Source organism: Arachis hypogaea, chromosome 5 (genome assembly GCF_003086295.3).
Source record: "Arachis hypogaea cultivar Tifrunner chromosome 5, arahy.Tifrunner.gnm2.J5K5, whole genome shotgun sequence".
Lineage (NCBI taxonomy): Eukaryota > Viridiplantae > Streptophyta > Magnoliopsida > Fabales > Fabaceae > Arachis > Arachis hypogaea.
Window position 1 is genome coordinate 16412505 of NC_092040.1, and position 72089 is coordinate 16484593.

Genomic DNA, 72089 nt, shown 5'->3' on the forward strand with positions numbered 1-72089 from the left:
AAATTGATGCTAGGGAGGAAAGTGCACACCTTCCAAGGCATACTCCATATGAAGACTTGGATGGGATAGAGCAAGGATTGAGTTCCCTTGGTGATGAAGATCAAGCATCAAGTCTTAGTGGTGAAGAATCCTTTGAACATGAAGAACCTTCTCCGGTTGGATTTGAAAGCGTTGAGGAGGTAAATTTTTCTCACCCTCCCTATTATGATTTGAGCAAAGGAAAAGGTTTAGATAAAATTGTTGAACAAAGGATTGAGATAAAGAGATCTTGTGAAGAGGTGGAAGTCCGTAGAAATAGAAGAACGGGGGTTGGTTATGCTTTGTCAAGATCTTTGGAAGCATCTTTGCCTAGGTTGCCATCTACACCTTCATTTGAGTGGGTGAAATTCATTTATATTAGCTTTATTATCCCACTTGAATATGGTTTGCTTGAAACGGATGGCCAACATAGGGAAGTTTGTGGGATGAAGCGTAAGCGGAAAAGGTTTTGTGGTGGGCGTTGCAAATCAAGACTCATTATGGTTGATGCATCAAACATGAGATATAAGGGTTGGAGTAGTGCTCAAATAGATGGGTCTAGGAGGATTGTTGGCCACTATATAGAGAATTCACCTTACTTACCACCCGGATGGACTAATAATGATGATCAACTTCAAGACGGGTGTGAAAATAAAGTGTGGGATCCCGGATTAGAAAAAGAGGATCAACATTGGGAGCCCCAAGCTTGTGAAAAACTCCATCAACACTTGGCTCAACCCATAGGAAATCTTGGGGCACAATGGAGAACCAAGCATTGGTGGGAGTTCCAAGATGAATACAAGCACAAGCCACCTTGATGAGGAGCTCCCCATAAGTCCAACTTAAGGACAATAAATAAAAGTGCTAGGTGGGAGTCACCCCACCATGGTAACATCTTTTCATTTTCTCTTTTGTAAATAGTGTAGAATCTAGTTGATTTCATATTTTGTTTAGTTAGTTGAGTATATTTGGTAGTTTAGTATGGTAAATAAGGTTTTAGGGTGTTATGGTAGTTGTTTGGAGGTTTGGAATGCTTGGATTGGTGCAAGAACTTAGAAAATTTTTGAAAAACAGAGCACCATCCACGCGTATGCGCACTGTGCACGTACGCGTGCATCAAGCATTTTCGACCATCCACGCGCATGCGTACATGGCGCGTACGCGTGGATTGAGAAGTTCCACATTCCATACATTTTCCAGAGAGTTGTGCTTACGCCGCGCCAACGTTGTGCCTCTAGCACAAACACCACTTGCGCGCATGCGCACATGACGCGTACGCGCCACTCTCGAAATAAACCATCGACGCGCGCGCGCCATGCGTGCGTATGCGTGGATGTCCTTTCTTCCATCCATTTCTCTTCTTCTCCTCTTTCCATTTCTTTCCTTCCTCTTTCTTCTTCCCTTCTCCTACCCCTCATCCAACACTTCCAAACACCATGGATAACCATTTATTTTAGTTAGTTAATTAGTTAGTTAGTTAGTTTGTTAGTTAGTTTTAGTTACTTTTCATTTCATTTTCTCCTTTTTTTTATTATAAGTGTTGGATTATTGACTTTGTTTACTACACATTGTTGCCTCCTTATTGCCTAAATGCTAATTTAGCATTAATGTTTTTAGATAATCTTTGTTGGATCCTATGATTGAGGTTATATTTTGCTACTTGGTCTTGAGTTTTTCATGCTTATCTTTTGAAAAATACCACGTGATGAGAATTGCCTTCGAGCTTGTAACTCTTCTTCAATTACATGATTTGGCCACCATGTGATTTGAGCCTTATTTTGTGATTAGGCAACCTCTTGATGATGGATGATGATGTGCATTTACCTTAATGCATGGTATTTCATGATCATATGCATCCATATGTGTTTGACTTGAATCTTTAATGCTTGTTTTACCTTACAAGTTTACTTAAAGCATCTCAAGCATACTAGAATGAGTAAAGTACATGCTTCTTTGGTGACATAGCTTTTTATGCTAATGTGTGTTCTAAACCGCGCAATTTAGAATTCACACACCTAATATTTCTTAATGTCACACTAATTCACTCACTCAATTCTAGTGATTTACCTCATTCCAACAATTATGCTTCCTTGCTTTTGTATTACCCTACCTTATGGTGTTATATTTTTGTTTTTCATGATGAATGCACCACGAGCAATAACGGAAGCAAGACTAAGAACACGTAGCAATCCGGAGAGTCGCCGTACCCCCTTGCTCATCTTTGAGTGCACCGAGGATGGTGCAAACTTTTAAGTGTGGGGAGGTCGTCCAACCGTTCGGCGATTTTGGGTGACAAATTTCTAATCCCAACACTTTTGCATTTCATTTTAGGTTTTTAGGATTTTTACTTGCATTCTCTTAATTTTTGCATATGTATACACAATAAGCTTAGTCAAAATAATGAAAATTTTCAAGACTTCTATCTATAGGGCACCAATTGATTTGAGTAAAAACTTTTCATAAAACTTGCTTGAAATATATATATATATATATATATATATATATATATATATATATATATATATATATATTGTGGATCATATTTTTGAGCTAAGAACACAAGCAAGTGAGATTTGAGCCTAATGGTGTGGTTACATCCTATAACCACTTATTTTCCTTCTTGTGTGCATTATTCTCTTTCTATGAATGTAATCTTTGATTTGTTTGATTCTTTATGTCCATTATTTTGTGTATACATGTATTTATATGATTGAGGCCATCATTTCATTAGCTCATTTATCCAAATAGCCAACCCTTTTATATTCCTTTGTTAGCCAATTTGAGCCTACGATTAACCCACTTGGTTCTTTAATTTAGCACATTACAAGCCTTAAAGCGAAAAACAATAGATGTCCTTATTTGGATCTTTGGTTAGCTTAGGCTAGAGTGTGTGAGTATCATTCAAGTGTGGGAACCTTGGGACATTGGGTGAATAAAAGGGTAATTTTGTATTGTTATTGAAAATATTGGAAATTGGGTACATACTCATGTATTGATCAAATGTAAAACCTTATGCATTGATATTCTTGTATATAGAAAAAAAATGAGAAAAACAAAATAAAAAAGAAAAAAATAAATATGGAAAAGAAAAAAAATATAGAAAAAGAAAGAAAAAGAAGAAAAAAAAGAAAGGAATAAAAAGGGACAAAATGCCCCAAATCAAAGTATACTCCAATAAAATCAATGCATAGGTGTTGTGAAATTAAAAAGGAATACATGAGTATGTGAAAAAGTGAGGAATGGGTAGTTAGATTAGAACTTAATTGTATAGGATGTCATAGGCTAGGTGGGAAGTTTAAGCTTATCAAAGATTCAAATTCCAAGCTCACTTAACCAAATATGCATCCTACCTTGACCCTAGCCCCATTACAACCTATGAAAAGATCTCATGATATATGTATGCATGCATGAAATATTTGTTGATTGTTAGAAGAAAAACAAATCTTAGAAAGCATGATTAGGAGAGAATTGAGAGAATCGACCCTAAACACTTGAGCGAATAGAGTGCAAACACTACCGGTGAGGGTTTGATGCTCAATTACATGTTTCCACCTATGATCATCTCTTTTCATGCAAGTTTGTAAAAATATTTAATAACTCTATTCAATTGTGGATTAGACTTGCTAGTCCTTAGCCCTTGTGCATATATGCTTCTTAGGAATTGATTTATTTTGACCAAGCAATTGCATTCATTTAGATAGTTGCATATAGGTAGATTGCATTTAGTTAGTTTCCATTGAATAAATGCCATACCCTTACTTCATTCTTGGTTTTAGCATGAGGACATGCTTGGTTTAAGTGTGGGGAGGTTGATAAACCCCATTTGTAGGGTTTATCTTGTATTGATTTTAGGGGATTTTATAACCTTTTACCCACATTTAATTCATGCATTCATCTTCTTCTTCTTCTCAATTTCTTGTTGTTACATTCATTCTTATTCCATTCTTTTATTGTAATTTCCTTTATGTTGTTCTTATACTTTGTTGTAGATCTACTATTGTTCCTTCCATTTTCTTTCAATTCAATAAGAGGTAATTCATAATAATTGTTCTTCTTTGCTTTTCTATTGTTGATCTCTTGCCTTTGTAGTTAGATCTCTCTTTAATTCTTGCAATTTATGTTGTTTACTTTTATTGCCTTTTATGTGTTTGTTGAAATGCCTCCTCTAGATATAGTATAGATTTTGTTCCTCTTGGCCTAGGTAGAGTGATTAGTGACTCTTGAGTTATCTAATTCCTTTGTTGATTGATAATTGGAGAGATTGCTAATTGGTTTGGAGTGCACTAAAGCTAGTCTTTCCTTGGGAGTTGGCTAGGACTTGTGGCTCAAGTCAATTCATCCACTTGAATTTCCTTTATTTATTAAGGGTTAACTAAGTGGTAGCAATGAACAATTCTCATCACAATTGAGGAGGATAACTAGGATAGGACTTCTAATTTTCATACCTTGCCAAGAGCCTTTTATAGTTGTTAGTTTACTTTCTTGTCATTTATCTTTCATGCCTCTTATCAAAACCCCAAAAATAACTCAACCAATAACAAAACACTTCATTACAATTCCTAGGGAGAACGACCCGAGGTTTGAATACTTCGGTTATTAATTTTAGGGGTTTGTTACTTGTGACAAACAATCTTTTGTATGAAAGGATTATTGTTGGTTTAGAAACTATACTTGCAACGAGAATTCATTTGTGAAATTCTAAACCGTCAAAAATCCATTCATCAGCCTCACAAATGATCAGAGTATGGTTCAGAGCTCTCAACACCAAACTTAGAGTTTGGTTGTGGCCTCCCAACACTAAACTTAGAGTTTGAATGTGGGGGCTCTGTTTTACTCTGTATTGGAAGAAGCTCTTCATGCTTACCCTCCACGGTTATAGATGGAGAACCTTGAGTCTTTACTACAAGGCATTCTTCATTCATATGAAGGATCAACTTTCCTCTATCAACATCTATTACAGCTCTTGTTGTGGCTAGTGAAAGGATCCTCTGTGCTTCTTCCCTAGGCACACATCTACGGATTATGCCGTCTGCGCATCTCTTAAAGAGATATGGTTCATCCCACAAGTAGTACTTTGCATCAGAAATTAATTTTTTTGTTTGCTGCCTGCTGTACTCCTTGGGTATGAACTTTGCAGCCTTATAGTTTGCAATGTCTGCAAACCATGGTACTTCCAGAATGGCAAAGAGTTGCTCATCTAGAAAGGTTTCAGAGATCTTAGTGATGGGGAAAATGCCCCTTCTACTGGTTCTATCCGGGGCAGATGATCTACCACTTGGTTTTCTGTCCCTTTTCTGTCTCTTATTTCTACATCAAACTCTTGTAGAAGAAGCACCCACCTTATGAGCCTAGGTTTTGAATCCTGCTTTGCGAGTAAATATTTAAGAGAAGCATGGTCAGTGTACACAATCACCTTTGATCCTACCAAATAGGATCTGAACTTGTCAATGGCATAAACCACTGCAAGCAATTCCTTTTCTGTGGTTGTGTAATTCTTCTGTGCATCATTTAGGACACGGCTGGCATAGTAAATGATATACAGAAGTTTGTCATGCCTCTGTCCCAATAGTGCACCAATGGCATGGTCACTGGCATCACACATCAGTTCGAATGGTAATGTCCATTTTGGTGCAGAAATGACTGGTGCTGTGACCAACTTCGCCTTCAGAGTCTCAAATACCTACAGACACTCTGTGTCAAATATAAATGGCGTGTCAGCAGCTAGCAGATTACTTAGAGGTTTTGCGATTTTTGAACAATCCTTTATAAACCTCCTATAGAATCCTGCATGCCCCAGAAAGCTTCTGATTGCCTTAACATTGGCAGGTGTTGGTAATTTTTCAATTACCTCTACCTTAGCTTGATCTACCTCTATTCCCTTGTTTGAAATTTTGTGTCCAAGGATAATTCCTTCAGTCACCATAAAGTGACATTTCTCCCAGTTTAAAACCAGGTTGGTCTCTTGGCACCTTTTCAGAACAAGTGTTAGATGATCAAGACAGGAGCTGAACGAGTCTCCATATACTGAGAAGTCATCCATGAAGACTTCCAGAAATATTTTCACCATATTAGAGAAAATAGAAAGCAAGCATCTCTGAAAGGTTGCAGGTGCATTACACAGACCAAATGGCATCCTTCTGTAGGTAAATACACCAGATGGACATGTGAATGCTGTTTTTTCTTGATCCTGGGGATCTACTGCAATTTGGTTGTAGCCTGAATAGCCATCCAAAAAGTAGTAATAGTCATGACCTGCTAGTCTTTCTAGCATCTGGCCTATGAATGGTAAAGGAAAATGATCATTTTTTGTGGCTGTATTGAGTCTTCTGTAGTCAATACACATGCGCCACCCTGTAACTGTTCTTGTAGGAACCAGTTCATTCTTTTCATTATGCAATACTGTCATTCCTCCCTTCTTTGGGACGACTTGGACAGGGCTCACCCAGGGGCTATCAGAAATAGGATAAATAATCCCAGCCTCTAGCAGTTTAGTGACCTCTTTCTGCACCACTTCCTTCATGGCTGGATTCAGCCGCCTTTGTGGTTGTACCACTGGCTTAGCATTATCCTCCAAGAGAATCTTGTGCATGCATCTAGATGGGCTAATGCCATTAAGATCACCTATGGACCACCCAAGAGCTGTCTTGTGCGTCCTTAGCACTTGAATCAGTGCCTCCTCTTCCTGTGGCTTTAAGGTAGAGCTTATGATCACAGGAAAGGTGTTGTCTTCTCACAGAAATGCATATTTCATGGATGGTGGTAATGGTTTGAGCTCGTGTTTGGGGTGCTTTTCCTCTAACTGAGGAATTTTCAAAGGTTTCTCTATTTCCTCTGGCTCCTCCAGATTAGGCTGAACATCTTTAAATATGTCCTCTAGCTCAGATTCGAGACTCTCAGTCATATTGACTTCTTCTACCAGATAGTCAATAAGATCCACTTCCATGCAGTCTTTTGGTGTGTCTGGATACTGCATAGCTTTGACAGCATTCAACATAAACTCATCCTCATTGACTCTCACGGTCACCTCCCCCTTTTGGACATCAATGAGGGTGCCCCCAGTTGCTAGGAAAGGTCTTCCTAGAATGAGAGTTGCACTCTTGTGCTCCTCTATTTCCAGCACTACAAAGTCAGTGGAAAAGGTAAATGGCCCAACCTTGAAAATCATGTCCTCGATTATGCCTGATGGGTATTTAATGGAGCCATTAGTAAGTTAAAGACAGATCCGGGTTGGTTTGATCTCTTCGGTCAAACCAAGCTTTCCGATAGTGGATGCAGGGATTAGGTTGATACTTGCCCCAAGGTCACATAGAGCTGTCTTGGTGCAAATTTCTTCTAATGTGCATGGTATCAAAAAGCTTCCGGGATCCTTAAGCTTCTCTGGTAAGCTTTTTAGAATGACTGCACTACATTCCTCAGTGAGAAAAACTTTTTCAGTTTCTCTTTAATCCTTCTTATGGCTTAAGATTTCTTTCAATGAACTTAGCATAAGAGGGTATTTGCTCAAGCGCTTCTGCAAACGGAATCTTTATTTCAAGAGTCCTGAGATAGTCTGCAAAGCGGGCAAATTGTTTATCCTGTTCCGCTTGGCAGAGTTTCTGAGGATAAGTATTTTGGCTTTATATTCTTCAACCTTGGTTGCTGCAGGTTTATTTCCTACAGAAGCAGGCTGAAACACCTTCTTGAGGGAGTTATTATCAGCACTTGACTGGCGTTTGAACGCTAGGATTGGACGCTAGATTGCATTTAACGCTAGACTCATACCCTGTTCTGGCATTTGAACGCCAGAATTGAACATGGAATTGGCATTTGACACCAACTTTTCACCCTTTTCTGGCGTTTGAACGCTAGAACTAGGCGTCCACTGGGTGTTTAACGCCAGTTTGTCACCTTTTTCTGGTGTTTTGATGCCAGAATCATTCCTCTCTAGGCTCTTACTGTCCTCAGAGGGATTTTGGGTAGTATTCTGTTCATCCTCTGTCAGTTGTTCTTTCCTCGGCTTTCTGCTGCTTTGAGTTGATGTATTTAATGTTTTTCCACTCCTTAATTGAACAGCTTGACATTCTTCTATTATTTGTTTAGATAACTGTTGTCTTGCCTGGTCAAGTTATGCTTCCATATTCTTATTAGCATCCCGAGTATCTTGTAACATTTCTTTAAATTCTGCTAACTATTTTGTCAGAGTAAGTAATTGATGATTGAGTTCAGCAACTTTTTCTGGAGGACTATGGTCAGTAGATACTGCTTTAGCCTCTTCCTTCATGGATGATTCACTGCTCAAGTACAGATGCTGATTTCTAGCAATAGTGTTTATAAGCTCTTGAGCTTCTTCAATTATTTTTCTCATGTGTATAGATCCACCAGCTGAGTGATCTAGAGATATCTGAGCTTTTTCTGTAAGCCCATAGTAGAAGATGTCTAATTGCACCCATTCTGAAAACATTTCAGAGGGGCATTTCCTCAGCATCTCTCTGTACCTCTCCCAGGCATTGTAAAGGGATTCATTATCCTCTTATTTAAAGCATTAGATGTCTAGCCTTAGCTGTGTCATCCTCTTGGGAGGGAAATATTGATTCAGAAATTTTTCTGACAGCTGTTTCCATGTCCTTATGATGGCCTTAGGTTGGTTATTTAACCACCTCTTAGCTTGGTCTTTTACAGCAAATGGAAACAGTAATAATCTGTAGACATCCTGGTCTACTTCCTTATCATGTACTGTGTCAGTAATTTGTAAGAACTGTGCCAGAAACTCAGTAGGTTCTTCCTTTGGAAGATCGGAATACTGGCAATTTTGCTGCACCATGATAATGAGCTGAGGATTCAACTCAAAACTACTGACTCCGATGGAGGGTATAAGATACTACTCCCATATGAAGCAGTAGCGGAGTTAGCATATGACCTCAGAGTCCTTCTGGACTGTTCATTTCCACTTAGTTCCATGATGGAGAAAGGGAGATGATGTGGATTTATTTTATTTATTTTATTATATATATATATCGAATATATATATATATATTCGAAATAATAATGAAATAATAATGAAAAAATGGAAACTAAAAAAATAAAGTAAAAAAAGATATGATTGAAAAACAACTTAAAAAGATTTGATTTTTAAAATTGATGACTAATTTAATGCAAAATTTTCAAAAATTTGAGGAAAACACCAAGGAACACCAAACTTTAAAATTTTAATATCAAAACACAAGAAGGATTCAAGAACATAAAAAGAACACCAAACTTAAAATTTTTAGAAAACTAAAAATAAATTTTCGGAAATTAAATAAAAACTAACAAGAAAAGACCAAACTTAAAACATGCAACTAGACTCCAACAGAAAAATCTAAAAGAAAAATAATAAATTTTTTGAAAAATTTTGAAAAGAAAATAAAAGACTCTGACCCAAAAGATAAAATTTTCCTAATCTAAGCAACAAGATAAACCGTCAGTTGTCCAAACTCGAACAATCCCCGGCAACAGCACCAAAAACTTGGTGCACGAAATTGCAATCACACTTGCAATTCTGCACAACTAACCAGCAAGTGCACTGGGTCGTCCAAGTAATACCTTACGTGAGTAAAGGTCGATCCCACGGAGATTGTCGGCCTGAAGCAAGCTATGGTTACCTTGTAACTCTTAGTCAGGAAAGTATCAATGAAAAGGGTTTTGTTTGCAATAAAATAAAAGGTACTTGTGATTCAATAATGGAGAACAGGTTGGAGTTTTGGAGATGCTTTGTCATCTGAATCTCTGCTTTCCTACTGCCTTCTTCCTCACGCACGCAAGGCTCCTTCCATGGCAAGCTGTGTGTAGAGTGTCACCGTTGTCAATGGCTACTTCCCATCCTCTTAGTGAAAATTATCCATGTGCGCTGTCACCGCACGGCTAATCTCTGTCAGTTCTCGATCATGTTGGAATAGAATCCAGTGATCCTTTTGCATCTATCACTACGCCCAACACTTGCGAGTTTGAAGCTCGTCACAGTCATTCCTTCCCAGATCCTACTCGGAATATCACAGACAAGGTTTAGACTTTCCGGATCCCAGGAATGACCACCAATAATCCTAGCTTATACCACGAAGATTCCAATCTTTCGGAATGGAGGCTAAGAGATACACATTCAATCTAAGATAGAACGGAGGTGGTTGTCAAGCACACGTTCATAAGTTGAGAATGGTGATGAGTGTCAGGAATCATCACATTCATCATGTTTGAGTGCGAATGAATATCTTAGAACGGAAGCAAGCGTGATTAAATAGAAAATAGTGGTAATTGCATTAATCCATCGAGACACAGCAGAGCTCCTCACCCCCAACCATGGGGTTTAGAGACTCATGCCGTAGAAGATACAAAGTCAGATGTAAAATGTCATGAGGTACAAAATAAATCTCTAAAAGTACTATTTATAATGAAACTTGCTACTAGGGTTTACAAAAATAGGTAAATGATGCAAAAATCCACTTCCGGGCCCACTTGGTGTGTGCTTGGGCTAAGCATTGAGCTTTACACATTTAGAGGTCTCCCTTGGAGTTAAACACCAGCTTTGGTGCCAGTTTGGGTGTTTAACTCCAACTTTCATGCCAGTTCTGGCGTTTTGCCGCCAGAAAAGGGTAAAGAGCTGGCGTTTTGATGCCATTTTACGTCGTCAAAACTCGCGCAAAGTATGAACTATTATATATTTCTGGAAAGTCCTGGATGTCTACTTTCCAACGCAATTGAGAGCACACCATTTGGAATTCTGTAGCTCCAGAAAATCCACTTCGAGTGCAGGGAGGTTAGAATCCAACAGCATCTGCCAATTTCATCCACTTCTGAATCAGATTTTTGCGCAGGTCCCTCAATTTCAGCCAGAAAATACCTTAAATCATAGAAAAACACACAAACTCATAGTAAAGTCCAGAAATATGAATTTTGCATAAAAACGAATAAAAATATTCCAAAAAGTAGCTAGATCCTACTAAAAACTACCTAAAAATAATGCCAAAAAGCGTATAAATTATCCGCTCATCAGTCACTGTTGTCAATGGCTACTTCCCATCCTCTCTGTGAAAATGGTCCTCTACGGTTTCTGTAGAGCTAATCAACTGTCGGATTTCTCGTCTCGGATGAAAAATACCATGCACAGATATTGTATGGCTAATCAGCTGTTGGTTCTTGATCGTGTAAGAATAGGATTTACTATCCTTTTGCGTCTGTCACTACACCCTACAGTCGCGAGTTTGAAGCTCGTCACAGTCATCCCTTCCCAGATCCTACTCGAAATACCACAGACAAGGTTTAGACTTTCCGGATCTAAAGAATGCTGCCAATTGATTCTAGCCTATGCCACGAAGGTTCTAATCTCATATTCAGATGCCCCATTGTCAGAGGGGAGTCGATGTGAATCGTTGATTAGAAACCCAAGAGATACACACTCTAGCTTTCGCAGGTAGAATGGAAGTGTTTGTCAGGAACGCATTCATAAGTGAGAATGGTGATGAGTGTCATAGATCATCACATTCATTAGGTTGAAGTGCGAGTGAACATCTTAGAATAAGAATAAGCTTGAATTGAATAGAAGAACAATAGTACTTTGCATTAATACTCGAGGAACAGCAGAGCTCCACACCTTAGTCTATGGTGTGTAGAAACTCCACCGTTGAAAATACATAAGTGATGATCGTCCAGGCATGGCCGAATGGCCAGTCCCCAAAACGTGATCCAGAGATCAAAAGATAATCAAAAGATTCCAGCATCCAAGATGTCTAATACAATAGTAAAATGTTCTATTTATATTAAGCTAGTTACTAGGGTTACAGAAATAAGTAAATGATGCAGAAATCTACTTCCGGGCCCACTTGGTGTGTGCTTGGGTTGAGCATTGTAGCTTTCACGTGTAGAGGCTTTCTTTGGAGTTAAACACCAGTTTGCAGCCTGTTTTGGGCGTTTAACTCTAGCTTGTAACTTGTTTCTGGCGTTTAACGCCGAAATAGGGCAGAAAGCTAGCGTTGAACACCAGTTTGCGTCATCTAAACTCGAGATAAGTATGGACTATTATATATTGCAGGAAAGCCCTAGATGTCTACTTTCCAACGCAATTATAAGCGCACCATTTGGACTTCTGTAGCTCCAAAAAATCTATTTTGAGTGTAGGGAGGTCAAAATCCAACAATATCTGTAGTCCTTTTTCAGCCTCTGAATCAGATTTTTGCTCAGGTCCCTCAATTTCGGGCAGAAAATACCTAAAATCACAAAAAAATACACAAACTCATAGTAAAGTCTAGAAATATGAATTTTGCTTAAAAAATAAAAATATACTAAAAACTAACTGAATCATGCTAAAAACTATCTAAAAATAATGCCAAAAAGCGTATAAATTATCTGCTCATCAAGAACCCAAGAGATACACACTCAATCTAACGTAGAACAGAAGTGGTTGTCAGGCACGCATTCATAAGTTGAGAATGGTGATGAGTGTCACGGATCATCACATTCATCATGTTGAAGTGCGAATGAATATCTTACAATAGAAACAAGCGTAATTGAATAGAAAACAGAAATAATTGCATTAATCCATCGAGACACAGCAGAGCTCCTCACCCCCAACCATAGGGTTTAGAGACTCATGCCGTAGAAGATACAAATTCAGATGTAAAATATCATGAGGTGCAAAATGAATCTCTAAAAGTAGTTTTTATACTAAACTAGTAACCTAGGTTTACAGAAAATGGGTAAACTAAGATAGATAGTGCAGAAATCCACTTCCGGGGCCCACTTGGTGTGTGTTTGGACTGAGCATTGAAGCTTTCATGTGCATAGACTATTCCTGGCATTAAACGCCAGCTTTGGTGCCAGTTTGGCATTTAACTCCAACTTTTATGCCAGTTCTGGCGTTTAATGCCAGAAAAGGGTAAAAAGCTGTCATTTAGAAAAACAGTAAAATGACACTAAACTTAGAATTTTTAGATCAAAACAAAGAAACAACAAGAAAACTTTGAATGTTAAGATGAACACCGAGAACGCTTTGAAGATCAAGATGAACACCAAGAACAAATTTTGAAAATTTTTAAGAAAACAAAAACACAAAGGACACCAAACTTAAAATATGAAAGTAGACTCAAACAGAAAACTCTAAACCAACAAAAATAAATTATTCCTAATCTAAGCAACAAGATGAACCGTCAGTTGTCCAAACTCGAACAATCTCCTGCAACAGCGCCAAAAACTTGGTGCACGAAATTGCAATCACACCTTTGCAACTCCATACGACTAACCAGCAAGTGCACTGGGTCATCCAAGTAATACCTTACGTGAGTAAGGGTCGATCCCACGGAGATTGCTGGCTTGAAGCAAGCTATAGTTATCTTGTAAATCTTAGTCAGGAGATTAGTGATAAAAATGATTTTGTTGCAAAAAGTAAAAGAGCATGAAATGAATGATACTTGTTATTCAGTAATGGAGAACAGGTTGAGGTTTCAGAGATGCTCTGTCTTCTGAATCTCAGTTTTCCTACTGTCTTTCTCTCTCAAACGCGCAAGGCTCCTTCTATGGCAGGCTGTATGTTGGTGGATCACCATTGTCAATAGCTACCATCCGTCCTCTCAGTAAAAATGGTCCAGGTATAGTTTCTGTACGGCTAATCATCTGTCGGTTCTCACTTGTGTCGGAATAGGATCTCTTTATCCTTTTGCACACTGTAACTACGCCCAACATTCGTGAGTTTGAAGCTCATCACAGTCATCCCTTTCCAGAACCTACTCGGAATACCATAGACAAGGTTTAGACTTTCTGGATCTCAGGAATGCTGCCAATTGGTTCTATCCTCTACCACGAAGGTTCTAATCTCACGGATTCGAATGCTCTATTGTCAGGAGAGGCAAGCCAAACTCGTGGATCAGAAACCAAAGAGATACGCACTCAAGTTGTCGCCCAATGACTACATTGAGCTCAGATAGAACAGAAGTGGTCGTCAAGCACGCGTTCATAAGTTTGAGAATGATGATGATTGTCACAGATCATCACATTCATCCTATTGAAGTACAAGTGAGTATCTTAGAACGGAAGCAAGCGTGATTAAATAGAAAACAGTAGTAATTACATTAAATCATTGAAACACAGCAGAGCTCCTCACCCCCACCTATGGGGTTTAGAGACTCATGCCGTAGAAGATGCAATATGAAATGTAAAAAATGTCATAAGTCCCTAAATGAATCTCTAAAAGTAGTTTTTATACTAAACTAGTAACCTAAGTTTACAAAAATTGAGTAACTAAGTACAGATACTGCAGAAATCCACTTCCGGGGTCTACTTGGTGAGTGTTTGGGCTGAAATTTGAAGCTTTCATGTGCATAGGCCATTTCTGGAGTTAAACGCCAGCTTTGGTGCTAGTTTTGGTGCCAGTTCTGGCGTTTTTCGCCAGAAAAGGGTTTCTGGCTGGCGTTAAATGCCAGTTTGGGCCATCAAATATCGGGCAAAGTATGGACTATTATACATTTCTGAAAAGCCCAAGATGTATACTTTCCAACGCAATTGAGAGCGCACCAATTGGGCTTCTGTAGCTCCAGAAAATCCATTTCGAGTGCAGGAGGGTTAGAATCCAACAGCATCTGCAGTCCTTTCTCAGCCTCTGAATCATATTTTTGCTCAAGTCCCTCAATTTCAGCCAGAAAATATCTGAAATTACAGAAAAATACACAAACCCATAGTGAAGTCCAGAAATGTGATTTTTGAAAAAAAATTAATAAAAACACAACAAAAAGTGAATAAAACATACTAAAAACTATATGAAAATACTACCAAAAAGCGTATAAAATATCCGCTCATCAACTGGCGTGTGCGTGCGCACAACCTACTGTGCGTACGCACAAGAACCACAAAGCTATGTGTGTGTACGCACAACATCCTGTTCGTGCACCCAAGAAGAAAATCAGCAAGTGTGCGTACGCACACACCTGTGCATAGGCACAAGTTCCAGCACGTGACTCTTTTAATGCAAAGCGTTAGGGGCATTTGGGCCTCCAGGGCCCAATTTTGGATCTTCTGAAGCTGATTGAGTGCTATATCAAAGAAGGCTTCCTTCCATGTGAAGGGAGGGAGCAATTAGGGTTACTTTAGCATCATGTAGTTCATTTTCTAGAGAGAGAAGCTCCCCCTTCTCTCTAGAACCTAGGGTTTTTAGTTTAATTTCCATGCCATTTCTACTTTTAATTCTTGTTTTCATCTAGTCTCTTCTACCTTTTCTTGTTCTATTGTCTTAATTTCCTTTGTTTATCTTTTTAGTTTCTCATTTTAGTTACCTTTTATGTTTATGCACACTCTTGTTATTTTAATTTTCACTTAATGCAATTTATGTTTTATGTTCATTTATTGCTTTCTTTAGTTGTTGTTATCATTTTCTTGCCTTTGGTAGTTAGCTTTTATTTTTAATGCAATTTAATATTCTTTTATTTTCATGCACACCAAGTGTTTGATAAAATGCTTGGCTTAGTTTTTACTTAGTTTTTCTTCACTCTTGGCTTGGAATTGATGACCTTGGTGACCCTTGAGTCATTGATGTCCATTCTTGTTTGATATATTACAGTAGTTAGTTGATTCGGTTTCCCTTGACTCTAAGTGACCCAATAGTGTTGACTTAGGACTTAAGGATTGTAATCGACTATGCCTATTTGACTTGTCCTCGATGTAGGGTTGACTAGGTAGGATTAACTCTTCATAATCATTATGTATTTGTGGTCAATGGCTAGGATAGGTAACCAGCTCTTAATTACTTGCCAAGAGGTTTTTATTGCATTTGAATTCCCCTTTTCCTTGGTTAATCGCCCTTGAATTTAATTGCTTTGAGTTTTGATTTCCTCACATGCTTATTTGCTTTCTTGAATTTTAATTTCTTGCTTCTTGCCATCACAAACCCCTTGCCTCCCTCAGAGCCAATAATTGAACACTTAATTGCAATTCCTAGGGAGAACATCTGGGAAATTCAAACTCCCGGTTATTTTGTATTGATTGTGACATCCTTTGAATTAACATTTGATTATGAGAATTCATTGTTGGTTTGGACTATGCTACTAACAAATTTATTCTTGTTTTGATTGATTCTTAACCGGCAATAATTTTCATTTATCACATATGCGAGACTCCTGTTTTGCTGAAAATTTATTTTTCTTTACTTTTCAAGGATTCTCTAGCCTTCCAAACATTCTTTAAGTACCGTTTAAGAACACTATCTAGTAATTAGGTCCTAATATTACTAAAGATAGGTTAATGACTTAATTGCATAAACTTTTGTATGAGTTTAGAAGATGGAGACTTTGGTTTCTGAAGTACTGAGGATGGACTAGTCGAAAAATTTTGGTGGAGTGCTATTGTGATGATGAACTTGTGAACTTTAGGAATTGAGAAGTTGTTGGGACTTGGAAATGAATGAGTATGGTTAATGAGGTTGATGACTTGACTATGAATGGAACTTGCTGGATATTGAGAGTGTGCCAGGCACTGTATCCTTGGAACGATAGTGTGCAGGCACTATATCCTTGGAATGATTTGTGATGAGACTGTTGAGTCGCTATGCACCTAACAAGGATGGTAGGTTAATCTCGCTTGTCGAGGTCGTAGCGACGGCGTAAGGACGGTAGGTTAATCCCGCTTACGTTGAGATGTGAGGGCTGGGGTGGTATCCCGCTCATATAACCGTCTCTACCGTAAGAGTGTTTCAGGCACTATATCCTCGAAATGAGCATGCAAGTGTGTCAGGCATTATCCTCGAAACGATAGTGTGCCAAGCACTATATCCTCGGAACAAAAGCGTGCCAGACACTATATCCTCAGACGTGGTAGGAAGGCTACATCTAGGAGGATGTGTCGGGTTAGCAATTATGGACCGACAAGTGATATCACAAGCCAATAGGACAAGCATTCATCATGTGCATCTTCTAACTGTTTGTTTGCTTTGCTTAACTTCTGTTATGCCTACATGAATCACATGTTTTACTTGCTATCTGTTTTACTTGCTGTATATGCAAAATTACTTGTGTTTTACTTGCCTGCAATTACTTGTGCTTTCTACTAGGATTGAGGAGGCTCGGTAGGCGGTGGCGATGGGATCACATGGAGGTTAGGCTGGCGAAGGCTGTGGGATAGCGGTGTTATGTTAGTTAGAAATTCCTTAAGTTAGAATACCCTATTTATGGTTTATATTTTATAATTCGTTAAGCTTGAATCTATGTTTTATGTGAAGTTCTAGAATTGCCTTTGGCGTCCCAAAATCTTACATCTTATATATTGGGCACTGTTACCATACAGAAACCTCCGGTTCTCATACCATATGTTATTGTTCTTTTTCAGATGTAGGTCGTAACCCACCTCGGTGAGTTGCGGGATGGTAACAAAATGGAGGATCTTTATCATCTTTTGTATTTTTGGATATTATGTTGTAGTTCTCTCACTTTTGTACTTTATATTTTGTTTCCTTAGAGGCTAAACTTGAAAGACAGGATGTATATGCTGTTTTAAATCAAACACTCTGTTATGTCTGTATATGTCTAGTCGGCCTAAACTCCGCGGGCTGCAGCTAGTATCCTTTGGCTGTTATACTTATATATTTCTATATCCTGGTGATCATTTGTATCCTTGTCTTATATATCTTATCATTTACGCTTTTAGTTATCGTGTGAATGCTTCTCACTTTTCAGTCTTTATTTTGAGCTTTATTCCTTTATCGAGCTTCTAATATTGTTAATTCTTTCTATATATAATATTATATGAGTTTTAAAAATATCGTGGTACTTTGTTATCCTTTGTTTTACGGCATGAGGTAAGGCTTAGGGTAATAGGATGTTATACTGTGCTATACAGAATTGAACATTTTATGTTTATGTTGTTTGTGGAATAATTATGTTGTTTTTTAGGATGATTGCGTTGTTTGTATTGAATTTTTAATTTACATACTCATTAGGTTATAGAATAATGTTGCATCTTTTTGCTAATCTATATTTAGGGTTGGGTATCTACGAATTGAGAATAGATAAGATTAAGGTTAGCATATTCTTAATCCGTAAGTAGGATACGGCTCAACCTGCCAGTAGGATTAGGGTTGGGTCCAAATCCTACCCTACCCTATCATTACTACCTATACAAACTTGTATATATAAGGTAGATGCAGAAAATTAAATAGGATTCTTTAGAGTTTGAAAAAAATTGAAGAAAGAAATAAAAGAGGGATCATGGCTAGAGCTTGGCCATGTGATTTGAGTGGGTTGCAGTCTGCTATTGTTAAACTTGTACACTTTTTTTTCCTTTGTTTTTTCAAAAATGTATATTTAATATATATTTAAAAATATTTATAATTATATATTTTTAGAATTTTATGTCATTTTTTATTATTTTAAATGAAAATTGAATGTGCAACTGTAAATATTTCTAAAATGCATATTAAATATACTCTAGAAATATATAAATATTTTTATTTAATTTAAGTTCTTTAGATTTATATTTATTTTTTTGTATAATATGTTTCACTCCTTTTAAGATTTATTATTATTATTATTATTTATCATTTCCTATTATATATATATATATATAATTATAGATTTTTAAATGTATAATTGTTAATATTTATTATAATCTCTTTAGTATTTGCTATAATATTTTATTATAGTTGTAAGAACTGAATTGAATTGATCGATTTGACTAAAAAATCGATAAACCAATAATGTAACCGATTCAATTGAAAATTTGGATTGAAAACGTAATTAAATCACCAAAAATCTAGATTCGTCACAAATCGGCCAAAACCAGCCAGTTCGATGCAAATTCGTTAAATCGACCAGTTCTGACGTGCTCCTATTCCGTAGAGTGCTCCAACGCTTCTTGGTAGCTCGATGATTACTCATGTACTCCTTTAGCTCGAGGAATACTCCTGTATTATTTTATGTGCTAGTTATTATATATATTATATACATATATAACTGAATTATTTTATATTTATTTAATTTAATTTTAGTTTTATATTTATTTTTTTTAATTTATAATTCTTTAGGATTTATACAATTATTAAAATAAATATTAAATATCTTAATATTTACATTTACATATTAAAATGTTAGTAAAGATATTTATTTTAAATTTTGTAGAATATTGGGTAAAGTAGTAGGTCTTTAGGATTTCGACTTGGGAGTGGATCTTTTCTAGTAAGAAAAAAATTGTATAGTGTTCAGTGTTTGATCTCACTATTTATTGGTCTCTCTCTTATTAATTTCTGGTCCCACTTATGGAATTAAAGGTGAGAGATCACACTTTATTTTCTCCGGTGAAAAAATAGAGAGGATCCATTTTTTTTTCCACTTAGTACTAATTAGTAGGAATATATAAGCATCATCATTAAATTTTGCATGATAAATTCATAGAGGGACATAACGTGTGCACAGTTTACTATCATGGAGAAGCGAATTGTTTATTTTTTTCAAGCACTAATTAATTCGAAGTCGAGAACTTCAAGGACCTAATTGTTACTTTACTCATTTTTTTTACTCTTATATTTTTTATATATGTAAAATTAATTCTATCGATTCAACTAATAATTTATGAATTGAACTAGTAAATTAATAAATCAATAATTTTACCGGTTCAATTACCAATTCGATTTTGACAACTTTGATTTTACTAGTGAAAAAAAAATCCGTAATATTCTTTTAATATTTACAAATATTTTGTAGGACCACTTATCTTCTAACATTATAACTGAGTATACTTTAAAGTGTCGTGTATTAATTCATTCTCAACGTAATTCACAAGTATACATAGATATTCAAAATTAAGAAGTATCTTTGAAAGAACAATAAACAAACAATCACAGTATAAAAAATGTTAGTTTAAATTAACATAAACCTTTTCTTCGTTACAATTTAATATGTTAAATACATATAATATTATTAATAATAAAATTTTTACCCATAATTATTGGGTTGACATAAAATCTATGGCTTTTAGTTAATTAAATTAGCTTTCTTAAATAATAGTAACTTTATCTATCAAACCTGATTTTCAAACATTACTTATGTTTTTAATATGTGTAATAACTAATAATAATGCAATGCTACTATGTCAATAAACCAATTATATAATGAGGCTAACACTAAATATGCATATTTTGTAAGAATAAAACAAATTATTTAAAATTATTAATTTTAAAATTAAAGTTAAAATTCAAATTCAAAATATATTTAAAATATTTTAAAAGGAATTGTTTTATTCTATTCTTAAAGTAAGAAGAATCATTATTAAGGACAATATTTCTTTCTTTTTGGACTTATATTTTGTTTTGTTCTCTTCAAGACTAAAGGAATTTTTTTCTATTAGGTTATTTGGATCTTACCATATGTTTATCAGATTTAAGTGGCCATCAAATGCATTGGATGATATAAAAATAATTTCTTTCAAATTGGATCTATGGTTAATAGACCTGCTAGAAGAATTAGGTCTAATTTAAGTAAATAATTTAATTAAATTTTTTAATAGGTTAAATAATAACTAATTATATTAAAAATAATTTATAAATAAATTATTTTGTATTTGAATTTTTAGTTCTAAAAATATTTATTTTAAAAAAAATATGATAAAAAATTTTTTATTTTAAAAAAATAAATTGTTTTAACTTTTCTATAAACTTCTAAGTAACTTTTTAAAAAGGTACAATTTAATTTTGAAAATTATACCAAACATTAAAACTATTACTTTTCATAAATCAAAATTCAAAAATTATTTTTGAAGTTTTACAAACGGAACTTATTTATGTTATGTAAACTTCGCTTTTCAATTTCTTTGTACTCTAATGTACTCAGACAAAAATAAAATAGTGAGCGACTTGGCTACATCATCAACCACTAAGACAGTGAGAGAGAAGGAAAAATAAAACAAAGAAAAGATTTTTTTTTTATTCTATTATGTTTTTTCTCTGCCACTCAATTTAATATTTCGGATAATATAATTGAAGAGTTAAAAGAACATAACGCTCAACAATACACTACTCTCACTCATGGCTACCACACCACTCTTCTTGCCACCACCAATCATCACTAGTGCTGCCATCAGCCACCGTACCTCTGTATCACTCTTCCCTAAGTTTCTGACTCCACACCGCAGACCAATCACAAAGCTCCGTGTGTCTTCCTCTCCTACCAACAAACCCCCTAGCACCACCACAACCCCAGCTTCCAGCCCATCAAAACCCGCGGGTGAAATTATTTTTTTTGACGGCGGAGCCCACTACGGAGATCTCTTGGCCAACCTTCTCCTTGGATTCACCTTGTTGTGGCTCCCTCTGACTCTTGCTGCGGTATCCCGTGCTTTCAACTTGAGGTATAGGTTTACCAACCTTAGAGTGACTGTTATTTCTGGTCTCACCGGTCAGGACCGCAGCGATTTTTCCTATTCAGTTGTCAAAGATGTTCAGGTGACATTATCTTTAAATTCTAAATTGTATATAATTCAGTGATATTAATCTTTGGACTCTCAAGTGTCGTATATATTAAGGGTGAAGACAAAATTCAGTTAGTAGGTTGTACATTGTGCAATTAATTAGAGTCAGAATTCAATTAGTTATTGATTGATTCGAAGAGATTCTTGATTTGAGATGCAAGTGTGGTGTAGACACTTATTCTCTAGACTTACAATTAAATGCAACACTTCCTTCTTTTTCAAGTTATCTATTTCTATTTTGCTTTTTCTTTTCTAATTTCAGCAGCGTCATCATTCTTTGAGCTAATATTGTTTTTTCAAATCACATCTTGTTTTAGTATATTGATATAGTTAGATCTTACAGGAATTTATTACAAATTACTGCTTGAACACTTCTTGCAATTTTGGGATTCAATATTTAGCATGTTAATTTCAAGAATAAGGGTGATTCAAGTATGTTCTGTAGCCTAATTACTGATCATGGTGTCATTGAGTATAATATGATTATTAGATGAACATGAATTATGAATGTTTTTGTATCTTAACATGCAAGAATTATTCTAATAATTGAATGGTAGATTATGTCTGTATGTCTAGTCATCTTAATTCAGTATTGAGTCCACACTACTCACAAATAAGGCTCCACAGCTTATACAAGTTTTTCACGGCCATCCCAATTAAGGATTTCAAAATTGAGTTAATCTCGCTAAATTTTAGGTTAACATCAAAACATATCTTACATTTATTAGTTATGCCATTTGCATTTAAGTTTCTTCCCGAAATTTAATTTTTAATTGAAAGAGTAAATGAGCTTGAATATGATGATCTAAATGTAGATATTTTAATTTTTATGATGAATTTTTTTTGGTTGAATGAGTACTGAAATTCATACATTCAGGTAGTGCCAAGATTCATTGGTGAGTGGGGTGACATTGTGATCACCTTGAAAGATGGCACCAAGGTAGACCTTAGGAGCATTCCAAAGTTCAGGGAGATTGCCCGTTATTGTCTTGCCATGGCTGAAAAGCCCACTGTTTTGAAAGAGAGTGGTCCTAAAGGATTTTGAGATTCTTTTAATACAGGATTTTGGTATCTAAAAAATTGTTTTCGTGAGGCTTATACAATGTAAGGATGTTTAATTCTCTTTCATTATCATTTTGACTTTAACAATGATAGTTATTCAATTCTGTATAATATAATAGTCAAATCAATAGTATTTAATATTTATAATAAATATTTGAAATGTTATAGGATATATGTTTGATGTAAATTTTGTTTTCTATTATTATTTTGACTCAAGGATAATATCATTTATTTATAACTATAATTGTTATATCAGTAGTATTTAATCTTTACCATAAATATTTGGAATGTTATAAGATAATGATATACGATTCATTTCTTGTCTAACAAAATTTGTAAAGTTAATATGGTAATAAAATTTGCTGTGTATGTCATGTAATTGTTGTTAAGATAGTTTTTTTTCCTGGTAGTGTAGTAGTGATTTCAATTGGAATATTCATTGCATTGAACTTGAAAGTTTAGATTCCCTAACTTTAGTATTCAGTATATAATTTTAATTTGACTAACTTTAATATGATTTTTTTTTCAAAGGTAAAGTATTTTACTAAAAGGATATGATAGAGAAGGTCCATGTTTAGGACATGGTACAATTTTAGTATGATTTCGTGTATTCCCTATCTATTAACTTCTTAACAATGCCACATTTTGGTATGTTTTTGTATTAATGTTTTTGGATATAATAATAATAATAATAATAATAATAATAATAATAATAATAATAATAATAATAATAATAATAATATGATATTAGAATTTAGAATATATTTATATTAATTGATGGCAAGGATAGAAATAGGTTAAAAACATAAAATTTAATTATACAATGCAGAGTACACTCTTATACTCAATTTTTCATACGGTTATCATATTTCATTTCAATATTAATAAAAACCAAAAACAATTTATATCAAAATTTCTATCCATGTAATTGCAGTAACTTTAAAAAATTTTTTCAATAAGAAAATCGATAAATATGGTATATTATCAGTTTGCTTTAATTTTCTTTAATTTTTTACATTATATAATACTAACTACTGAAACATCTTTTACATGTTCAATAAGCACGTAAAGGGTCTTGTTTAGAATTCCATTTGACCATATTGAAAGGCGTTTCTTTTCAAGTACCTTAATTTAGTGCCCACAATCTATCTTAACTCCTCTGCTGATTGGAACATAAATGTTCCAAATAGATAGTATGGAACATGTGTAAACTTTCCTATGGTTAAATTTAATAGCTACAAGACTCATCGACATTTTGACTCATGATCCTCAACATTTAACATCATACATGTCATGATGTCTCGAAATTTGTAATACATTTTTTGTAAATACAATTTCATTGAAAAACAGCAGCCCAGCCAGTTACAATAATGGATACATATAGAAAATTAAGGAGTATAAACTAATCCTACAATTTTAAACAAAATCTATATAGTAACAAGAACTCCAGACGCACGGCAATATGACATCACACTACTCTTACTGATCATCTGAACTCTGAAGGAATACAAGTTAGATCTCTAATCTTCGAATCTAAAGCTACGCTCAGCCCTTTTTTTCCCCAATGTATATATGTAAATTCACCATGATCAAATAGCTTCTGTGAAAATAATTCCGCCCTCATGCATTTCTTAAGCTCAGGATAATTACTACAAAATTCTTAGTGTTTCCATGGTAGTCTCATTTGAGGGTCGCCTAACAACTCCAATGCTGTGATCATTTATCCACATTTTGGCTTACCCCACGGAATTATCATTTAACCATAGCCATCTACTCTTTTTTGTACATTCAAAAATAATCCTCCATTATTTGCTCTTTATCACTAATCAAAGCATAGATGACTAGATGAATGAGTCATTGAGAAGCTTGTTATCGCCTATCGTTGCAAAGATGACAAAATTAACCTTTGAAGGGAAGCACATGAAGGTGGATATTTATCCTTTGCTGACATCAACGACCTGACCAATTCTTCAATTTGTTGGGTCAGCATGAAAATATCTTCAGCCGAATTCTTTGTCGCCCATTCCTCTATTATTCTGTACAAATTATCCAACCTCGTAAGAACCAATCAATGCAATAGATGTAAAGGAGGCAAATGGATATCGAGTTTGAGACCATGAATCCAAGTCCTTCGGTTCATAACAAACCATATTTACTTATGACTACCTTAACTGAAGACACTTTGTTTGTTCAGTAATTTACCATTCTCACATTTCAATGTAACATTATTAACCAGTTATCATCTTTACCCTCCACACAACGTTAAGCACTAAAGATAACGAAACATTTACACCAAGGGTATTTTGATAAAGAATTTTGCAATCAGTCTTGAATTTAGGTTCCTTAAATTCCTGTGTAAACGGCTCAAGCAACAGATATTATGAACCAGAGGTACCAGCTATCCTTAACTGTTTGGGCTTATGTCATATTGAATTCTTTACATCTAAGACAAACAACAATTAATTTTTAAAAAGAGCAATATAGGTCTGAAGGAGTAAGACTGAAGTTATAGATGCTCCTAAGTTTAAAGCCCAAGCCAACAACTTCGAAGAGAATAAAGAATTAAAAACTTCAAACTTGATAACTGACCTTAATTGAGTTTCATCTCCGGTCATGCAGTCAGAAAAAAGTACCTTGATGATGGGCTGTAACTGTAATTTAGGAAGTATATTTTCATCCCCAGTGCCTGTACAACTGCCAAAACATGACCAATTGTCTGGATTTAAAAGAACAATTTGCAGGACAGGGGATTTAGTGTTTAGCTCTCTTATAACAAACCGGAAGGAAGATTCAGCACTTGCACACTCCACCAACTGATTTGCAAACATTCTGTCTACTGTATAGTTGCTGGAAACGAATATAATGCATCAGAATTATTTCAGTTCATCCATATTGACAATCAAACCTAAGAATAAATTCAACTCTCATGCTCTAAATAAAAAAGATAAATAAATAAACTAAACTGAACTCTTAAGGTTTGTTCCACTAAAACTGCCATAAGCATTGAAAATATATATATATATATATATATATATATAGCTTTAGCTAAAGGAGCTAGCCATTACAAAGATAAAATAGCTCCTAGTAATAGAATCTGGAATATAGGAAAGACCAGGAAATGCTGTAAATTATAGATAACTAGAGCAATCGAATGGGTTGAATAGTTTACTAAATGGGTCATGGAGGTGATGAATCTTTTAATAGTTTTTTTTTTTTTATGATCAAAAGCAAATTAATCATTTGTTACCTATCTCCATCATGATCCAGTCCAAAGCATCCAATTTTCACCCCACATTTTGCATGCACATATTTAAAATGGCCTAGCTAATATACAAATGGAAGGAATTTATAGAAAAATAACATTTTGAAATTTCCATTGATAGTAAAAGCAATAGAGATTCACTTTCTCTATGAAATCCATCTATTTTTTGTATTAAGGACACTTGTCAACAAGATCCTACTTAAAATGAGCAGCTGGAAAGGAATAAAGATAAAATGTCACTCACAAAAGTATTCAAATAAAAAAAGTACTCAGATACTTGTTTTAGGATCCTCAATATATGTTACCTCCCTAAAAACATTTTAGTATCAACTATTTATTTGATGCTCAAGGATCATAGTTCTTTTACTCAAACTTCTTTATCACAATCAGCTGCATTTGTGTTATTAGGGCACAATTCAGAAAAATCATTCATGTTTTTTCTTTTTGATATAGAAGAATTATCTTGGCTAACCTGAATATGTCACCTGATCCTCCATTTGGCACACAGGTTGATATACAACATTTGATTAATCGTACTCCTCCATCTACAGGAGCAAGGCCCTCACAACAGGGGTAGGCTCCAAGAAGAGACCTGCATTGAGGGCATTTAAATTCATGCCAATCAATATCACTTGAAAGATTTGAAGATCTAGCCATGAAAACATCTTCAAGAAACCCATTGAGGAAAGATCTCTTATTTCCTAGAATTTCCATGTCTTCATCCCCAAGAATACTAGCCTTATGAACACAACAATTAGGAGTGATGGCCACATCTTCAGCCCCATCTGAATCTGGATGTGAATTAGAGAAGTCACTATTATTAGGCTTATTCACAGTGACTTCATGTCTCAAATTCACAGAAAGCTTTTCATTCTGAGGAAATGTAAACCTTGAATTCTCATTAAAAGTACATATCACTTGACTTGTATCAGTATGATTGAAGGTTGAGGTGCTTTCCTTGGTTAATCCAGAGGTTATTGTGGCTTTGCAGACAATTTCATCTGCAAGGTTATCGACGACAGAATCACACCCTTTTTGTGCACACACTTCAGGAAAATTAGATTCCAGCAGATCATCCTTGCAAAGAGTGACAGATGTATAGCTCAATAGGCATATCCCCTGTGAACATGCATAAGAATTAGCATACCTTACCACCAGCTTCTCACTTATACCACCAAATGAACAACAACAAGCCCCGAACCAGTTGTCGGCAACCTCCCTCCAATTCGCTGATGGCATTTCAACAAAATTCCTAAATACGTGATGTAGACGAAAAATGAGAATGCCGAAGATATTTAAATATAAAAAACTATATGAATTAGCAATCCCAGGTTTACTGGTATTAAAACTGTAAGTGATGAAGTCTCATCAGTTTGCTTTCTTGTATTTGAACCATAAAGCAACTATGTCTGCACTTCATGGCTAAACTATCTATGAAAAGTCAACAAAATACTAGATAATCAATTTTTTTTTTCTTTTTTTTTTCATTTAAATGAGAAGTATAAAATCTTACCTCAGAGGATATCTGTTTAATTGGAATGAGCATCTTCTGCAATAGAAGTCTACTTCTCCTTTAGAAGATAAACTTTCAACATCTGAACCAAAAAAAAAAAAAAAAAAAAAAACTGTTATAACATCAACATCTTCTGTAATGCAAACACAAAAGAACAAAAATTATTGGCCAAAATGAACACAAAGAAACTAGCTAACACGTAATAGAAAGAACACATTCTTCAATGTAAGGAAACAACGAACGAGGAAAGTAAGCAACTGTCAGAGATTAACAGAGGTAACATAAACAATTATACCATGCAAAAGTCAATGCAATTGTCACAAACCCCTCAACACGAAGTTGCAAGAAAAAAACATAAGGCCCCAAAATGGCACCAAATAAGCAACATTTTAAGATTACCAGATTGCATTTTGAGAGGCCCGGAGGCACCGGGCAACAGATTTTGGAGGTCGTCGGGCAGGCAGGAAAGGATGGGGTGATTCACAGGAAGGAGGAGGCAGAGTTTCACCTCAATGTGATCGCTGAGTGCCCGGAAGATCGGTGACTCCCTGTCAACCAAAACCCTTGGAACCGGAACGCTGAGCTTGGAGGGTGCAGCGCCATCAGAGTCAGACCATTCCACGGATAGGACAGAGTGTGGGGAAGTAAATTTGACACTGAGATTGTAGCATTGGAGGGAAGGGTTGAAGGTGGTGTCGGTGGTGAAGAGCAATAGGCGAAGTGTTGGGGTAGGCGATTGTGCTTCCCAGGTGAATCGCCACCTCTGTGTTGTGCTGTGTTCGGTGTCACTGTTACCAACCATGGTTGCAGTTGCAAGCTTGAGATCTTTCCTGTGTTCTGAAGGGTGAAAAAAGATTTGGTAAAAGAGGCTAATATTTCGATAATGAAAGCGTAATTCTCTGTAGTAAAAGGATGAAAGGTTCACAGTTTATGGGACAAAGGATCCTTGCAAGCACTATATGCAACTCACATTTCACTTCACATCAACCACATAAAACCATACTGACTTCTATTTATTTCTTTTCCAAAAGACTTACTTCATTTTAAAAATGTGTGTGGTGTAGCTGACCAAATTATGATGCTTTTAAAAATGTCTTCATCATATGTAATATAATTTATGCAGAGATGTAACATAAAAGATTCTTCACCAAATGCTGGAAATTAAATTGGTAACTAATCCTGTCGCATTAACTGACATTACTATTCAAAGCATTAATAAGAATTAGCTTAGGAAACTAACACGCGACAATGACAGAGAAGGGAGCCAGCGACGGTGACGGAAGCTCGGCTGCGCGGAAACAACCCCCTCCTCCCATTGCTCGTCGCGTTCTCTCTCTCTCTCTCTCTCTCTCTCTCTCTCTCTCTCTCTCTCTCTCTCTCTCTCTCTCTCTCTCTAGCTCGACGGCGGCGGCGGAGGCGATGGCTTCTTCCGCCGTCGCTTTCTCTTTTTCTTCTCTCTTTTACGACGAGCTCAACCTCCTCTGTCCCCTTCTCTGCTTCTCTCAACCGAACTTTCTCTCTCTCTCAGTCACGACTGTGACCTAGCGACAGCACCACCCCTCCCCGCCATCGCCTCCCTCTACCCTTTCTTCTTCTTCTTCTTCTTCTTCTTCTTCTTCACCTGTCCCTTGTGTTCTTCTGGTTCTCGCTGTCTTCTTTCTTTTCGTGCCCCCTTCTCCCTCTCTGTAAGTGTGTTATAATAAAATTAGGGTATTTGGAAAAAGAATAACGTGGATACTACATAAAAATTTTACAATTGTCCTTGCGAAGATATTTTATTTTTACTATTAGATAATCAATTATATGATTTGATTTTGATGTATTATAAAAATATATTTTTTAAAAATATAATTAAATAAATAAAATATATTTTTAACATGAAAATCTTTATAAGTATTGTGATCAACACGAAAGATGTAGATGTGAATGTCCATTAATATCATGGGTGACACAGTTTTTCTTGTAAAAGAATATTTATGTTATTAAGAAAGAATTTATATTTAATAAAAGTTAAAAATATGAACCTATACATGTTTAAATAGGAGGTATGGTATGAAACAATACACACAACAATAAAACAAATATTTTCTTTCTCTCTTCACATTATAATATAAACTATCTCTTATCTTTCTACAGTTTTAAATTATAAGAATTATAATATTAGTAAATATAGAAATTACTTCTATTATAGTAAGATAAGAGTATTGGTGAACGTTAATATTAAAGTCTTATATTTCTTTATTTTTATATTTATTTTCTTCCTTGTTTATTTATTCTACAATATGTTATCAGCACGAAACTCTGATCAAATTTTTAGGAAGACTCAGATAATAAATTTTCATTATGTCGAAGCTCTCATCTTGAATTTAATGCTTTTGATATATCTAGAAATAATTATTTATCTTCGATATTAGATGCTAAAATCTATCTTGATTCAATGGATCTTGGGCCGCGTTTGTTTTTAGAGACAGGACAGAACATGACACTGAAACCTGTAATTCCAAATTTTCTACATCAATACAAATTAATTTAATAAAAAATAAGAGTACATAGGAGTACAGACGGAACTTGAAAAACATATTTGAAGAGGCAAAAAATTTTAATAAAAAAATATATTAACATTTATATTAAAATAAAATTTATAAATATAATTATTTTATTTTAAAATTTATTATTAATATGTAGGAATACATATGGTTAAGATTAACAAAAAAAATAATTTTGAGTTTGATTAATAAAAATTTTGTTTAAGTTAATAAGCCAAATTAATTTTAAATAAAAAAATTAATTTTAAAAAAATCCATTTTTACATGAAAAAATAATTAGTTTTTGCATATAAAAATATATTTTTATTTAAAAAAATTAATTTTTTTTATCTAAAAACTGATTTTTCTTTATAAAAAACTGATTTTTTTTTAAATTATATAAAATCAATTACAATTTATAAATTATTTTTTATCATTTTAAAAGATCAATTTTATTTTTAATAATATTTATCTTTCAAAAGTTTCAAGATTAATTATTTTTGTTATTATTTTTATTACAAATCAAATAATATAATATAAGATTAAAATGGTATTGAAGTAAAACGATAAAAAGAAAAGAATTATCTATTCCCAATAAAAAATTCTACAGAAAGAAGAGAGTACCTGAAACAGAAAGAGATAGAGAAAGAACAGGAAGAAAAAAGTATCTCTGAACAACGCAATAGGAAAAATAAGAAGGGGTAATAGTGGAAAAAAAGGAAAATAAAATTTATAAAATTGTCCGAGTCCACTCTTCCAAATCCCGTGTCCATCATTGTCCTTCGTAAAAGAGTGGACACAAAAATATAAAAAACTGTCTCGGAGACAATATGTCCACTGTCCATGTCTCTGCTTCCAAACACTTTTTAAACAAGTGTTGTCCATGTCTCCGTGTCCTGCCCCCGAAAACAAACGCTACCTTGGAGATACCATTAAGGCTGAAAATAATGCATCCCAAAAAAGATAAAGCCAACGCCATGATTTTTCTTCGTCATCGTCTTGATGAAGTATTGAAAAATAAATATCTCACATTAAAAGATCCTGCAGATCTTTGGAAAGACCTTGAAGAAAGGTATAATCATCAAAAGACGGTGATACTTTCTCAAGTCCGATATGAATGGACGCACTTGCGTTTACAGGATTTTAAATCCATAAATGAATATAATTCAGCAATGTTCCAAATCACCTCACGAATGAAATTCTGTAGGGAAAACATAACTGATAATGATATGTTAGAGAAAACTTTCTCGACCTTCCATACCTCAAATGTGCTCCTGCAACAGCACTATCGAGAAAAAGGATTTAAAAAATATTATGAGTTAATTTCTTGCCTTCTTGTTGCTAAACGCAACAATGAGTTGCTTTTAAAGAATCACGAAGAGTGCCCAACTGGCGCCGTCCTATTTCCTGAAGTAAATGCGGCAAATCATTACTCCAGAAGAGGTAAATGGCAAGGTTTTGGTAACAAAAAAAATTATGAAAGGAAAAGTAGGTATGTTCAAAAGAGAGGATCTCACCAGAAGTGGGATAAAGAAAGAAATATTGGGAAAAATAAATCAACAAAGGATAAGTATTTCCGTTGTGGTAGAAAGGGCCATTGGTCGTGTACCTTTCGTACACCAAGGCCCCTAGTTGATCTTTATCAAGCATCTTTGAAAAAGGATGACAAAGGAAAGGAAACAAATTTTGTTTCAAATGATGCTGAAAATTCCACCACTCATTATGATGTATCTGATTTCTTTAAGGATCCTGAAGGAAATATTGGTCATTTGATCAATGATGGAATTGTTTAATATGTGGGATTGTTAAGTATCCATGTAAATAAATAATGCAAAGAACTTATTGTTAAGTTTTATTTTTTATGTATTTAAGTTTCAAATATGATGTATATAAATAATGAAATATTAATGTTTATGAATTTTGAAATCATTAAATGTGTCAAGTTTTAAAATAAAATTTTAGTATATGATATTATGTGCAGCGTTTCTTAGAAAAATAATTCCAATCAAGAATTCAATTTGACTGTGCATGCATTACTACTCATTTTATTATTATTTATCTTTGAAGAAAATTGCAAGGATATATAATGAAGATGTATACCTTGTGGATAATGCAAGTTCGCACACCATTCTCAAAAATGATATATATTTTACCTATCTTGTGCCAAAAGAAGAATATGTTAATACTATTATTGGCTTAGGCAGTGTGATAGAAGACTCTGGAAGAGCTATAATTTTGTATCCTGGAGGAAAAAATTCATAATAAATAATGCACTATTATCTACCAAGTCTCTAAGAAACTTATTGAGTTTCAAAGATATTCGCCGAAATGGATATCATATTGAGACTATGAATGAGGGAGGTCATGAGTACTTATGTATCACAACACATGATTCAAATAAAAATGTTATAGTAGAAAAGTTACCCTCATTTTGATCTGGGTTATATTATACCAAGATTAGTGCCATTGAATCACATGCCATTGTAAACCAGAAGTTTACTATACCAAATGAATTTATAACTTGGCACGACCGATTGGGTCATCCGGGATCAACCATGATGCGGAGAATTATTGAAAACTCCCATAGAAACTCACTAAAGAACCAGAAGATTCTTAAATCTAGTGAATTTTGTTGTGCTGCATGTTCTCAAGAAAAGTTAATTTTAAGTCCATCACCAGTAAAGATTGGATTTGAGTCCCATGAATTCCTAGAAATGATTCAAGGCGATATATGTGGACATATTCATCCACCATGTGGATCTTTTAGATATTTCATGGTTCTAATAGACACATCTTCGAGATGGTCACATGTGTGCTTATTGTCTTCTCACAACCTGGCGTTTGCGAGATTACTAGCTCAAATTATTCAATTAAAAGCACAATTTTTCAGAAAATCCAATCAAAACAATTTGTCTTGATAATGCTGGTGAATTTACTTCCCAAGCTTTTGATGCTTATTGTATGGCTAATGGAATAAGTGTTGAACATCCAGTAGCTTATGTTCACACACAAAATGGGTTCGCAGAATCACTTATTAAACGCCTTCAATTAATTCCAAGACCCTTACTTATGAGAACAAATCTTCCAACTTCGGTTTGGGGGCATGCTATTTTAAATGCCGCAGAACTTATTCGATTGAGGCCAACGAGTTACCATTAGTTCTCTCCCTATGCAATTAGTTTTTGGCTAGCAGCCAAATGTTTCCCATTTAAGAATATTTGGGTGTGCGATATATGTTCCTATTGCACTACCTAATCACAACAAAATGGGACCCCAAAGAAAATTGGGGATATATGTTGGATATGATTCTTCCTCTATAGTGAGGTATCTTGAGATACAAATTGGAGATGTATTTAAAGCCCGGTTTGCGGATTATCATTTTGATGAATCAAAATTTTCAATATTAGGGGAAGAGAATAAGCTTCCTGAAAGGGAACTTAATTGGAATGCATCATCCTTGATACATTTAGATCTTCGATCAGGGCAATGTGAACTAGAAGTTCAAAAGATTATACATTTGCAAAGAATAGCAAATGAATTGCCTGATGCATTTTCTGATACAAAGAAGATAACCAAATCTTGAAAAATGTCCCTTTTCGAATTGAGGTCCCAGTCGGACAAATAGCCACTAAAACAAATTCACGCCAGAAGCGTGGCAGGCCTGTCGGTTCCAAAGACAAAAATCCTCAAAAAAGAAAAGAGGTAAATATTATTCCTGTTGAAAAAGACATAGTAAAGACACCTGCAGTTGTCCAAAATTCTGATGTAATTTTATCGCCAAAAGACGTTCAGCTACCTGAAAATTGTGAAAATGATGAGATCTCGATAAAATATATCTTTACAGGAGAGAAATGGGACCGAAATAAGACAATTGTCAATAGAACATTTGCATATAATGTGGCATTAAATATCATGCATGAAAGTAAGGATCTTAAGCCAAGATTAGTCGAAGAATATCGACAAAGGAATGATTGGCCAAAATAGAAAAAAGCCATGAACGCTGAGTTAGACTCACCTGCAAAATGTGAAGTCTTCAGGCCTGTAGTCCGTACACCAGAAGATGTAAACCTGTTGGATACCGATGGGTATTTGTGAGAAAACGAAATGAGAAAAATGAAGTTGTATGCTGCAAAGCTCGACTTGTAGCATAATGTTTTTCATACACGCCCGGTATAAATTATGAAGAAACGTATTCCCCTGTAGCAGATGCGATAACATTGCGTTATTTTGTCAGTTTATCTGCATATCATAAACTACATATGCATTTAATGGATGTGGTAACAGCCTATTTATACGGCTCATTAGATCGGGATATCTATATGAAAGTCCCTGAAGGACTAAAGATATCTAAACCATCCAATGAATATTCGTAAGGGTTATACTCAGTCAAATTGCAAAGATCTTTATATGGTTTAAAGCAATCTGGACAAATGTGGTATAATCGTCTTATTGAGTATCTGGCCAAAAATGGATTCAAGAATGACGATATATGCTCGTGTGTTTTCATAAAGAAATATGCATCTGGATTCAATATAATTGCTGTGTATGTTGATGATTTAAATATCATTGGAACTCCTGAAGAGATTCCAACAATTATAAAAACTCTAAAAGAAGAGTTTGAGATGAAAGATTTTGGAAAGACTAACTTTTGTCTCGACCTGCAGATCGAGCATATAAAAAATGGGATCTTTATTCATCAAACAACATACACAGAAAAGATCTTGAAGAGATTTTATATGGATAAGTCACATCCATTAAGTACCCCAATGATCGTAAGATCTTTAGATGTGGAAAAGGATCAATTCTATCCTAAAGAGGAGAATGAAGATATCCTTGGTCCTGAAGTACCATATCTTAGTACCATTGGGGCGCTAATGTATCTCGCTAATAATACACGACCTGACATATCATTCGCGGTGAATTTACTAGCAAGGTATAGTTCCTCTCCAACCAGAAGACATTGGAGTGGAATCAAGCAAATATTCCGATATCTTCATGGAACGGTTGATATGGGATTATTTTATCCCTGTGGATCCAAGTTACAACTAGTTGGCTATGCAGATACAGGATATTTGTCTAATCCACATAAAGGGATATCTCAAATAGGATACATGTTCACATATGATGGAACAGCTATATCATGGAGGTCCATGAAACAGACAATTGCAGCAACATCCTCTAATCATGCTGAAATACTAGCGACTCATAAAGCAAGTTGTGAGTGGTTTTGGTTCAGGAGTTTGATTCAATATATTCTGTCATCATGTGGACTAATTGATCATAAGATAGCTCCAACTGTCCTGTTTGAAGATAATACAGCATGCATTGCTCAACTTAAAGGTGGATACATCAAAGGTGATAGCAAAAAGCATATTTCTCCCAAATTCTTCTTCACTCATGATCTTCAAAATCAAAGGACAATTGATATCCAACAGATCCGTTCAAGTGATAATTTAGCAGATTTATTCATAAAGTCACTCCCAAAATCATCCTTTGAAAGATTGGTACATGAGATTGGGATGCGCCGATTTCGAGACATTAAATGATGTCGACAAGCGGGGGAGACTGTACTCTTTTCCTTGATCAAGTTTTTTTCCCATTGAATTTTTCTTGACAAGGTTTTTAATGAGATAGTCCCCATCACAAAGGATTTTGTACTCTTTTTCCTTCACTAAAGTTTTTCCCATTGGGTTTTTCTTTAATAAGATTTTAACAAGGCATAATCCTAAATGGTCATCCAAGGGGGAGTATTGTGATAAGCACGAAGGATGTGGATGCCCATTAATATCATGGGTCACTCAGATTTTCCCATGAAAGAATATTCATGTTACCAAGAAAGAATTTACATTTAATAAAGGTTGAAAATATGAACCCTATACATGTATAAATAGGAGGTATGGTACGAGACAATACACACAGCAATAAAACAAATATTATCTTTCTCTCTTCACATTATAATATAAACTATCTCTTATCTCTCTACAATTTTAAATTATAAGAATTATAATATTAGTAAATATAGAAATTACTTCTATTACTGCAAGATAAGAGTATTGGTGAACGTTAATACTAGAATCTTATATTTCTTTATTTTAAATTTATTTTCTTCTTTGTTTATTTATTCTACAACAATAAGAAGATGTTTTTAGCATCTTTATTTGAGTAGATGCCAAAGAATAAAGGTGTTTACTTTGATACGATGATAAATTTATACGTACCAATACAATAAAAATATGGACAAATTAAAACATGACATGTGGATTATGTGTTCTACGTCAATAATTAATTTTTCTTCTTTTAAATACATATATCAATGATTTTACTAAATCACCCTTATACTTTAATAAAAATAAAAATAAATTTTATTTAATTTTTATAAAAAGACTTAAATATCCTCTTTTTGTATTGGACAAAAACAACCCTAATTCTTTAATTTAATCAAAATTCAATTAACTTTTCATTATTCATATATACTAAAAAATTGCTTTATTTATCATTAACCCTAAAATTCTAAATCTCCCAACGCAGTCCAATCCCACTCTTACAGCCCCCAACCTCTCGTAGCCCCGCAACCACCGTAACTCCCTTAGCCACCGGAGCCCCCGCAGTCGCTGCAGCTCCCGCAGCCCCACTTCGTTGTCATCGCGGAACTCTCCTTCGCTGGGAAGCTCCGTCTCCAAGGTAATTAATTTGTCACCAATTCCAACATGCATGCTTACCATTATATAATGTTATTATTGGTTAATTGATTATTATATGATGAAGCAACTATACGATGCCGGAGCAAGAAAAGTGTGGGTTCTGAGTACATTGCCATTGGGGTGCTTTACCAGGAGGTAGAACTGCAGCAGAAGGACCTTTAAGAGTGTATTATGATATTGTCCATGGAAAAGCTCAATAATTCAATGGTCAATTAGCATCGACTGTTAGCTCTTTGCAAGCCACACTTTCTGGTTCTACCTTTCAATTCATTGATTTCTATGCTGCACTGCTCAAGATCATACGAAATCCTTTTAGTTCATGTTAGTGTGGCTCTCATATGCTATTTAATTTGGTGGAAATGGATAATCACCATATCATGTATGTTTTAAGTTTATTAATCATTTCAGGGTCTATAAATGTTGCAAACGGATGTTGTGGGACTGGACTGGTAGGGATTGCAGAGACATATAACTTAGCCTTTTCAATTCATTGATTTCTATGCTGGAATCAATTGAGTTGTTTATTCCATGATTCTGATTTTGAATTGTTTATGCTGATTTTTCTGATTTGTTGATTTTTATTGTTTGTTTGTCTAATTTGAGATGTTAAAGATACTATGGTGCAGAGCTATGTTGAAATTTTTCTTTGTTTATTTTGATTTTTCTGATTGAGTTATTTATGCTGATGTTTCTTATTCTTATTTGTCATTTATGAGCATTTTGAGCCCTTGTTATTGAGGCCATGGCTTGTATCACAGAATAGGTTCTTGATAGATGCTTTTATTTTATGTATTCTAGTTCATAATCAATTTTCATACACTGGTTATTCATTTATTTAATTTATTTTTCCTCACACATCTATGAATATGTTTTGAAGGACTACAAGATAGATGAAAGAATAGAACAAGAAGGGAAAGGTTGTGTAATAGTTGTTAACAAGTGGGATACAATACCAAATAAGAACCAGCAGACTGCAACATACTATGAGCAAGATGTCAGAGAGAAGCTTCGAATACTTGACTGGGCTTTGATGAATCCATATTTGACGATATATTTTGGTTTGATTTGAGTGGATTTTATCATATAAACCCACATTTATTCATGTAAATAGCATGCTTTGTGTTTTCTCTATAAATTGTGCCTAATTGTGAAAATATGCTATTTTGAGATTAAATTAGTGATTTTAATCCCACTTTTATGCCATTTGATGCCATGACATGTTTGTTGAGTGATTTTAGGTCCTAGAGGCAAGTTTGGCAAGGCAAAAGTGGAAGGAAGCATGTACAAAGGGAGAAAACATGAAGAAAACAAAGGAGAAGCACACATTGGAGTGTGCGTGCGCACAACCTACTGTGCGTATGCACAAGAACCACAAAGCCATGTGTGCGTACGCACAACGTCCCGTGCGTACGCATAAGAGGAAAATCAGCATGTGTGCGTGCGCACACACCTGTGCGTATGCACAGGTCTCAGCACGTGACTCAATTAATGGAAATCGCTGGGGACAATTTCTGGGCCTCTAGAGCCCAGTTTTTGGACTTTCTGAAGCTGATTCTTCCTATATCTAAGAGGGCCTCACTCCATGTGAAAGGGGGGAGAAAATTAGGGTTAGTTTAGTATTATGTAGGTTGTTTTCTAGAGAGAGAAGCTCCCCCTTCTCTCTAGAAATTAGAGTTTTTAGTTTATTTTCTTTGTAACTCTCCTTTTTAATTCTTGTTTTAATCTAGTTTCTTCTACATTTCCTTGTTTTCTTGTCTTAATTTCATTACTTTATCTTGTCATTTTCTCCATTCTTGCCATTTTTATGTATTTGCACTTTTGTTACTTTAATTTACATTTAATGCAATTTTATGTTTCATGCTTCTTTTATTGCTTTATCAGTTGCTATCTTTATTTTTCTTGCTTGGTAGTTGTAGTATTTACTATTTCTTGTCATTAACTATGCTTTCTTTTCATACCGACCAAGTGTTTGATAAAATGCTTGGTTGGATTTTTACATAGTTTTTCTCACTCTTGGTTGGGAAATTATGTGGTTTGGGTGAACTTGGGTGGTGGATGTATATGCCACATTGTGTGAAGGTTGTTAATTAACTTGGTTTCCACTAATACTAGTCTTTCACTAAGTTAATTAGTGTGTTGGCTAGGACTTGTGGATTGAGGTTAATTATGCCCTTTTAACTTATTCTCGATGTAGGGTTGACTAATTGGAATTAATCCACATACAATCACCATGTTTGTGGTCTAATGAGCGGATAATTTATACGCTTTTTGGCATTATTTTTACATAGTTTTTAGTATATTTTATTCACTTTTTATTATATTTTTATTAGTTTTTATGCAAAAATCACATTTCTAGACTTTACTATGAGTTTGTGTGTTTTTCTGTGATTTCAGGTATTTTCTAGCTAAAATTTAAGGACCTGAGCAAAAATCTGATTCAGAGGCTGAAAAAAAAACTGCAGATGCTGTTGGATTATGACCTCCCTGCACTCGAAATAGATTTTCTGGAGCTATAAAAGCCCAATTGGCGCGCTCTCAATTGCGTTGGAAAGTAGACATCTTGGGCTTTCCAGCAATATATAATAGTCCATACTTTGCCCGAGTTTTGATGACGCAAACTGGCGTTTAACGCTAACTTTCTATCCTATTCTAGCGTTAAACGCCAGAACTGGCATAAAAGGTGGAGTTAAACGCCCAAACTGGCACAAAAGCTGAAGTTAAACGCCAGGAATAGCCTATGCACGTGAAAGCTTCATTGCTCAGCCCAAACACACACCAAGTGGGCCCCGGAAGTAGATTTTTGCACTATCTATCTTAGCTTACTCATTTTCTGTAAACCTAGGTTACTAGTTGAGTATAAAAACTACTTTTAGAGATTCATTCAGGACCTAATGACATTTTACATATGAATTTGTATCTTCTACGGCATGAGTCTCTAAACCCCATGGTTGGGGGTGAGGAGCTATGCTGTGTCTCGATGAATTAATGCAATTATTTCTGTTTTCTATTCAATCACGCTTGTTTCTATACTAAGATATTCATTCGCACTTCAACATGATGAATGTGATGATCCGTGACACTCATCACCATTCTCAACCTATGAACGCGTACCTGACAACCACTTCCATTCTACCTTAGATTGAATGTATATCTCTTGGGTTCCTGGTTCACGAGTTTGACTGCCTCTCCTAACATCAGAGCGTTCAATCTGTGAAACCAGAGTCTTCGTGCTATAAGCTAGAATCAATTGGCAGCATTCCCGAGATCCAGAAAGTCTAAACCTTGTCAGTGGTATTCCGAGTAGGATCTGGGAAGGGATAACTGTGACGAGCTTCAAACTCATAACTGTTGGGCGTAGCGACAGACGCAAAAGGCACTGGATCCTATTCCAACACAAGTGAGAACCGACAGATGATTAGCCATGTACATGGACCATTTTCACTGAGAGGATGGATGGTAGCCATTGACAACGGTGATCCACCAACATACAGCTTGCCATGGAAGGAGACCTGCGTGCGTGAAGAAGAAGACAGTAGGAAAGCATAAATTCAGAAAACAGAGCATCTTCAAAACCTCAACCTGTTCTCCATTACTGCACAACAAGTATCATTTAATTGATGCTCTTTTACCTTTCGCTATCAAAACTAATAACAACTATTGATATCCTGATTAAGAATAATAAGATAACCATAGCTTGCTTCAAGCCGGCAATCTCCGTGGGATTGACCCTTACTTACGTAAGGTATTACTTGGACGACCCAGTGCACTTGCTGGTTAGTTGTGCGGAATTACAAAAATTGTGATTGTAATTTTCGTGCACCGAGTTTTTGGCGCCGTTTCCGGGGATTGTTCGAGTTTGGACAACTGACGGTGTATTTTGTTACTTAGATTAGGAAAAATTTGTCTTTTTGGTTTAAAGTCTTTTACTTTCTTTTCAAAACATACTTTTTTCAAAAATATTATTTTTCTTTATTAATTGTTAGTTTTTCATTGAGTCTAATTGCATATTTTTAGTTTGGTGTCCTTTGTGTTCTTGTCATCTAAAAAAATAATATAATAATTAAAGCCTTTTTCAAAAAATAGTTTTTCTCTATTTAATCCTTGCATTTGTTGAATGTGTCTATGTTCTTGTGAATAGTTGCTCCTTTGAGTCTTCCTTTCTAAAATCTTTTTGAAAATAATTTTTCTTTGTTTAAATCTTGTTTCAATTTTTAAGTTTAGTATTTTCGTGTTATTTTCCATGTGATTTTCGAAAATTTCATTTTGGTGTTCCTTTTTATGTTCCTCGTGTTCTTGTGAATCTTCAAGGTGTTCTTGAGTCTTGTATGTATTTTTATCTTAAAATTTTTAAGTTTGGTGCCCCTTAGTGTTTCCCTCCAAAAATTTTTGAAAAATAAGGGAGCTAGATCTAAAAGTTTTGAGTCTTGTGTCTTTTGTGTGTTTTTCTCTTTCCTCGTTAAGTTCAAACATACATCTTTTTTATTTACTCATTAATTTTCGAATCCCTTGGGTTGACTTGGTCAAAATTTTTCAAATCATATCTTTTTAAGATTTTTAAAATCATATCTTTTTCAAAAACTTTATAACCACTTTCTCTCTCCTCACTTTTTCGAAAATCCTCATAAAACATTTTCAAATCTTTTTTTATTTTAGTATTTTTTATTTTATTATTTCAAAAAATTATATAAATAAATAAATAAATATAAAATAAAATTTTTATCCACATCATCTTTCTTACTCCATCATGGACCTAAGTGGAAATGAACAGTCCAAAAGGACTATGGGGTCATATGCTAACCCCACTACTGCTTTATATGGGAGTAGTATCTGTATACCCCCATAAGAGCCAACACTTTTGAGCTAAATCCTCAGCTCATTATCATGGTGCAGTAAAATTGCCAGTATTCCAGTCTTCCACAGGAAGAACCTACAGAGTTTCTGGCATAATTCTTACAAATTGCTGACATAGTACGTGATAAGGAAGTGGATCAGGATGTCTACAGATTATTGCTGTTTCCATTTGCTATAAAAGACCAAGCTAAGAGGTGGTTAAATAACCAACCCAAAGCCAGCATAAGAACATGGAAACAGTTGTTAGACAAATTCTTGAATCAATATTTCCCTCCAAAGAGGATGACACAGCTAAAGTTGGACATTCAAGGCTTTAAACAAGAGAATAACGAATCTCTTTATGATGCCTGGGAGAGGTACAGAGAGATGCTAAGAAAATGCCCCTCTGAAATGTTTTTTGAGTGGGTGCAGTTAGACATCTTCTACTACGGGCTTACAGAAAAAGCTCAGATATCTTTACACATGAGAAAGACGATTGAAGAGGCTTAAGAGCTTATAGATACGGTTGCTAGAAATCAGCATCTGTACTTAATTAGTGAGTCCTACATGAAAGAAGAAGCTAAGGCAGTATCAACTGACTTTAGTCCTCAGGAACAAGTTGCTGAACTCAATCAGCAACTATCTTCTATCACAAAATAGTTAGCAGAATTTAAGAAGATGCTACAAGAAACCAAAAATGCTAATAAGGATATGGAATCACAATTGAATTAGACAAAACAGTAGTTATCAAAACAAATAACAGAAGAGTGCCAAGCAGTTCAATTAAGAAGTGGAAAAACATTAAATACCTCAACTCAAATCAGTAGAAAGCCAAGAAAAGAACAACTGGCAGAGGATGAGTAAACTGCCACCCAAAATTCCTCTGAGGACAGTAAGAGCCCAGAGAGGAATGATTCTGGCGTTCAAACGCCAGAAAAGGGTGAAAAACTGGTGTTAAACGCCCAGTGGATGCCTAGTTCTGGCGTTCAAATACCAAAAAAGGGTGAAAAGTTGGCGTTAAACGCCTAATGGGAGCCTAATTCTGGCGTTAAAACGCCCATCCAGCCCCCAAGCCTGGCGTTCAAACTCCAATGAGGGATCAGAGACCTACAAGTGCTGATAATAACTCCCTCAAGAAGGATTCTCAACCTGCCTCTGTAGGAAATAAACCTGCAGCAACCAAGGTTGAAGAATACAAAGCTAAAATACCTTATCCTCAGAAACTCCGCCAAGCAGAATAGGATAAACAATTTGCCCGCTTTGCAGACTATCTCAAGACTCTTGAAATCAAGATTCTGTTTGCATAGGCACTTGAGCGAATACCTTCTTATGCTAAGTTCATGAAAGAGATCTTAAGTCATAAGAAGGATTGGAGAGAAACTGAAAAAGTCTTTCTCACTGAAGAATGCAGTGCAGTCATCTTAAAGAGCTTACCAGAGAAGCTTAAAGATCCTGGGAGCTTTATGATACCATGCACATTGGAGGGTACTTATTCCAAGATAGCTCTATGTGATCTTGGGGCAAGTATTAACCTAATCCCTGCATCCACTATCAGAAAGCTTGGCTTGACTGAAGAGGTCAAACCAACCCGGATTTGTCTTCAACTTGCTGATGGCTCCATTAAATATCCATCAGGCGTAATTGAGGACATGATTGTCATAGTTGGGCCATTTGCCTTTCCCACTGACTTTGTAGTGCTGGAAATGGAGGAGCACAAGAGTGCAACCCTCATTCTAGGAAGACCTTTCCTAGCAACTGGACAAACCTTCATTGTCGTCCAAAAAGGGGAAGTAACCCTGAGAGTCAATGAGGATGAGTTTAGGCTAAATGCTGTTGAAGCAATGAAGCATCCAGACACATCAAAGGACTGCATGAGAGTTGATATTATTGACTCCCTGGTAAAGGAGATCAGTTTGGCTGAGAGTCTCGAATTAGAGCTAGAGGACATCTTTAAAGATGTTCAGCCTGATCTAGAGGTACCAGAGGAAATAAAAGAACCTCTGAAAACTCCTTAGGAAGAGGAGAAACCTCCTAAAAAGGAAGGCATGTCCTATTTATCCTATTTCTGATAGCCCCTGGGTGAGCCCTGTCCAAGTTGTACCCAAAAAGGAAGGCATGATAGTGGTTCATAATGAAAAGAATGAACTGGTTCCTACGAGAACAGTTATAGGGTGGCGTATGTGTATTGACTATAGAAGGCTCAATACAGCCACCAGAAAGGATCATTTTCCTTTATCATTCATAGACAATATGCTAGAAAGACTAGTAGGTCATGACTATTATTGCTTTTTGGACGGCTATTCAGGTTATAACCAAATTGTAGTAGATCCTCAAGATCAAGAGAAAATAGCATTCACATGTCCATCTAGAGTATTTGCCTACAGAAGGATGCCTTTTGGTCTGTGCAATGCACCAGCAACCTTTTAGAGATGCATGCTCTCTATCTTCTTTGATATGGTGGAAAAATTTTTGGAAGTCTTCATGGATGACTTCTCAGTATTTGGAGACTCATTCAGCTCCTATCTTGATCATCTAGCACTTGTTCTGAAAAGGTGCCAAAAGACTAACCTGGTTTTAAACTGGAAAAAATGTCACTTTATGGTGACTGAAGGAATTGTCCTTGGGCATAAAATTTCAAACAAAGGAATAGAGGTGGATCAAGCTAAGGTAGAGGTAATCGAAAAATTACCACCACCCACCAATGTTAAGGCAATCAGAAGTTTTTTGGGACATGCAGGATTCTACAGGAGGTTTATAAAGGATTTTTCAAAAATCGCAAAACCTCTGAGTAACCTGCCAGCTGCTGATACACCATTTGTCTTTGACACAGAGTATTTGTAGGCCTTTGAGACTCTGAAGGCTAAGCGCCTGTCATTTCTGTACTAGACTGGACATTACCATTCGAACTAATGTGTGATGCCAGTGATCATGCTATTGGTGCATGGTGCACGAAATTGTGATCATCAATGGCGCCATCAACATGGTACGCTCAATTGCAATCTCAACTCTTTATCACAACTTTCCACAACTAACCAGCAAGTGCACTGGGTCGTCCAAGTAATAAACCTTACGCGAGTAAGGGTCGATCCCATGGAGATTGTTGGTATGAAGCAAGCTATGGTCATCTTGTAAATCTCAGTCAGGCAGATTCAAATGGTTATAGATGATTTATGAATAAAGCATAAAATAAAGATAGAGATACTTATGTAATTCATTGGTGAGAATTTCAGATAAGCGTATGGAATAGAATCCAGTGATTCTTTTGCGTCTGTCACTAACGCGTAGCCTTCAGGAGTTTGAAGCTCGTCACAGTCATTCAATCCTTGAATCCTACTCAGAATACCACAGACAAGGTTTAGACCTTCCAGATTCTCTTGAATGCCGCCATCAATTCTAGCTTATACCACGAAGATTCCGATTAAGAAATCCAAGAGATAAACATTCAAGCCTTGTTTGCTTGTAGAACGGAAGTGGTTGTCAGGCACGCGTTCATAAGTGAGAATAATGGTGAGCATCACATAATCATCACATTCATCATGTTCTTGGATGCGAATGAATATCTTAGAACAAGAATGAGCTAAATTGAATAGAAGAACAATAGTAATTGCATTAATACTCGAGGTACAGCAGAGCTCCACACCTTAATCTATGGTGTGTAGAAACTCCACCGTTGAAAATATATAAGAACAAGGTCTAGGCATGGCCGAGAGGCCAGCCCCCATAATCTAAGAACTAGACGTCCAAAGATGATCTAGAGATCTAAAGTGATCAAAAGATGTCTAATACAATAGCAAAAAGGTCATATTTATAGAGAACTAGTAGCTTAGGGTTTACAAAAATAAGTAAATGACATAAAAATCCACTTTCGGGCTCACTTGGTGTGTGCTTGGGCTGCGAATTGAAGCATTTTCGTGTAGAGACTTTTCTTGGAGTTAAACGCCAGCTTTTGTGCCAGTTTGGGCGTTTAACTCCCACTTCTGTGCCAGTTCCAGCGTTTAACGCCAGGCAGTCTTGAGCTGATTTGGAACACCAGTTTGGGCCATCAAATCTCGGGCAAAGTATGAACTATTATACATTGATGGAAAGCTCAGGATGTCTACGTTCCAACGCAATTAAGAGCGTGCCAATTGGGCTTCTGTAGCTCTAGAAAATCCACTTCGAGTGCAGGGAGTCAGAATCCAACAACATCTGCAGTCATTTTCAGCCTCTGAATCAGATTTTTGCTCAGGTCCCTCAATTTCAGCCAGAAAATACCTGAAATCATAGAAAAACACACAAACTCATGGTAAAGTCTAGAAAAGTGAATTTTAAATAAAAACTAATAAAAATATAATAAAAACTAACTAAAACATACTAAAAACATACTAAAAACAATGCCAAAAAGCGTATAAATTATCCGCTCATCACAACACCAAACTTAAATTGTTGCTTGTCCCCAAGAAACTGAAAATCAAATAAGATAAAAAGAAGAGAATATGCAATGAATTCCAAAAATATCTATGAAGATCAGTATTAATTAGATGAGCGGGGCTTTTAGCTTTTTGCCTCTGAACAGTTTTGGCATCTCACTCTATCCTTTGAAATTCAGAATGATTGGCTTCTATAGGAACTCAGAATCCAGATAGTGTTATTGATTCCCCTAGGTAAGTATGATGATTCTTGAACACAGCTATTTTATGAGTCTTGGCCGTGGCCCAAAGCACTCTGTCTTCTAGTATTACCACCGGATACATACATATCACAGACACATAACTGGGTGAACCTTTTCAGATTGTGACTCAGCTTTGCTAGAGTCCCCAATTAGAGGTGTCCAGGGTTCTTAAGCACACTCTTTTTGCCTTGGATCATGACTTTATTTTTTTTCTTTTTCTTTTTCCTCTCTTTCTCTCTTTTTTTTTGTATTCACTACTTTTTCTTGCTTCAAGAATCATTCTTATGGTTTTTCAGATCCTCAGTAACATGTCTCCTTTTTCATCATTCTTCCAAGAGCCAACATTCATGAACAACAAATTCAAAAGACATATGCACTGTTCAAGCAAACATTCAGAAACCAAAAGTATTGCCACCACATCAAAATAATTAATCTGTTATAAAATTCAAAATTCATGCAATTCTTCTCTTTTTCAATTAAGAACATTTCTCATTTAAGAAAGGTGATGGATTCATAGGACATTCATAACTTTAAGGCATAGACACTAAGACACTAATGATCATAAGACACAAACATAGATAAACATAAGCATAAAAATTCGAAAAATAGAGAAATAAAGGACAAGGAGATTAAAGAATGGGTCCACCTTAGTGATGGCGGCTTGTTCTTCCTCTTGAAGATCTTATGGAGTGCTTGAGCTCCTCAATGTCTCTTCCTTGCCTTTGTTGCTCCTCTCTCATGATTCTTTGATCTTCTCTAATTTCATGGAGGAGAATGGAATGTTCTTGGTGCTCCACCCTTAGTTGTCCCATGTTGGAACTCAATTCTCCTAGGAAGGTGTTGATTTACTCCCAATAGTTTTGTGGAGGAAAGTGCATCCCTTGAGGCATCTCAGGGATTTCATGATGAGGAATCTTCTCATGTCCATGAGTGGGATCTCTTGTTTGCTCCATCCTCTTCTTAGTGATGGGCTTGTCTTCATCAATGAGGATGTCTCCCTTTATGTTAATTCCAACTGAATAACAGAGGTGACAAATGAGATGAGGGAAGGCTAACCTTGCTAAGGTAGATGACTTGTCTGCCACCTTATAGAGTTCTTGGGATATAACCTCATGAACTTCTACTTCCTCTCCAATCATGATGCTATGAATCATGATAGCCCGATCTATAGTAACTTCGGACCGGTTGCTAGTGGGAATGATTGATCGTTGGATAAACTCCAACCATCCCCTAGCCACAGGCTTGAGGTCATGCCTTCTCAGTTGAACCGGCTTCCCTCTTGAATCTCTCTTCCATTGAGCGCCCTCTTCACAAATGTCTATGAGGACTTGGTCCAACCTTTGATCAAAGTTAACCCTTCTAGTGTAAGGATGTTCATCTTCTTGCATCATGGGCAAGTTGAATGCCAACCTTACATTTTCCGGTCTAAAATCTAAGCATTTCCCCCGAACCATTGTAAGCCAATTCTTTGGGTCCGGGTTCATACTTTGATCATGGTTCTTGGTGATCCATGCATTGGCATAGAACTCTTGAACCATTAAGATTCCGACTTGTTGAATGGGGTTGGTAAGAACTTCCCAACCTTTTCTTCGGATCTCATGTCGGATCTCCGGATATTCACTCTTTTTGAGTTTGAAAGGGACCTTGGGGATCACCTTCTTCTTGGCCACAACTTCATAGAAGTGGTCTTGATGCACCTTTGAGATGAATCTCTCCATCTCCCGTGACTCGGAGGTGGAAGCTTTTGCCTTCCCTTTCCTCTTTCTAGAGGTTTTTCCGGCCTTAGATGCCATAAATGGTTATGGAAAAACAAAAACCAATGCTTTTACCACACCAAACTTAGAAGGTTTGCTCGTCCTCTAGCAAAAAAAGAAAGAAGAGAGTAGAAGAAGAAGAAATAGAGGAGATGGAGGTGGCTTTGTGGTTCGGCCAAGAGGGAGAAGTAGTGTTTAGGTTGTGTGAAAATGAAGGAGTGAAGATGGGTTTATTTAGGAGTGGAGAGGGGGTGTATGGTTCGGCCATAATGGGTGGGTTTGGGAGGAAAAGTGGTTTGAATTTGAATGGTGAGGTAGGTGGGGTTTTATGAAGGATGGATGTGAGTGGTGAAGAGAATAGTGGGATTTGATAGGTGAGGGGTTTTTGGGGAAGAGGTGTTGAGGTGATTGGTGAATGGGTGAAGAAGAGATAGAGTGGTGGGATAGGTAGGGATCCTGTGGGGTCCACAGATCCTGAGGTGTCAAGGAAAATTCATCCCTGCACCAAGTGGCGAGCAAAAATGCTCCTTCTGCCAATTCTGGCGTTAAATGCCGGGCTGGGGCCCGTTTCTGGCGTTTAACGCCAGCTTCTTGCCCCTTCCTAGCGTTTAACGCCAGTCTGGTGCCCCTTTTTGGCGTTAAACACCCAAAATGGTGCCAGACTGGGCGTTAAACGGCCATTTGCTGTCTTCACTGGCGTTTAAACGCCAACAAATTTTCCTCCAGGGTGTGCTGTTTTTCTTTCTATTTTTCATTATGTTTTTTCTTTTTCAATTGATTTTGTGACTTCCCATAATCATCAACCTATAGAAAACATAAAATAACAAAAGGAAAATAGATAAATATAACATTGGGTTGCCTCCCAACAAGCACTTCTTTAATGTCATTAGCTTGACAGTGGGCCCTCATGGAGCCTCACAGATACTCAGAGCAATGTTGGAACCTCCCAACACCAAACTTAGAGTTTGAATGTGGGGGTTCAACACCAAACTTAGAATTTGGTTGTGGCCTCCCAACACCAAACTTAGAGTTTGATTGTGGGGGCTCTATTTGACTCTGTTTTGAGAGAAGCTCTTCATGCTTCCTCTCCATGGTTATAGAGGGATATCCTTGAGCCTTAAACACAAGGGATTCTTCATTCACTTGAATGATCAATTCTCCGCTGTCAACATCAATCACAGCCTTTGCTATGGCTAGGAAGGGTCTGCCAAGGATGATGGATTCATCGATGCACTTTCCAGTCTCTAGGACTATGAAATCAGCAGGGATGTAATGGTCTTCAATCTTTACCAGAACATCCTTTACAAGTCCATAAGCTTGTTTTCTTGAATTGTCTGCCATCTCTAGTGAGATTCTTGCAGCTTGTACCTCAAAGATCCCTAGCTTCTCCATTACAGAGAGAGGCATGAGGTTTATGCTTGACCCTAGGTCACACAGAGCCTTCTTGAAGGTCATGGTGCCTACTGTACAAGTTATTGAGAACTTCCCAGGGTCCTGTCTCTTTTGAGGTAATCTCTGCCTAGTCAAGTCATCTAGTTCTTTGGTGAGTAAAGGGGGTTCATTCTCCCAAGTCTCATTACCAAATAACTTGTCATTTAGCTTCATGATTGCTCCAAGGTACTTAGGAACTTGCTCTTCAGTGACATCTTTGTCCTCTTCAGAGGAAGAATACTCATCAGAGCTCATGAATGGCAGAAGTAAATCCAATGGAATCTCTATGGTCTCAGTGTGAGCCTCAGATTCCCATGGTTCCTCATTAGGGAACTCATTGGAGGCCAGTGGACGTCCATTGAGGCCTTCCTCAGTGGCGCTCACTGCCTCTTTCTCCTCTCCAAGTTCGGCCATGTTGATGGCCTTGCACTCTCCTTTTGGATTCTCTTCTGTATTGCTTGGAAGAGTACTAGGAGGGGGTTCAGTAACTTTCTTACTCAGCTGACCCACTTGTGCCTCCAAGTTTCTAATGGAGGACCTTGTTTCAGTCATGAAACTTTGAGTGGTTTTGATTAGATCAGAGACCATGGTTGCTAAGTCAGAGTGGCTCTGCTTAGAATTCTCTGTCTGTTGCTGAGAAGATGATGGAAAAGGCTTGCCATTGCTAAACCTGTTTCTTCCACCATTACTGTTGTTGAAACCTTGCTGAGGTCTCTGTTGATCCTTCCATGAGATATTTGGATGATTTCTCCATGAAGGATTATAGGTGTTTCCATAGGGTTCTCCCATGTAATTCACCTCTTCCATTGAAGGGTTCTCAGGATCATAAGCTTCTTCTTCAGATGAAGCATCCTTAGTACTGCCTGGTGCAGCTTGCATTCCAGACAGACTTTGAAAAATCATATTGACTTGCTGAGTCAATATTTTGTTCTAAGCCAGTATGGCATTCAGAGTATCAATCTCAAGAACTCCTTTCTTCTGATTCGTCCCATTGTTCACAGGATTCCTTTCAGAAGTGTACATGAATTGGTTATTTGCAACCATTTCAATGAGTTCTTGAGCATCTGCAGGCGTCTTCTTCAGATGAAGAGATCCTCCAGCAGAGCTGTCCAATGACATCTTGGACAGTTCAGACAGACCATCATAGAAGATACCTATGTTGCTCCACTAAGAAAGCATGTCAGAAGGACACTTTCTGATCAATTGTTTGTATCTTTCCCAAGCTTCATAGAGGGATTCACCTTCCTTCTGTCTGAAGGTTTTGACTTCCACTCTAAGCTTACTCAATTTTTGATGTGGAAAGAACTTTGCCAAGAAGGCATTGACTAGCTTTTCCCAAGAGTTCAGGCTTTCTTTAGGTTGTGAGTCCAACCATATCCTAGCTCTGTCTCTTATAGCAAAAGGGAATAGCATAAGTCTGTAGACCTCAGGGTCAACCCCATTTGTCTTGACAGTGTCACAGATTTACAAGAATTCAGCTAAAAATTGATGAGGATCTTCCAATGGAAGTCCATGGAACTTGCAATTCTGTTGCATTAGAGAAACTAATTGAGGCTTAAGCTCAAAGTTGTTTGCTCCAATGGCAGGGATAGAGATGCTTCTCCCATAGAAGTCAGGAGTAGGTTCAGTAAAGTCACCTAGCACCTTCCTTGCATTGTTGGCATTGTTGTTGTGTTCGGCTGCCATGGGCTCTTCTTCTTTGAAGATTTCTGTTAGGTCCTCTACAGAGAGTCGTGCTTTAGCTTCTCTTAGCTTTTGCTTCAAGGTCCTTTCAGGTTCAGGGTCAGCCTCAACAAGAATGCTTTTGTCTTTGCTCCTGCTCATATGAAAGAGAAGAGAACAAGAAAATATGGAGTCCTCTATGTCACAGTATAGAGATTCCTTGAGGTGTCAGAGGAAAAAAAGTATAGAAGGAGGAGGTAGAAGAATTCGAACTTATCAAGAGAGATAGAGTTCGAATTGTGCATGTTAGTCCATAAATAGAAGGATGTGAGAAGAGGGGAAGAAATTTTCGAAAATTAAAGTGAATTAATAAAAAGAAATTTTGAAAAATGGTAATTGATTTTCGAAAACTAAGATTTAGAAAGAAATAAAGTGATTTTGAAAAAGATTTTGAAATTGGAAATCAAAGATATATGATTGAAAACTATTTTGAAAAAGATGTGATTAAAAAGATATGATTGAAAAGTTATGGTTTTAAAGAGATATGATTGAAAAGATATGATTGAAAAACAATTTAAAAAGATTTGATTTTTAAAATTAATGACTTGGCTAACAAGAAAAGATATGATTCAGACATTGAACCTTTCTCAACAGAAAAGGCAACATACTTGAAATGTTGAATCAAATCATTAATTGTTAGCAAGTATTTTTGAAAAATGGAAAGAAATTGATTTTGAAAATATATGATTGAAAAGATATGATTTGAAAAAGATTTGATTTTGAAAAATTATGGAAACTTGAAAAAAATTTGAATTAAAAACAAAATCTTCCCTCTTGTGCCATCCTGGCGTTAAACGCCCAGAATGGTATCCATTCTGGCGTTTAACGCCCGAAACTCTACCCTTTTGGGCGTTAAACGCCCAGCCAGGCACCCTGGCTGGCGTTTAAACGCCAGTTTTCCTTCCTCACTGGGCGTTTTGAACGCCCAGCTTTTTCTGTGTAATTCTTCTGCTGCATGTTCTGAATCTTCAATTCTCTGTATTATTGACTTGAAAAGACACAAATTAAAAAAATTTTTGAATTTTTAATGATGAGGAATAATCAAAATGAAATGAAAATCAAATAAACAATGTATGCAAGACACCAAACTTAGAAGTTTGTATACTACTGACACTAACAAATTGAGAATGCATATGAGAAACAACAAAACACACAAAACAAGAGAATTTAAAGATCAGAGCAAGTAAATCATCAAGAACAACTTGAAGATCAATGAAGACACATGAATGAATTCGAAAAATGCAAGAAGAACAGAAACATGCAATTGACACCAAACTTAAAATGAGACACTAGACTCAAACAAGAAACATAAAATATTTTTGATTTTTATGACTTTGTAATTTTTTTTGGATTTTTCGAAAATTGAGTGGAAAAGAAAATAAAGAGATTCAAAATTTTTAATAAGAATTTCCAGGAATCATGCAATGTTAGTCTAAAGCTTTAGTCTAAAGAAATTAGACATGGCTAGCCAAGCTTCAGCAGGACATTACATTCAAGAGCTAAATTGATGAAAATCAATCAGCTTTGGTGATGATAAGAACATCTCCTTCAAACTCTAGAATTCATTCTTAAAAATTCTGAAGAAAAATACCTAATCTAAGCAACAAGATGAACCGTCAGTTGTCCAAACTCAAACAATCCCCGGTAACGGCGCCAAAAACTTGGTGCATGAAATTGTGATCATCAATGGTGCCATCAACATGGTACACTCAATTGCAATCTCAACTCTTTATCACAACTTCACACAACTAACCAGCAAGTGCACTGGGTCGTCCAAGTAATAAACCTTACGCGAGTAAGGGTCGATCCCACGGAGATTATTGGTATGAAGCAAGCTATGGTCATCTTGTAAATCTCAGTCAGGCAGATTCAAATGATTATAGATGATTTATGAATAAAGCATAAAATAAAGATAGAGATACTTATGTAATTCATTGGTGAGAATTTCAGATAAGCGTATGGAGATGCTCTGTCCTTTTTGTCTCTCTGCTTTCCTACTGACTTCATCCAATCCTTCTTACTCATTTCCATGGCAAGTTGTATGTTGGACATCACCATTGTCAGTGGCTACAATCCCGTCCTCTTAGTGAAAATGTTCAACACGCTCTATCACAGCACGGCTAATCATCTGTCGGTTCTCAATCAGGTTGGAATAGAATCCAGTGATTCTTTTGCATCTGTCACTAACGCGCAGCCTTCTGGAGTTTGAAATTCGTCACAGTTATTCAATCCTTGAATCCTACTCAGAATACCACAGACAAGGTTTAGACCTTCCGGATTCTCTTGAATGCCGCCATCAATTCTAGCTTATACCACGAAGATTCCGATTAAGAAATCCAAGAGATAAACATTCAAGCCTTGTTTGCTTGTAGAACGGAAGTGATTGTCAGGAACGCGCTCATAAGTGAGAATAATGATAAGCGTCACTGACGTTAGGATTTTTGCCAGTAAAGAATTTCATAAAAATAGTCGCATTGTAGATATAGTCTCTAAACCGACAAAAATCCCTTCGTACAAACGTTTTGGTTGTCACAAGTAACAAACCCCTTTAAAATTGATAACCGAGTATTTAAACCTCGGGTCGTCTTCTCAAGGAATTGTAGGGAGGTATGTTCTTATTATTGGCTATGAAAAAGGTAAATTTGGGGTTTTGGAAGTAAGGTGCGAATATATTATATGATAAGTAAAATAAAATAATACTAATAAAATTTCTTGGCAAGGTATAAGAACTGGAGGTCCTATCCCAGTTATCCTTATCAATTGTGATGAAAATTGGATTCTTCTCCCACTTTGTTAACCTCTAACTATGAAGGTAAGTTAAGTGGATGAATTAATTCCAATTCTCAACTAACAATGAGTTTGATAACTCAAGAGTCACCAATTATTTAACCAACGCCAAAAGGGGAAAAACTAAATCTACTAGAATAACAATATCCTCAGATTAGGAATAATAAAAAGGAACAATCATAAACTAAAATACCTCAAATATCATTAAATAAGAAAATCATCATGAAAGTGGCATAGGCCAAATACGCAACATAACTAATACAAGCAAGCATTCAAATGTCTGAAATTAAGAAATAAACATAAAGTAAAAGAACATTGAACTTGGGATTGAGAGTCACTCTTAAAACTAAAAGAAGTCCTAATCCTAAGAGAGAGAGAGGAGAGAACCTCTCTCTCTAAAACTACATCTAAAACATAAAAAGTGAATTATGAAAAGCATGATTATGAATGGATGCATTCCCCCACTTTATAACCTCTGGTCTATGCTTTCTGGACTTGGATTTGGGCCAAAAAGGGGTTTAGAACTCGCTGGGGCGTGTTCTGTAATTTTCTGGTGCGTGGCCTCTGTCACGCGTCCGCGTGGGTCACGCGGTCGCGTCATTCGAAGCTTTTCCTTGCCACGCGGTCACGTCAGTCATGCGGTCGCGTTGCTGAATTTTCGTTTCTGGCACGCGATCGCGTCGTCCATGCGATCGCGTGAACACCAGTTTCCTTAAAGCTCCGTTTTGCTTTCTCCTTCCATTTTTGTATGTTTCTTTTTCCATCCTCTAAGTCATTCTGCCTTAGAAAATCTGAAACTACTCAACACACTAATCACGGCATCGAATGGAAATAAAGGTAATTAAAATAATTAATTTTTAAAGCTTAGGAAATAAGTTTTTCACAATACGACATAATAAGGAAGGGAAAGTAAAACCATACAATTAATGTGAATAAGTAGGTGAAGGATTATATAAATCACTCAAATTAAGCACAAAAGAACTCACGAAATATGGGTTTATCAGTCACATAATCATCACATTCATCATGTTCTTGGGTGCGAATGAATATCTTAGAACAAGAATAAGCTGAATTGAATAGAAGAACAATAGTAATTGCATTAATACTCGAGGTACAGCAGAGCTCCACACCTTAATCTATGGTGTGTAGAAACTCCACCGTTGAAAATACATAAGAACAAGGTCTAGGCATGGCTGAGAGGCCAGCCCCCATAATCTAAGAACTAGACGTCCAAAGATGATTTAGAGATCTAAAGTGATCAAAAGATGTCTAATACAATAGCAAAAAGGTCCTATTTATAGAGAACTAGTAGCTTAGGGTTTACAAAAATGAGTAAATGACATAAAAATCCACTTCCGGGCCCACTTGGTGTGTGCTTGGGCTGAGCATTGAAGCATTTTCATGTAGAGACTTTTTCTTGGAGTTAAACGCCAGCTTTTGTGCTAGTTTGGGCGTTTAACGCCCACTTCTGTGCCAGTTCCGGCGTTTAACGCCGGGCAGTCTTGAGCTGATTTGGAACGCCGGTTTGGGCCATCAAATCTCGGGCAAAATATGAACTATTATACATTGCTGAAAAGCCCAAAATGTCTACTTTCCAACACAATTAAGTGCACGCTAATTGGGCTTCTGTAGCTCCAGAAAATCTACTTCGAGTGCACGGAGGTCAGAATCCAACAGCATCTGCAGTCCTTTTCAGCCTCTGAATCAGATTTTTGCTCAGGTCTCTCAATTTTAGCCAGAAAATACCTGAAATCACAGAAAAATACGCAAACTCATAGTAAGGTCCAGAAAAGTGAATTTTAAATAAAAACTAATAAAAATATAATAAAAACTAACTAAAACATACTAAAAACATACTAAAAACAATGCCAAAAAGCATATAAATTATCCGCTCATCAGTGCACTATTGGGACAGAGGCATAACAAGCTTCTGCATGTCATTTACTATGCCAACCGTGTTCTAAATGACGCACAGAAGAACTACACAACCACAGAAAAGGAACTGCTTGCAGTGGTTTATGGCATTGACAAGTTTAGATCCTATTTAGTAGGATCAAAGGTGATTGTGTACACTGACCATGCTGCTCTCAAATATCTACTCACAAAGCATGATTCAAAACCCAGGCTCATAAGATGGGTGCTGCTTCTGCAAGAGTTTGATATAGAAATAAGAGACAGAAAAAGGGACAGAGAACCAAGTGGCTGATCACCTGTCCCATATAGAACCAGTGGCAGGAGCATCCCTCCCTTCCACTGAGATCTCTGAAACCTTCCCCGATGAGCAACTCTTTGCCATTCAACAAGTGCCATGATTTGCAGACATTGCAAACTATAAAGCTGTGAGATTTATACCCAAGGAGTACAGCAGGCAGCAAACGAAAAAATTGATCTCTGATGCAAAGTACTACTTGTGGGATGAGCCATATCTCTTTAAGAGATGTGCAGATGGAATAATCCGTAGATGCGTGCCTAGAGAAGAAGCACAGAAGATCCTATGGCATTGTCATGGATCACAATATGGAGGACATTTCGGAAGTGAGCGAACAGCCACAAAAGTCCTCCAATGTGGCTTCTACTGGCCTACCCTCTATAGAGACTCCGAGAGTTTGTACGTCATTGTGACAGTTGCTGGTAATCTGCCTCATGGTTATGCCATGCCTCAACAAGGGATCTTAGAGATTGAGTTGTTTGACGTATGGGGTATTGACTTCATGGGGTCTTTCCCACCATCATACTCAAACACTTATATTCTGGTGGCTGTAGACTATGTATCTAAATGGGTATAGGCAATTGCAACACCCACTAATAATACTAAGACAGTGCTGAAGTTCCTCCAGAAACATATCTTTAGCAGATTTGGTGTCCCTAGAGCACTAATCAGTGATGGAGGCACTAATTTCTGCAATAAACAACTTTACTCTGCTATGGTCAGATACAGAATTAGCCACAATGTGGCAACTCCATATCATCCACAGACAAATGGGCAAGCTAAGGTCTCTAATAGAGAACAAAAAAGAATCCTGGAATGGACTGTAATTGCCCGTAGAAAGGTTTGGGCAAGGAGCTTGGATGATGCTCTCTGGGCATACAAAACAGCATTCAGGACCCCTATAGGAACTTCTCCATACCAGCTTGTGTATGGGAAGGCCTGTCACCTGCCCGTGGAACTAGAGCATAAAGCCTACTGGGCAACCAGATTCCTAAACCTTGATGCCAAATTAGCTTGAGAGAAAAGATTGCTCCAGCTAAATGAGCTAGAGGAATTCAGACTCAATGCTTTCGAAACTGCAAAAATTTACAAGGAGAAAGCAAAAAGGTGGCATGACAAAAAATTGTCATCCAGAGTCTTTGAGCCAGGACAAAAGGTTCTACTGTTTAACTCTAGGCTCTGACTATTCCCTGGGAAATTAAAATCCTGGTGGAGAGGACTATATGTGATTACAAGTGTGTCACCATATGGATATGTAGAGCTTCAGAATATTGACTCTGACAAAAAGTTCATTGTTAATGGACAGAAAGTCAAGCATTATCTTGAAAGCAATGTTGAGAAAGAATGCTCAAAACTAAGACCATATTAAAGCTCAGTAATGTCAAGCTATTGACAGTAAATAAGCACTTATTGGGAGGCAACCCAATCTTATTTATCTATGTTAATTACTTTCTCATTTCATTTTCCATTGTTATTTTATGTTTTCTTTAGGTTGATGATCATGTGGAGTCACAAAAACAACTACAAAAATCATAGCAAACTCAAAAATAGCATTAGAAACAGCACACCCTGGAGGATGAGCTTACTGGCATCTAAACGCCTATAAGAAGCACCAGACTGGCGTTTAATGCCAAAAACAGGCTACAGTTTGGTGTTAAACGCCAGGAAAGGTATAAAAACTGGCGTTCAACGCCAAAAACAGGCAGCAGTCTGGCGTTAAATGCTAGTATTGCATACAGAGGGCATTTACACGCCTAAATAGTGCAAGGATGAAAAATACTTGACACCTCAGGATCTGTGGACCCCACAGGATCGCCACCTACCCCACCTCTCTCTCTCCCCCTCACACACCCTCCATCTCCTCCATTTTCTTCTTCTCCCCCTTCTTTCTTTCTTCTTTTGCTCGAGGACGAGCAAACCTTTTAAGTTTGGTGTGGAAAAAGCGTTGGTTTTTCTTTTTCCATATCCATTTATGGCACCTAAGGCCTGAGAAACCTCTAGAAAGAGAAAAAGGAAGGCAGTTGCTTCTACCTCCGAGTCATGAGAGATTGAGAGGTTCATCTTAAGGGCCCTTATAGTTCAGTGGTAGAGCAATTGACTGCAGATCAAAGAGCCATGAGGGAAGAGCAACAAAGACAATAAAGAAACATAGAGAAGCTCAAGCACTCCATAGGATCTTCAAGAAGAAGAACTAGCCGCCATCACTAAGGTGAACCCGTTCTTTAATCTCCTTGTTCTTATTTTTCTGTTTTTTTATTTTTATGCTTATATTTGACTATATTTTTGTCTTCATTACATGATCATTAGTATGTAGCATCTATGCCTTAAAGCCATGAATAACTTCATGAATCCGTCACCTCTCTTAAATGAAAAATGTTCCTAATTACAAAAGAACAAGAAGTACATGAATTTCAATTTTTATCTTGAAATTAGTTTAATTATTTTGATGTGGTGGCAATACTTTTTGTTTTCTGAATGAATGCTTGAACAGTGTATATTTTTGATAGTGAAGTTTATGAATGTTAAAATTGTTGGCTCTTGAAAGAATGATAGAAAAAGGAGAAATGTTATTGATAATCTGAAAATTCATAAAATTGATTCTTGAAGCAAGAAAAAGCAGTGAAAAAGGAAAAGCTTGCAAAAATATATATATATAAATGGCGAAAAAAAGAAAGGAAGCAAGCAGAAAAAGTCAATAGCTATTTAAACCAAAAGGCAAGGGTAAAAAGGATCAAAGGCTTTGAGCATTAAAGGATAGGAGGGCCCAAAGGAATAAAATCCTGGCCTAAGCGACTAAATCAAGTTGTCCCTAACCATATGCTTGTGGCATGAAGGTCCAAGTGAAAAGGTTGAGATTGAGTAGTTAAAGTCGTAATCCAAAACAAAAAGAGTAAAGAGTGTGCTTAAGAACTTTGAACACCTCTAATTGGGGACTTTAGCAAAGCTGAGTCATAATCTGAAAAGGTTCACCCAGTTATGTGTTTGTGACATTTATGTATCCGGTGGTAATACTGGAAAATAAAGTGCTTAGGGCCACAGCCAAGACTCATAAAGTAGATGTGTTAAAGAATCAACATACTAAACTAGGAGAATCAATAACACTATCTGAATTCTGAGTTCTTATGGATGCCAATCATTCTAAACTTCAAAGGATAAAGTGAGATGCCAAAACTGTTCAGAAGCAAAAAGCTACTAGCCCCGCTCATCTAAGTCGAACTAAGTTTCATTGATATTTTGAGATTTATAGTATATTCTCTTCTTTTTATCCTATTTTGTTTTCAGTTGCTTTGGGACAAGCAATAATTTAAGTTTGGTGTTATGATGAGCGGATAATTTATACGCTTTTTGGCATTGTTTTTACATAGTTTTTAGTATGTTTTATTCACTTTTTATTATATTTTTATTAGTTTTTATGAAAAAATCACATTTCTAGACTTTACCATGAGTTTTTATGTTTTTCTGTGATTTCAGGTATTTTCTGGCTGAAATTTAGGGACATGAGCAAAAATTTGATTCAGAGGCTGAAAAAAGACTGTAGATGCTGTTGGATTCAGACCTCCCTGTACTCAAAATGGATTTTCTGGAGCTATAGAAGCTTAATTGGCGCATTCATGATTGCGTTGGAAAGTAGACATCTTGGACTTTCCATCAATATATAATAGTTCATACTTTGCCCGAGTTTTGATGACGCAAACTGGCGTTTAACGCCCACTTTCTACCCTATTTTGGTGTTAGACGCCAGAATTGGCATAAAAGCTGGAGTTAAATGCCCAAACTAGCACAAAAGCTGGAGTTAAATGCCAGGAATAGCCTATGCACGTGATATCTTCATTGCTCAGCCCAAACACACACCAAGTGGGCCCCAGAAATGGATTTCTGCACTATCTATCTTAGCTTACTCATTTTCTGTAAACCTAGGTTACTAGTTGATTATAAAAACTACTTTTAGAGATTCATTCAGGACCTCATGACATTTTACATCTAAATTTGTAACTTCTATGGCATGAGTCTCTAAACCCCATGGTTGGGGGTGAGGAGCTCTGCTGTGTCTCGATGAATTAATGCAGTTATTTCTGTTTTCTATTCAATCACGCTTGTTTCTATTCTAAGATATTCATTCGCACTTCAACATGATAAATGTGATGATCTGTGACACTCATCACCATTCTTAACCTATGAACGCGTGCCTGACAACAACTTCCATTCTACCTTAGATTGAATGTATATCTCTTGAGTTCCTAGTTTACGAGTTTGATTACCTCTCCTGACATCAGAGCGTTCAATCCGTGAGACCAGAGTCTTCGTGGTATAAGCTAGAATCAATTGGCAGCATTCCTGAGATTCAGAAAGTGTAAACCTTATATGTGGTATTCTGAGTAGGATCTGGGAAGGGATGACTATGACGAGCTTCAAACTCATAACTGTTGGGCGTAGTGACAGACGCAAAAGGATCACTGGATCCTATTCCAACACAAGTGAGAACCGACAGATGATTAGCCATGTATGTGGACCATTTTCACTGAGAGGACGGATGGTAGCCATTGACAACGGTGATCCACTAACATACAACTTGCTATGGAAGGAGACCTGCGTGCGTGCAGAAGAAGACAGTAGGAAAGCAGAAATTCAGAAGACAGAGCATCTTCAAAACCACAACCTGTTCTCCATTCACTACAAGAAAATGGAACATTTGTAACAAAATTTTGTATCAAATTTAAAATTGTTAATTGTTACAAAAGAATACTTTTTTGTAATAACATTACAAGTTGTTACAAAACATGCTAATATTTTGTAACAACCTAACTTTTGTTGTTATAAATTGTTAGTTTTTGTAATGAACCTTTGTTTTGTTACGAAATATTATAATATTTTGTAACAAAAACCAAAGAAGTTGCAAAAATTCGTAATATTTTGTAACAAAATATCTTTTTGTTTCAAAAACTCCAATTATTTTGTAACAAAAAATTAATTTGTCACAAATTCAACATTATTTGTAATAAGTTATTTGTTTATCACAAAATGTAAATATATTTTATAACATTTTTTTTCAAAATGTTAAACACGCTAAAAACATTTATTATATAATTTTTCCAGAATAATTTTATTTTGTTTCAAAAATTAAAATTTTTTACATATTGTTTATATTCATTAATTTTTATTCATAATAAGATTTTTAATGTTAACTAAAAATTAATTTGTGAAAGCATACAAAAATTTAGAATTATATTTATAAAGAACAATAATTAAATATAAAAGAAAAAAACTAAGACACTAAGTTAGCTGAATGTAAAAAATAATAGGGTGAAACAGTAAAAAATTCTTAATTGCTCATCCCCTAACTTGCGCTTCACTCATCTCTGCGCCGTCTACTCCACCAAACACAATGTATAAGACCCCTAATTTTGAAAAGTTATTAATTAATTATTTATGATCTATTATATTTATCTAAGATTATATTTTTAGAAATTTTTATACATAAGTTGAGTAAATTTTTATTTATTAATTAGAGTTTTTATAAAAGAAAATAAATAAATAAATAAATAATGAATATTTTATATATCTTACTTTTAAATATTTAGATTTTTAACCTTATTTTATAAATAAAAGAGAATTAATTTAATTATTATAAATTTTCATTAAATTAGTATTTATTCGAAGATAGATTTTAAGTTAGTAATTAAACGGCATTTCAAAGATAATTACTTTATATTTAATTTAGTTTTAAATTATTACTTTATTTTATTATTTTATTAATAATTTTACTCGAAACAAAACTTTAATTTACACTCCCAAAACACTAAACCCTAACTTAATCCCAATTTTACTTAAACCTAATTTTCTACCCTAACCCTCTAACACACAAACAGCAGCCACACAGCGGCCACACCCCTCACTCACTCACCCACGGTCACACACTCACACTCAATACACACAAAAAGAAACCTAACAACAATTAGAAAAGAAATAAAAGAAAGAAAGGGGAAGAGGGGAAGCATGAAGAGGGAGAAAGGGGAGAGAGAAGAAAGGAGATCCAATGATGAGAGAGGGCCGCGCTGCTACCACCGCCAGAACCGCGAGGAGAGGGAGTCGCGCCGTCAGCCGCGTCGTTATTGTCATCGTCGATTTTCACCACGGCTCATCACCACCGTTGCGTCGTGCTCCATGCCGTCGCTGCCACTGTTCAGTCACAAGAGAATAACGCACGAGGGAGGAAACAGAACCGCGAGGGAGCTCAGCCACGAAGAGAGGAGATGCGCGTCAGATCTGTCGCCGCCAGTCGGCCCATTGCCAAACCACGTTGCCGTCTGTGAAGCTGTCTCCGTTGCCGCTGCCGGAGGTCACCATCGGAGCCGCCGCTCCACTTCTGTCATTCTTCTTTTTATAGTGAGTTGCCCGCGCCTTGAACCATGTTTCCGTTTTGTAGTTCCACCTTGTCCTAGGTTCCCAGCAGCAATGTCTGTGTTATTTTTCATGCTTGGTTTTTGGAACAAAGAGCTTCCGACAAAAGATCCTCTTGTTTTTCATGATATGTTTGCATGCCTTGCCTAGCTTCTTAATCATGCCATTGACTACTAAATACTAGATACTGAAATTCTTTCGTTTTGAAGAATAGTGCTATCACAAGTTGAATCTTATAATTAGAAATCGTTTTCAAGACTGGGATTGATCTAAACCTATTAAAAGGTCTGAAATTTAAAAAATCTAAAAAACACTCTGTCTTAATTTCATTTTCATAACGCATCAAAATTAAGTCTCTTCTTCTTCTTCTTCTTCTTCTTCTTCCTTTCAACTTTTCTCATTGGATTGGATCTCTAACAGTAAGCTATTTCTGCTCATTCTTCTTCTTCTTGGCTTACTTTCTATTCATTCATTTTTTTGTAATTGTTTCGATGTATATTTTGCTCTCATGGAATGCCATAATTTTTATTTTTTAGCCATTTTTTGTTTTATTTTATTTGTATTCTCGCAGTCCTGATTATTCGATGTGTTCTGCTATTGGAATTGGAATACTTCACTATTGCTCTAGTTCTTAGTCTTAATCTTACTATATTTTTCTGCTACCGTCTAAAATTAGAACAATCAGATGATTAGTATTTTAAATCTTTTTTGTATATATAGTAATATGGACTGGTAACTGGCAATATTGCAGGGCTTACATTTTATTGGGTAAACTTTCAGTTTTTGCATTGTTGACGAGGAAATCTTAGGTTCATTTTAAATTTGTAACCATGGAACATCAAGATTTAGTGGGTAAGAATGAAGAGAGCATTCAATCGATCGAAAAGGTTAGCAATACTAAAGATCGGGATAAGATGAATGAGGTTGAAGGTGTGAAATCTGAGTTGATTAATGTTGATGAGAGTAAGGATTTGCAATCTGAAACTAGTTCTATTCAAGAAGTGCAAGGGCGTAATTGCAAGGGATTTGAAGCTGAAATTAAAGTCAATACTAATGCACAAGAGTACTCTGGTGATAAAGAGGGTGCCAATGGAGATTGTGAGCCCGAAAGACTATAGCCAAATCTGGATAAAGATTGATGAACTTGCAGTAATTGTCTGCAAAATGATAGAGTTTATTCCTGGGAAGGACAGATTTCAAAAAATGCACAGGTTCACTAACTGTTTTCTTGAGTCAGAAGTTGTAGATTTCTTGTCTGAAGGTCAGTATCTAGAAAGCTCAGAGGTATGGATTTAATTACCCTATATACAACTAAAACCCATGCAAAAATCCTCATATGTAGTCATTGTTTCATATTCTTTGATCATTTTATATTTGTTAATCATATGATCAGACAAATCTGCTGAATATTTTAATTGATTATCTTGGTACAATTCTTAGGTGTCATTACTATCTTTGTGATTGTTGTCTGGTGGTGTAGGCTATTGAGTTTGGACGAAAGCTTGCTAGCAAACTCTTTTTTTTATCATGTTCTTGAGTATGTCCAAGCATTTTATTTGACGCTTTCAATTTCTGTTGTTTCAATTATGTTTTATCAGAAAGTTGACAATTCTATGGTGCATTATTATTTTACTCTAGTGCCTTATTATTTTGATTCTATTTTTTGCATTTTTTGGTGATTTTGATACTTTTTGTTTTCTTAAATTTTTTTGTTTTTAGGTAACTACATCATCATTATTAACATAGAAATATTAATTCAATTTTGTTATTGATTTTGTGTTTTTTACAATGCATTGAATTAGGATAGTTTGTATTGTGGAGTTATAGAGAACCGCCTTGGAATTTAGTTTACATAGAGCCCTTTGAAAGTGATAGTCGTTGTGATGCTAGGTTATGCCATAAAGGCTTAGAAATCTAAGTTAAGGATTCAAGTATAACTTCAAGAGGCAATGCAAGACCGTGAGGAGCTAACAAAGGAAATAGATGTGCTCAAAAAAAACTTAAAAAGCAACAAACACGCCAAAAGGAAGAATATGCTCAAGTGAAAGCTAAATTGGAAGCTTAACAAGCTATTGTGAACTCTCTCATAACGCGCTTTGACAATGAAACAAACTAGACCTTAAAGGTACTCCTAAAGTTGTTTATGGTTTTAATACATTTTTGTAGATGATTCCCATTTTATATTAGTACACTTTAATTTGTATATGGATCTATTTATCACATTTTACTTGTGTCATGGTTGAAAAATGACAAATGTCCTATTATTTGGTTTGATAAATTTGGTTGGGTATGGCTGAGACATAAGTTGTGAATTGGTTGCGTTTGTTGGAACCGTGGACGGTGGAAATATCCAAGTTTTAGGGGAGGTTCTGTTAAAATTTTTCTAAACATTTTGGATAAAACTTAGTGAAAAAATTATAATTAGTGTTATATCTTGTTTCTAACTTTTTTTTCGGTTTTTTTTATTTACAGGAGTGCTGAAATGGTGACCATATGCTACCTTGAGGGCTCAAGAATATTTTGATGCATAGAGACACTAATCTATGTTAGAACTTTTATGTTTTGGTTGAACTTTTATCTTAGAACTTTTATGTTTTGGTTGAACTAATCAATGTACTCACTAGCTAATGTTATTTTATTTCAAGACAATTTTAGCTAAAAGGATCTTGTTTGACTTATGTATGTTTTTGCATATTATATACATGTAAACTTGCTTATTAAAATCGTTAATATATTAGTTAATTTAAAAAATAATTTAGTAAATTATGCATGTAATTTGTAATAAAAAAATTATTACAAAATAATTAATTTGCTTTCGTAACTAAAGAAAAAAAATGTTACAAAATCATGTTACATTTTTAACAAAATTTTTTGATAGGAAAAAAATTGACTGTCACGAAAAATACCTTCAAGATCAAAATTTGTTGCCACTTTTGTAATGGCTTCTGGTTTTTTGTATCAGAAAAAATTGTTACAAAATATGGTATTGAATTGTAACAGTTCTATTTTTCGTTACAAAAACTTTTTGTAACGGGACTTACTGCATGGACCCTTTTTTTGTTACAAAAAACTTTTGTTTCAAAATTTCGACATTTTGTAACAATATTTTTTGTTACAAATGCGCCTTTTTGTTGTAGTGATTACTGCACAACAAGTATCATTTAATTCATGCTCTTTTACCTTTTGCAATCAAAACTAAGAACCACTATTGATATCCTGACTATGAATAATAAGATAACCATAGCTTGCTTCAAGCCGACAATCTCTGTGGGATCGATCCTTACTCACGTAAGGTATTACTTAGATGACCCAGTGCACTTGCTGGTTAGTTGTGCGGAATTGAAAAAATTGTGATTGTAATTTTCGTGCACCATGGTCCACAACTAAGATAGCAAGCCCTAATTACCCAATCCTCACCAAGAGCTCTTTTAGTATTTAATTTCCAATTGCATTGCCTTTACTTGCCTTCTTTTAATTTCTTGCATGTTAAGTTACCTTCTTGCCTTTTAATTTCTTGCCAATTGCTATCATCTAACCCCCATTTTCTCATAGCCAATAATGGAACACTTAATTACAATTCCTAGGGAGAACGAACCAGGAGTCTAAATACTCTCGGTTAATTAGAAATTGTAAACATTTGATTAAGAGAATTCATTGTTGATTTTGGACTATGCTACTAACGAATTGATGCTTATATTTTGATTGATTCCAAACTACACAATAAATGCTTTTGTCAGGCTCCAATTGTTTATTCTACTGCAATAGTTGGCCATAGTGTTGACAAGTATGTTTTAGGTGAAATATTATTGATAAATTTAGTCTGCATCATATACGAATCGTTCATTCTGTGACTTACTCCATCTTTTCCTTAAAAACAGGTTCACCCTTCTGTGGAGTTCATCTTTATAAATAAATATCAGCTTGAAATTGACATTGTGAATGAGCCCAATTTTTTATATTTTGTTGAAATTTAGGGTTTGCTATATAGGGATGGTGGTAGTTACATCATCTCCATTGCATAACTTGTCTATACTAGACTAGTGCTACCAAAACAATTTCATAAATTATTTATAGGGCTTGAGTTATGCTCATGGAAATGGACTCAGCTATTTCAAGCAAATTCTCTATTTCAGTTACAGCCTTACAGGCTTTTTTCTCCCCTTTACTATAGAGTGTAATTAATGCTTTAGATCAATTATAATGGTGGATAGGTTTCTTGGAGGTAGACAATAATTTAGTGCCATATTTGTCATGATATTATGACTTACTCAGGATTGAAATCTTTTATTGGAGTTGATCCTCTGAGAGAATTGTTGATTCCATATTGCTTTTTTGAACAAAGGATTATTGATGCTGCTAGTGAAGTTGAAAAGGAGAGATAAAGAAGACTCGGAACTTCTATACTAAATCAAATAATGCTGGAAGCAGTGGCTTTTAAGCCTCTTCCTAGGACACGAGCTGGTAAAAGAGGGCGTGTTTACTATTGTACACAGGTATGTCCCTGTAATGATGCTTGTAATAGCTGCTATTGTATGCCTTTAGCTTAGATGTTTGTATGAATCCCTGTGTGTTGTCCTGTTGCCTTTATTTTTAATGCCCGAGTATTGCCCTTTGCATTTGTTAAGATGTTAAAATGAATAATATATTTTACTGGTGAAAACTTTTACCAATGAGAACATGAATAATATGATTAATGCCAACTGGATCAATAATGAGGTGGGTTGTTTCTGCTTGACATCCTCACAAGTCATATGCAATTTAATTACTTGTTATCAAATATACTCTTGCTGGGTGTTGTTCCCTTGCAGGCTGCTATGTGGCTGGGGATTTCAAGTGTTTGGTTCATAGAACAAGTCAAGTGATCCTTGCAGATCTGAAATAGTTTTAGTTTTGTTCTTGGTTGGTTTTGTGTAGTGCAGTTCAAGCCTGAGGAAATTACTGCTATCATGAAATACAACTATTCATGTAATTTTCTAGTATTATATAATTCACATTCTACTATTCACCATTCACTATTATATAATTCAACTATTTAAATTAGAAAATTACTGCTATCATGAAATTACCTTGTTTTCAATTTGGCTCATTTTCTTTTGAATTTGTGCACTTCTGCAATTCTGAATTTGTGCACTATGTATAAAAAATTCTTGATTACAAGTAAAGCAACTTGATTCTATCTAGTTAGGGTAAAATATGCATCTTTTTTACCCTCATCAAGAGCTTCTTTTGGGCATTTCATTAAGGGAAGGGGAGCAGTGACAAATCTGGAGTGAGTGCTATTTGGTAGCATCAAATTTGTACCAATAGGGCTAACAAATATGCTCAATAATGGAGGTGTAATTCAAGAAGTGGAATATGTTGAGGGTGTTGCTATGCTTAAGGTTAAGGGTGATGGCGAATTTTTGGCTTACTCAAGTGAACCACCAAAGAAGTTCCAAGTGAATGGTTCTGATGTGGATTTTGAGTGACTTCCTAATGCAAATTGATGGTTAACCTTTCTTGGATTCAAGAGGATCATGGTGTTTCTGATTTAGCAATTTTCTTCTAGTTTTTATTGTATAGGATTCTGAAGTGGAGTTTCTTATTTTGAAGTCCTAATTTTTCATTTTTAGCTTAGGCCCAGTTTAGGTAAATAACTTAAATAAGCTCTTTTGGAAAAAAAGAGCTTAACGTATAAGGATTTTTATTAATAACAACTTATAAATAAGTTATTTTGCGATTAGATTTTTAGTTATAAAAGTACTTATTTTAAAGTTGTGGCGTTTGGATAAATAACTCAAGAACTTGTTATAACTAACTATAAAAATAATAGCAAGCTATAAAAAAATAAAATCACATGTGAAAAAAATAAAATTAAAAATGATATTTCATATCACACACAATGTTAAATACAAATTTAATAATAAAAATAGAGTGGTAAAATGATAACAAAAAATAATTGGAAGAAATATATGAAGTAGATGATTCAGATGGAACATTGTTTTAAAATGCTGTTAGAAGGTCAATACTTTCAGCAGATGAATCATTACGTGAAAATGGTGGTGGAGTGCCAATACTTCCAACAGATGGAACATTGAGTGAAAATAATGGTGAAAGGTCAGTGCTTCAATGATGGTAGAAGGTCAGTACTTCTAATAGATGAAACCTTGCATAAAAATGATAGTGGAGGGCTGGTATTTCCAGTAAAAACAGCAAGCATCATAACAGAGCCAAAAATGAAAGTAAATTTTTTATTTTAAAGTCAATTTTTCTAGGGAAATAATAGAATGACTTATCGAGAAGAAAAAGTCATATATTTTTACTTCTTCAAAAAGCTGTGAATTAACTTTTCGGGTAATTAAAAGCTTTTTTTTTAAATGGTGTCAAACACTCGTATTGTGACTTTTCATAATTCAAAAGTAAAAAAAAGTAGCTTCTGCTATTTCCCAAACCGGCTCTTAGTCTTGAATTCTGGTTTTTCATAATAAACAATATTGTTCAGTGACGCGTGGCAGAAGCCAACCAATTAAGAAATTGATATAAGAAACACATTGCGAGTATAGTTCTTAACCAGCTAAAATCTGCCTCATCAATTTATAAAAGATGTCACAAAATTTAGAATAAAAATACTGGGAGTATGAGTCCCAGGTCGTCTCCCAACGAGTTGCCAAAAGGGTGCTATTTTATTAATCAGGAGTTTTTCGAGAGATTTTGCGAGTTGAATGACAAAAAATAAATAATTGTGAATTAGTGCAATGAAAATAAAAAGGAATTTATATTATTCAAAATAAAAAGCCTTGACTAGGGGAATGATTAATTGGAAGTTCTATCCTTGTTGGAATTTTCTCAAGTGTAGTATAAAGAGGTTGTTGTTTTCACTTAGTTAACCCTTACTAAATAAAGGAAAGTCAAGTGATTGAGCTAATAATTATTCGCAAATCCTAGTCCTCTCCCTTGGGAAGGTCTAGCGTTAGCAAATACAGAATTAGCCAACAACTTTCTAATTTAACTAATCACTTAAGCATTCCAACTCAAGTGTCTTCTCTTAATCAACCCCCATGTCAAGTTGGGAATCTACTCCCTTGACATGGATATAGCACTCATAAGAATATAAGAAGAAGGCATGATAAATTAAATAAATAGGGATTAAAAATTAATTAAAGGAAAAAGTAATTCTATGTATTAGTAAATCCAAAATGCAACATAATTATCTGAATAGGAATAATGAGTAACTTGAAAGTGTAAAGGAATAGGAAACAAACTAGAATAGTAACTTCAACGGAGGTGATGACTCTTCAATATCCAATATCCAAAGCAAAAGCATAAAACTAATAAACTATAAATGTAAAGAAAACCTAGAGGAAGAGTGATTCTCTCTAGATTCAGATCTAAAATCCTAAAACTATGCTAATGAGAATGTGTGTTGAGTCTCTGCATGTTTCCTTGCTTTAGTCTGTGTTTCTGGGCCGAAAATTGGGTCAAAATACGGCCTGAAATTGCCCCCAACATTTTTTTGTTAATTTTGTAGATCGAGCATGTCACACGTATACGTCAGTCACGCGTTCGCGTCGTTGGTCATTTTGGCGTGTCACGCATTCGCGTCAGGCACACGCTCGCGTCATATTGCAGAACTCCAATCCACGCATACGCGTCAGGCACACACACGCGTCATTGCAATTTTCTCCATGTCGCGTGCACGCGTGAGCCATGCGTGCACATCGCTGCTCGCTAGTTATCTCCTTAGTTTCTTATGTTCCTTCCATTTTTTTGCAAGCTTCCTCTCTATCCTCTAAGCCATTCTTGCCCTATAAAGCCTAAAATACTTAACACACAGATCACAACATCGAATGGTATAAAGGAGAATTAAAATACACATATTAAAGACTTTCGGAAGCAAGTTTTCAACCATAGATCAAGATTAGGAAGGAGTTGTAAAGCCATGCAAATCATATGAATAAGTGGGTAAAGACTGGATACAAACCACTCAATTAAACACAAGATAAACCATAAAACAATGGTTTATCAAACTCTCCACACTTAAACATCATCATGTCCTCATGCTTAGCTCAAGGAGATAAAATAAATGAGTAGGGAAAAGTAAGACTCATGCAATGCAATGCAACCTATGTATGAATGCAACTATATGATTCTATCTACTTGGTTAAAAGTAAATAAGTTCTTTAAGACAAACATAAATTCAAATTTCACTAATTCTAATCATATAATAAAAGACAAGTAAATTTGTAAGAAGATAGCTCATAAAAGCAGGGAACATAGAATCAAGCATTGAACCCTTACTGATGGTGTATGTGCACTCTAGTCACTCAAGTGTATAGGGTAATCACTCTAGTCTTTCATAGTCATGCTTTCTAAACTTTGTTCTTCACCTAACCAATCAACAGTATTTAATGTACCAATGCAAACATCATGAGGTCTTTTCAAGGTTGTAATGGGGCTAAGGTAAGAGTGAGAATATATATATATATATATATATATATATATATATATATATATATATATATATATATATATATATATATATATATATATGAATCTTTGATAAACCTAAGCCCTCACCTATATACACACTCTTATTTATTTACTTATTTATTGAATATTTTTGGATTTTTATTATTATTATTATTATTATTATTATTATTATTATTATTATTATTATTATTATTATTATTATTATTATTATTATTATTATTATTATTATTTAAAGGAAAATAAACATAACTTATCAATGCACATGGATTTTTAATTTTTCTGGTCTCACATGAGTAGGTACTCAAATTTCCAATATTTTATCAAAGTAAAAACATAACACATTCCTTTACTAACCCATGTTCCCACTTTTTCCCACACTTAGTTGATACACAATCTCTATCTTAAGCTAACCAAAAATTCAATTGGGGTATTCAATTGTTTTTCCGCTTAAGGCTAGTGATGTGGTAAAATATAGAACAAATGGGGATTAATAGGCTCAAAGTGGCTAACAAAGATAAATGTAAGGGTAGGCTATTTGGGATAAGTGAGCTAATAATCAAACAATGGCCTCAATCATATGCATGCATATAAATATATTAAACATTGGTCATCTAGGATGGAACAAAATATAGATTACAATGATAGAGAAGTAAACACACAAGAATAAATTTTTATGGTTAAATAATGTAACCATATAATTAAGCTGAAATCTCATAGGTTGTGTGTTCTTAGCTTAAAACCATGTTCCAATTTACAATCTTCAAACAAGCTTCTAACACAAAAATTTTTAATTTAAATTAGTGAAATTTTTCAAAAATTGAGTCTTTAAAAGAAAGTTATTATTTTTCAACCAATTAGAACATGCATGCAAATAACTATTACAATGCAATCTATCATATCATAAAATATATATATCCTATTGGTGTTAAGAGAGAAAAGTTACCTCTGGAAGTCAGGTACTGACCGACCTCCCCACACTTAAGGCTTTGCACCATCCTCGGTGCCATCAGTCAGGAACAAAGGGGGGCTGGTAGCAGTGTCTCCACAATCGGGACCGTCATGGCTCCTAGTGCTGGTAGGTAAGGTGGAGTCCAGAGTGTCCTTTGGTCTTTATCAGGTGGGTGGTTTCCAACAATCAGCTCCTTGATGTATGTAAATTGGCGCTTGTTACGATGCTCCATTCACTTCGCCTTTTGGTCTTGCCGGTCTAACCTCTCAAGTATTTGATGGAGTAGTTGATTTGTTGAAGGTGCTTGTGATATGGAAGAAGGAGGAATATCTTCGGCCGGGTCTGCAGGCCGGCTAGTGGTTA

General features: G+C 35.6%; 2 protein-coding genes, 1 long non-coding RNA gene and 1 other non-coding gene across 4 annotated transcripts; 3 read left to right on the forward strand and 1 right to left on the reverse strand.

Annotated features, from left to right (window-relative positions):
* Positions 1–20807: 20807 nt before the first annotated feature.
* Positions 20808–22696, forward strand: LOC112800906 (uncharacterized). The gene is made up of 2 exons (XM_025843359.2): positions 20808–21436; positions 22340–22696. Exons 1-2 carry the CDS (start codon positions 21020–21022, stop codon positions 22505–22507), a joined length of 585 nt encoding a protein of 194 aa, XP_025699144.1. The 5' UTR covers positions 20808–21019; the 3' UTR covers positions 22508–22696.
* Positions 22697–23722: 1026 nt separating this feature from the next.
* LOC112800907 (uncharacterized) lies at positions 23723–29015 on the reverse strand. The gene is made up of 6 exons (XM_025843360.3): positions 28540–29015; positions 27699–28136; positions 27300–27381; positions 26259–27038; positions 25114–25371; positions 23723–24560 (listed from the first exon to the last, which is right to left on the reverse strand). The coding sequence occupies exons 2-6, from the start codon at positions 28099–28101 to the stop codon at positions 24401–24403; spliced, it is 1683 nt and encodes a 560-aa protein (XP_025699145.1). The 5' UTR covers positions 28102–28136; positions 28540–29015; the 3' UTR covers positions 23723–24400.
* Positions 29016–50364: 21349 nt separating this feature from the next.
* On the forward strand, positions 50365–50472 carry LOC112804986 (small nucleolar RNA R71). Its single transcript, XR_003203601.1, has one exon. It is a non-coding gene; the product is annotated as a small nucleolar RNA R71 (small nucleolar RNA).
* Positions 50473–66044: 15572 nt separating this feature from the next.
* Positions 66045–67158, forward strand: LOC140184560 (uncharacterized). Its single transcript, XR_011881627.1, has 3 exons — positions 66045–66092; positions 66651–66801; positions 67117–67158. It is a non-coding gene; the product is annotated as an uncharacterized lncRNA (long non-coding RNA).
* Positions 67159–72089: the final 4931 nt, after the last annotated feature.

Bases quoted from the DNA above. Each gene is read 5' to 3' on its own strand.
- LOC112800906 (XM_025843359.2), top strand. From the start codon at position 21,020: ATGGCTACCACACCACTCTTCTTGCCACCACCAATCATCACTAGTGCT. The intron at 21,437-22,339 runs GTGACATTATCT...TCATACATTCAG, and splicing joins CAGTTGTCAAAGATGTTCAG to GTAGTGCCAAGATTCATTGG.
- LOC112800907 (XM_025843360.3), bottom strand. From the start codon at position 28,101: ATGGTTGGTAACAGTGACACCGAACACAGCACAACACAGAGGTGGCGA. The intron at 27,382-27,698 runs GTAATCTTAAAA...TTTTTGGTTCAG, and splicing joins GCCTCTCAAAATGCAATCTG to ATGTTGAAAGTTTATCTTCT. The intron at 27,039-27,299 runs GTAAGATTTTAT...TCACGTATTTAG, and splicing joins TTAAACAGATATCCTCTGAG to GAATTTTGTTGAAATGCCAT.